At 37.0% G+C, this 72,089-nt stretch overlaps 1 protein-coding gene across 2 annotated transcripts; it reads right to left on the reverse strand.

Annotated features, from left to right (window-relative positions):
- Positions 1-5,313: 5,313 nt before the first annotated feature.
- Positions 5,314-39,091, reverse strand: gramd2b (GRAM domain containing 2B). 2 transcript variants are annotated; one of them, XM_015336602.2, is made up of 14 exons: positions 38,921-39,091; positions 16,612-16,737; positions 13,425-13,509; positions 13,090-13,159; positions 11,191-11,294; positions 10,889-10,984; positions 10,720-10,791; positions 10,252-10,332; positions 9,570-9,681; positions 9,106-9,222; positions 8,930-9,017; positions 8,610-8,714; positions 7,829-7,919; positions 5,314-6,013 (listed from the first exon to the last, which is right to left on the reverse strand). In XM_015336602.2, exons 1-14 carry the CDS (start codon positions 39,037-39,039, stop codon positions 5,972-5,974), a joined length of 1,308 nt encoding a protein of 435 aa, XP_015192088.1. In that variant the 5' UTR covers positions 39,040-39,091; the 3' UTR covers positions 5,314-5,971. The 2 variants fall into 2 exon arrangements, with proteins under 2 accessions (XP_015192088.1, XP_015192091.1); XM_015336605.2 differs by lacking the exon at positions 38,921-39,091 and adding an exon at positions 28,540-28,962.
- Between the last annotated feature and the right edge of the window lie 32,998 nt (positions 39,092-72,089).

Raw genomic sequence — 72,089 nt, forward strand, 5'->3', positions numbered from 1 at the left:
CAGTACGTCACACTTGTATACATCCAGTGACAGATGATTTGGATGTACTTAAATACATATCTCACATATCTAAAGTTTTTTGGATCCTTTGGCATAAAAACATTTCTGTATATAAAGGCTAGATATGATTTTTAATTGTTATAATTAAAAAGCTAATTTTTTAAAACAATTGTTGTTCACATGCATTTCAAGTTCTAATGTAAATATTCTATTTTTGATTCTTTGGCATATTCCAAAATACTCATTTTGATACACAATATCCAGTGTCTGTACTGTGGTTCTTATTGATTTTTTGTTTCAAAACTATTCTTTGCCTACAGGAAAATTTCATTCTCACTTTCAACTACAGATATCAAACACTGAAATCTTAGCAAGTTGGGTTGATAGGATGTACTCAGCTCTTTCATGAGAACCTAATTACCCAACTACAAATATTGTACCTCGTGATACATCTGCTCTTTCAAAATAGGGTTTTGAAACTAAAGGTTTATTTGACCCAAGAGGGCAGAACTGAATTGACTTTAATAAAAATGAAATACTCAGCCATTGTACTTGTCAGCAATATTTTTTCATGAGAAATGAATAGAAGTCATAGGGAAACGCACTGTTTAGAGTTCACTGTCCAAGTAGTTCAGAGTGCACTATGTGTCAATTTTTTTTTACAACAAAGGCATAATCTACAGGTTTCAAATACATTTGAGGATTAAAAGGCAAGTCTAGGAATCAATTTAAAGATAAAAATACCATATAACCTTTGGAAGAAATATCATGCAATCTTCTTGTAACATAACCACATATATATAGTATAAAAAAGCATAGAACAGTGTATATAAAAGAATTCAAGTAATATTTACCTACCCTTGTGGAGATGTTGTTGTGTGACCGCAGGCTTTATTTCAAATATTTTTAATTCAGAAGTTACCTTGTATTAGAATTTAATTAAATGAAGTGTCTATTTTAAACTTATCCTTAGGGTGACACTGTTGATCCATTTTATGAAAAGTGCACTCTGGTAAAATGCAGAATCAAGATGTAATGGTTTGATGTACTCATCTATTTTACACGGTACTTCACAAATGAATTGATACAGCCAATCTCTGATTATTCATTTAGCTCTGTGCTTTTACACCATTAAATATTTTAGGAGACTTAATATAATGGATCATTGCATATCAAAATTGTTACTTAATGTGAGTTAGTAATCCTGAGTAGCTTCAGATAATATATGTGTTACTTGAAATTAATGAGAATTTAAATTGCTCAAAATTAGTAGCAAAAATGTTAAAGAAATCTAATCACTGAATCCCTATTTTCACAAATGAGAATACATGTCCTGTTTGATTAGAAAAAATGTTTAATTTGTAATTGGAAAAACTTTTATTTTCTTGATGTTGTCATGCCAGACTTTTAAACATTGTATCTGAATTCTGCCTTTTTGTAACCTTGAGCCTTTTCCACAGATTGCAATCATATTTGATTTTATCTTCTGTCTCCATATTTTCAAAGCATAGTGGATAAACTTCAGTGTAGGTATCTTTCTGTCTTCTGCAGATTATATCTCTTTTCCACATAGGAAAAGCACTGCAAGGTTGAGGAATCCTATTTCTTTTTGAGAATGGATAGAAATATCTACCCATTAATATAGAGATAAAGTTCAAAATAAGTAGAGCATTTACGTCATGCAGATGAACTGTTTCCAACAGTTCTTAAAATATTATGCAAATATACTGTTTAGCCTGCAGAATATAGTAGATTAAAGTCTCAATTTCTCCATCACATTCTTTCAAAAGAGCAAAAAAAAAAAAAAAATCGGCCACCTGGATTTTGGGAATCTACAATACTGATTACTTATTACACTTATTATTTTAATGACAATAGGATATAAATAAATATTTCAAAACTGTTAAGATTCATTAAGAGTTTTTTTTTTTGGCTTAATCACTGCACTGGGAGAAAATAAGGTTATATTTTGGGAGTTAACTAGAAGTGATGAGTTAACAATTTGAACCTTGCCAAAGACTGCGAATTGGTCAGTTTAAATCCTATATTGGGGATTTCCAAACATTTGGAGATGTATGTAATATTTTCTCTGAGAGAAAATTCTTTACCACTATTCTCTGATTCAAAGCATTCTGAGATTTAAAAAAAATTCAAAATGTTTTGCCATTACTCCGTTTGGCAAATGAATAGTTAAAGTTTCAAATGTTTATCAGTATTTTATCAGGTCTTAAAAAATTGAAAATATATTATGTTTTAAGGTAATTGAACAAATGAAAATAAGCAATAACCTTAGTGCTATATACTGTAACTAATCAATTGTATTTTTATTTTTAAATACAGCTAAATGATTCAATATAAAAGAGAAAGTCCTAATATATTACTAGCTCAAATAAGATGAGAACAAACAATATCCTACCTCTTTTGTCATTTTCATAACAGTTCCTTATCTAGGACCTACTTACCTCCTATATGTGCAAAATCCACGTGATATACAGTATAAATAGCTTGTACTGTCACTTATGATATATAGTGTGTTTCTAAGTCACCTGTTGGATATAAATTAGTTTATGTTTTAGTTATTGATATTGCAATTTGACAGAAAGTGAAACTGGACTGAGTGATTTGAGGACAGCAAGCTTTGGCTTAAGACGTCAGTTCCTACTTGTGGTATTACTACATGAAATGTTAGTTTTGATTACTGTTTACTTGATAAAGTATTGTTTTGTGATGGTTAATTATCTTAACATTAGTTTATTAAACATTCTGCTGTCTAATTATTAGTCCCGTTTTTTGCATTGTTCTTGTGGTTTCTTTCTCTGTCCCTGCTAAGTTGTCTCCCAGTCCAACCCCACAGCTACAACTAGCATTTGTGCTGCTTTACTTTAGGAGACTTATGCCACTCAGACCCTATAGACCCTATACGGTGGTACAGGAGAAATCATACAAACTACTATTATAGTTCAGGTGAGTAGCTACGTCAGCACACGTTGGCGGCAAAGGAACTAGTAATAGGTTTATTCCATGCTGAAAAGAGAAGAAAACACAATGTTTTGGCTATGGAGCATTCTTCAGGTGTAAGAAAGCTAGGGAATCTTATTACACCCGAAGAAGGCATCACAGCCAAAATGTTTTTCTCTTTTCAGCATGGAATAAACCTATTACATGTTCCTTTCCAAACCACTATTATTACACACAGTGGACATTCATTGTAATTGACTTACATAATCGTGTGCTCTTGAATTAATTAAGGTTTGCCACAGCAAGGCTGCATACTTGTGGAAAGTTTTTTTTTGCAGTTTTGGTGTTATCTTCTTTTAGCCATAAATGTGTCCAGTATGAAGATTCATATTTTGATGAAAATCTTAATTTTGAAAAAATGTGTTTATAACATTTAACTTAATGTGCCATCATTAGAAGAGACAGAATTCACAAGGTCCTGGATGTGCAGTGCTATCTGCAGAAACACTAGCTTCTGTGATCTGGCAGCACAATTAGGCTGTTACACTGGTGGACTGAGGTAATGTTGATCATAAATCCCCAGGCTACAGCAAAGCACAGAAAAGGTACAGTTCGAAGTTAATGAAGGCCTCAACATGTAGCATTTGAGATTTATTCATTCTGCAAAGATGATGGCTAAATAAAGCCTTCTAAAGCTACAAGAAGTGTTGTTTAAAAAGAAGAGATAATTATGGGCCTGATAGTTGAGAACCCAAGCTCCTGCAAGAACCGAATGGTAAGATGATGCGCACTAACAGTGTACCATACAGTATGTGTATAGGGTCATGATTACTGTTGTTGTGATAAGGAAAAATGTGCTTCATAACCCAAAATGTTTTCATATCTTCAGGGTTAATACATAGTAATACTGTACATCTTTCCACTATTGTTAATCTCATGGTCAAGGTTTACTCCTGTACAGATAAGCTTTATTTCTAATAGAATCATTTAAATAAATGGAGCTTTTATTTCACTACTCTTGAGTTACACATTTGTGAAATGGGCCATTCACTTTTACAATCAATTTAAATTTCTTGTTCCTTAATTTAATATTTGAAACAAATGAAAAAATGCACTGGAATCCTTCATTATTGTAGTCAATGTGGGATTTTATTTCCACACCATTACCTCATTTCCCAGGCAGCTGGGTCACCTCAGGGACAACCCAGCTGTTTATGAAAGGTGCCGGGCATTAAAATAAATAAGCCATTTGAGAGTTTAATACGAATTGTTCTATGATGCTGTACATCTCTGGGAAGGCTCCGATGAACGCTCATAACTATGACTGCCCTCATATCTAATCACAATAACAAGTGTACAGGAGAAACATCTTTATTTCATGGAGTACTTTGTTACACTAATCAATAATTTATCAGACCGTGAATCAATTACTTTCAAAGGCATACTGCTTATTTGCACTGATTGTATTCTGTTTGAAATAGCCTCCGAACTACCACAATTAGAAACAATATCATTATAGAAAAATGAACACTGTTATTTGTTATATATCTATTACAAAGATGTGCTACTTACATAATTATGTTATTTACATGACAAATGAAGGTGTGGTCCCACAGGGAACAGGGAATCCGATCTTTGTTGCAGCACACTTTATATATATATAATTGAAGGAAGAAGGACAAAGTTCAGAATCCATTCAAACATGCTGAGCAATTACTGAATAGGCCATAACACTAAATTTTGTAAGAGCTAATGTACAAACAACTATAAACGAAACTTCAGGAAAAAACGCCTTCATAGCGATTTACATGCTAAGAATTTAAAATATTATGGAATCTGGGATCCGCACTCAATTCCCCTCAATAACATTAACATTATTTTCTCATACTGTAGCTGTGCCATGGGAAGTCATTGTTGGCATTTTCATTCTCTCTTTCCATTGATGATGTTTGCTCAGGCTAATACGTAATTGTCAAACTGATCCTCGGCACCCGTCTAAAGCAATTAAGCACAAATTAAATGGCACTGTATACCACTTGTACGATCACGGATCTCACAAGATTCGTAATTTCGATTTCTTAGGAGACCAGAACAAGTCAAATAATTGTAGCTCATTACAGACGTACTCGAAACTTATACTACTGCTATTTTCAGAATGTACTAAATGTGTGTGGCAAGCATAATTGCCCCTTTCATATTTTCCATCCATCTATTTTTTAACCTCTTTATCCAATACAAACCATAAATCTGTCTGCTGCAGGGTAAACTGGAATATTAATGCTTACGTTGTCCCCGACTGCACCTTTGTCATTACATTGAAACATTTTCAATTTACATACGTATTAAACACGGAAACCCAGGCAATAATGCTTTTTATTTCCAAATTTCAAACATTTCACAGAAATGGTGAAGATTTCCATTATTACAGTTTATATAAATATAATATGTCTATTTGCTTTACAATTGTTTTTGATATCTCTTTTAGTTTAGCTGAAATGAAATTTGGTTAAAAAACAAAAGGCCTTAAGGTCACAAAGCATAACCTTTAATGCACTTGTAACCAAATAAATATCTTTATACTGATTTGCAAAGCTAGAATTTTTTTCTTCTTATTTGACAAAGCAAGGATTGTATCTGTACTTTACGAAAAGGGAACCCCAAGGGCATGAAACCAGCACATGCATTCTTAAGGCAAAAGTTGATACTGATTCACTGTATTTGGAGTGTTACACAGTTTTACTTTTGTCAGCACTACAAACATTAAGAGTATTTGGACAAAAAGGACCATTCATGATCCACAGTTTGAACAAACTAATTGAAATGCAGTGTATTTTAGTCTTGAAAGGTAAGTTTCAAAACAATCTTATTGCACAATTTTACATTCCACAGAATTAAGGCCACCTGGTGCTTTCAGTTCATAGGTTCTGTCCAGCAGAGAGTGCATGTACACATTGTGGCCCCAGAGGCAAGCAAGCAGCAAGATACCAACATCAGGAAGAACAAATCATATCTTTCACTCCGTCTCCTCTAATAGTCTTTGTAAATTCTTCTGAATCTGAAAGGAAAAGGGGAAAAATTTCTTATGAAAAACGGAACAAAAAATGTTCTAAATGCAGGACTCCAGCTTTAGCACGTAAAAATTATGGGCAAAAATTATCCAAAATTATAGCAGCTCTCAAACTTATCATAAAATATTGCATTTGTCTGCTAAATTCTTCTTCTGTCTCTGTGCACTCTTTTGGTAGAAGCGCAATCTGAGATATCATATTGGGAACTTCACCTTCAACCTATATGTATTGACTAAGCCACTCAAATTCACAATATTTAATCCAAACAACCTTACAAAACCTTGTCAGACAATTTGCCATTATATTGCTGTAAAATTTTGATTGAGGGACTGTTATGGCATTTTATAAATTATACACTGAATATCTGATGTTTTGTAGGTCAAAATGAAATCAACAGCAATAATTCTGAAGTTTTCTTTATCTATCACCAACTTAGTTTTAAAAACTATATAACAGATATAATTTATGTTATGTTAATCCTCTCAAAAACAAAATCCAAATAAGAAAATGCATATTTTTTAATAGCATTCAATGTAGATTTTTCACCATCTTCGTGCCTGATGCCAAGTACTACATAAAGTTCACGAAACAACACACAAATAAGGTTTGATCCAAAACCTATAACAATATCAATAATGATGACTACATAAACTGTTCCAAGTGTAGCTGTTCCAGGGCTCATTTAGTACAAGTCTGTTACAGTGATGCAACCCTCCAGAGCTTGAATGTATTGCAAATTGACTGGCCATATGAGCTCACCAGATAACCAGTAAGTTCAATCTCAGCAGTGGTGGGGTGGGGGGTGGGGGTGAATCAAACATGTGACAGTCAAGAACAGAATCTAATCGTTTATGAAGTAGTATGAAGTAGGAAGCAGTTTGGGGATTTCCACATTAATAAAGAACTGGCCTTTCCAAGTGTTCAGAAACGTAAGTAGTTAAGTATGAACAAAAGGAACAGCATTCACATAAATCCGAAAACAACTTTCGTTATGAAGCACATAGCACATATAAAGAAAACAACCTGCTGACTATGCATGCTGCTGAAATCATGCTTTTTATTTATGATGTTATTCTATTGTTGTTGCAAATAATATGAATTAACAGTCAATGAAATAAAGATTTTTAACAAGTTCTCATTTTGTTAATGGGATATTTAATTGTTTTTGCAAGAAAAACAGTAGGACCTTAACTACTCAGACACTTGACTTGGATTATCCTTATATTATTCGTTTATATTTTATGTGCAGTGTTAGCTTCAGATTTGCCTTACTGGAATGTACTCTAAAGGACAAACTCAGATTATGCAATATGAAAGGTCTCTTGTTTAAAAAACATAACAAGCAACTACATTGGTTTATTGATTTAATCTTTTTTGGTCATTTCTTTACGAAACCCTTGCTTTTGGACTTTTGGATGTAGGTTACCCAGGTCAGAAGTTAAGGAATTTCACATTTAGAATGGAAAAAGAGATGAGCATTCAAGTAATTATCTCGCAAAAAAAAACCCAGCTGGATTTGACTGAGTTTTTAAGCAAGTACAAAACCCTGGGTTTCTGAAGTGTTAACAGGTCGCACAGCTCACTCCCAGGCATATTGTCTTACGGCTGTTGTAGAATAACTATAAATGTTTGATCAAGAAAACAATCCGGTAATCTTGTTTCAGCACTGTCACGGTTTGCCGTCTCACATTAATGTTGAGCTGCAAACAGCCAAATGTACATCCTCCTTTGATGGAATGATAAGAAATATTTTCCATTACTTAACACAAAAGAGATCTACAAGACACTTTAGGCAAACATACCTTTTCTAGCTTTAACAGATTTGAAGATAACTCTCCATACATTTCAGCATTAACTTCAGCCTGCACTCTTGCACTGTGCTGCACCAAATTTCTAAAACAGACACATGAAAAAAGATCTGAAGATTAGCACATTATTCAAAATAATTTCCTTATTTCCTTTTATCTGGAACAGTACACAGAAACTACCTCTTTTGCAATAATCATTAGCCTTGGTATTTCTATCTTCAATAGAAAATAGCCAGTTACAAGCTTCTTTCAATTACATATAGAACATGAAAAATACATCCACTGTAAGTTGATTTAAACTAAATCTTGTATTTGTACAGTACTCATCATGGTTATATACTTCCGGACAAGACTAGGTTAATGATGTATTCATTCATTATCATGATTGATGAATTTGTTTGTGTTAAGGGTCACAGCAAACAATACACAAAACTGCTTTCATTTCATAGCCAGCAGCCATATCACTCTGCAACTCAAAACTGGCAACCCACTGAAGCTCACCAGGTGTGAGCGTGGTCAGCACCTGGATGGGAGATTTCTTGGGAAAAATTAGGTTGCTGCTGGAAGAGGTGTTAGTGGGGCCAGCAGGGGGTGCTCACCTTGCGGTCTATGTGGGTCATAATGCCCCAGTATAGTGCTGTCCTTCGGATGAGATGTAAACTCTCAACTTGAACACCTGCCTAGCACTACGCTTCCCGCTTAAGACTGTCAAACATTAATGCAAAAAAGGATGTTATTGAAATCAGGAGTAAAAATAGAATAAAAAACAACTCACTCATTTTGCCGGTATTCTGCCATGGAACCCAGTGAGGTTAACCGCTGTTCCAAAGTCATTATTTTATAAGCCATATAGCATGATGAAATAACAAGGATGCAGACACTAGAGAAGGGAAAAAAAGGACACAAATAAGGAGATCAAGTTACGTAAAAACATTTGGCAACGTTTTGGAAAAAAACATACTGTGACTTGGGTTTTCCAAAGAGGCTGCCAGGGTTACTTGGTATGGACAGTTTGAAGCAAAGTTAAAATTCAGTATTCTATTAATCTTAATGAACATTCAACCAACATAATTTACTTAAATGATTGTAACTTACAAAAACAGGTAGACTAGGAGCAGGGTATTTAAAGACATTGGCCACAATGATTTCACCGTGTGCACAACACGAACCAATCCTGAAGCACCTGCAGCAAACAGGAAGAGATAAAGCCTGCATAAGAACAGTAGCACTTTAACAACAAAAATTGAAGAGGGTTATGTACAAATAATTACCATTTCGGTGTGGGTTAAACTTTACATCTGGGTTCTGGTTAACGTGAATATCCGCATGGACTGGTATTTCTCCATTCCTTACCACATTTAGGAAGTTCTGAGAAATGTTTGGGAATTCTTCAATGAAAAAGTCAAATAAAGAAAACGTTAATTCACATATGTAAAATAATATTCGGGAGAGGTACTCTCTTAGTGTAATGACTACTAGAAAGTGAACAGTATTACAAAATTACCATACTGCAGCTAAAAATAATCCTGAACATATTCAAGATGTACTTCTAAATTTCACTTAAGACTATTATAGTGCTTTGTATTGATAAGAACAATGTTAAAGGTTTATGCATCTGTTCTTCTAGCTTTTTAGAACTTTTTTTAGTTACTCTCAAAAATCAAATTTTTAATTGTGTCCAGTTATAACAGTTAGAGTGGATGTATAATAAATAAGAATCTGGGGAAACACCCACCTGAAATGGTTTCAAACTCTGGAGTTTGGGAGCCTGAGCTTGTGCTTTCCTCCATCTCCTGCCTCCTCTGCCTTACTGTCCCATCTAAATCTGAAAAGTCTCCTGGGAAATCCTACAACAGTGGTTCAAAATGGAAGGAGATAACTAAAGCTGTAGTACATGAAACAATCTTTACCTGCATACTGTATCTGCCAGCTCAAATTGATTTGACACACTGAAGTCATATAGTAGCTGCCATTTGATTGTGAACCTTCCACTGTTGGGGAAAAAAATAGGCTTTCATTTCTTACAAAACTTCAATACTTCCATTTAAAATGAATATGATATTTCATCCAAATGTTTGACAAGATGTGTGGAGAGAAGTGCACACACACACAATTTTGTAAAACCTACAAAAAGTTCTTATAACACTGAGAAATACAAAAACTTGAAGGCTGTACCAAACTATGCATTAAGAACTTCATACTCGTAGTACCTGGCTTGCACATCTATTGTTCAGAATGATGGGAATTATGAGGCACCCATAATCCTTTACAGTTAAATGCAATATACATGACAATGCTACTTGCATTCAACCGGGGACTGAAGCAAGAGTTACATTTCCAGCTAACAGAATGGTTTGTACTTGCATGACTTTTCATAAGTCTGTCTAACTAGCTAAGAGCAAAGAAACGATACTAACCAGGGGCAATGATGCGGGACGTTCCACTCTGAAACTGTTTTCTGTAGAAGAAGGTATCGGACTGCTTCCAGGGCTTTTTCCCTAAAATATTTTTTAGATATTGATTTAAGAACTATTTTAACAATGAAGCTACTTTATTAGAGATCGCTCTGCACTTTAAAGCAAAATGTATAACTGAAATTTAATGCAATAAAAATTAACAGCATTCCATGGCATATCTTCCAATTATAGGCCTTCCCATAAATTAGGGAAAAAAAGGGAAATGGAATAGATCCTTATTCCCAATTCGATGCTATCAGAATCCTGTTCACTGACACTTTTGCACCAGGATCTCAATTCCTGGGAAGCTTGTTACATACCTACTGATGTATTTGTTTTAAGCTGTACTATCCTTGGGTGAAACAGCACACTCAAAGCAAGCAAAGTTACATGAAAAGATAACAGTGAAGCACCAAAGAGATTACTCACATCAAGATGAAAACAGGTGGATTTTAAAAATTTGTATGTGGTTTCTCTTGAAAGGAATGACACAAACACATGCTGTAAAATAAAAATATACATTTTATAGCATTAATATTTTCCAGAGAAAGGTACTTAAAAATTAATAAAACACTGAGTCATTGAATTTTCTACTTACTCGGTCAATTGCGGTTGCAATAACAAGTGCATTTGGCACTAGAATGGCAGTTTTTGTTTTCTTAATAAGGGTCACAGAAGTTACAGGAATAGCAATCTAGTGAGAGAAGAAAAACTAGGTTTTCATAAAGAAACTTTACCATGAGGCACACATCTCACAATCTGAAAGCATGACATAAAAGTTACCTTTACAGAAGTGCAGTTAAAGGCACATTTATCAAATTCCATGTACATTGTTCATCTGGCTAACATTACAAATTACTTAAACTGTTCCAATTAGGAAAGTCCTGTTCATAGCCATACCTTAGTATCTTTACCAAAGACTTTGGAATGGAAACAGATCCAGTTTTCAGACACAAACAGTCTTCCCTGATAGAGGATGTCTTTTTGTAAGGCACATGTATAACCTAAAAAAGGACACAAAAATAAAAAAACATTACTTTAAACAATATGCTGCACCCTGAAATGCACCTGTATATGAAAATGTAACCCTTGAACAATTTTCATTAATATTAAACACAGTAAATCATAAAATGTACTAAACAAAACAAATTTGCAGGAATATATTGATTTTAAGAGTTTTTTTTGTTGATGTAAAGTCCAACATTTTGTATTTTATAAAAAAAAGCAGTTAAACCTAAATTTGTATCCAGTACCACTGTAGCTACAGCAAAGCATACAGATTCTAAGGTTAGAGCAATCTACTGGGAATCGGTCATGAAAGATTTCTTTGTGATAATATTAAACTATATCATACCTGAAGATTTTAAATCCAAGTGTATGTACTGCACAGGGAAGCACTTTCACAAAGAAAAACCAGAGGAAAGTAAGTAGATGTTCAATATTTTTAATCAATTCCTATTCAACTTTGCAAAAATGCTTCCTCTTTTTATGAGGGGTTGGGCTTACAATTCACATAAAACAAAATAGTAAAATTAATAAGAGTCACAACAAATTGAGTACCACAGAAGCTATTGTGCTGTACATACGAAAGGGGTCAGTGTTTCTCTCTATGGATATAATGCCCACAAAAAATGAAAAAAGAACTGCACTAGGGTCAGGTCAGTCATTTCCCAGCTATGAAGGACTGCTTTTAAGCTGCTTTTAATACAACTAGTAAAATATTTTTCAGAAATTAATTTAAGAATAATAACTATGCATTTCTAGGAGTGAAATGCATACTTTGACTTCTTCAAGCAACTTTGGAAGCGAGTTGAGCTAAACTTCTTGACACGATTCCAAATTGTACTGGTGTAATCATTTCTCGTTTAACAGTTACTAAATGAATTTTTTTCATGCTTAATGTGAAGTAGAAAAATTAAAACTGCTGTGAAATACATATTTCTTTAAGCACTATACAGTCATTACTTCTTAAGAGAGTCACTGTCCCTCTAGCAAGTTCACATCACAGTTGTGCAGCTGGATCCAGCCCCTAACTTCTCCTGTAAGGCATGACTGACACCTCAGCTAAAAGCCATTGTTTGCCTCCCTGCTGCCCATTTTATTTTATTTTTTCATGCCCTCAAGGCCTTGAAGCAGGACAGGGTGACCTTATAACCCGGATAGGGTCTCAGACCTTGATTTGAAATAGCATCCTAGAGGTTTTGGAAAGGTTCCAGACATAATGAATTCTTACTTCTCAAGGTTTCAGTGAAGCCTTGAGCCTTGTAGCAAATCCTTGGTTTCCAAGGTCTTGACAGGATTGTGACCTGATTCCTCTGATCCTCAATCAAACCAATCCTCTATCATCCTGGAGAGCTTGTAAATGGAGAAGACTGAGCACCCTGGCAGTCTTGACCTGGGACCTTTAGAATTTGTCTTGATCCAGCAGCTCAAAGGGTTTAAGACTCTTGCAAGATTACCTTCCTAGTTTCCACAACGGGCTTTCTACTTGCCCTTCCCTCTCACCCTAATGCTCAGGGAGTTGGCAGGCAGGCTCCGACTGCCCCTATCTCCCTTTGCCATGACCGGGCGGGAGGGGAAGAATAAGCTTCCCATCCAGGATCCACATGGCCACTGCATTACTCCTTTCTTCTAGCCTGGCTATGTGTCTGCCCTTCTGGACCGAGTCTCTGCATAAATAAGACTCCAGCAAAACACCTTTCACTTCACATTGAGAACCCAATACACCTTGAATTGCAATAACCAAATAAGCCTCTTGCTAAAAAGGTTTTCACCTACTTACATTTGCACACTACTTACTTTGTTTCAGTTGTTCCTCTTTACATATTTCTTTGAAAATCTTATGAAACTGCGCATTTGTCTTGGAAAACTGAAAATGAAAGAATGCCTTTTAACATGGATAGCAATTAAGAAGCACTACAGCATTCCACAAAACTAACGTTGTTACTACTTTAAAAAACCTGTAGCACACATCCCTTATAACTGAAGTGCAATGACATATCAAGCATATTGAACACACCAGCATCATGTTTCATTTCATCAATAGGACTATAGAACTTTTCACGTCTACTTTTCATTGGCAGAATAAATATAACTACCTCCATCCCCTTAACACAAAAAGATCAAATTCTAACCTGGCTGGTTTGGGATTTCTTCCTTTCAAGTTTTGTTTCAAAGTCGCTTGGTATTTGCGGAGAAGGGAGATCAAATGTTTTTGACCTGAAAATAAAAACAGCATACATGACACAAGGTGTATCTTGCCATTGTGGTGACAACTGGGACTTTTAGTTATAACTTTTAATCAGACTTTTAGTTGTCTTTGTCCGTTATAACATTAATTAAAGGATCTTTATGTGCTCTAAACAGTTAAAGAAAGACTAAAAAAACTTATAAAAAGAATCACAGATGGAGAAATAGGCTGTTTTGCAAAACACAGCCTATATTTCCATACAAAATAAAACAATGTCTTGTGAAGCCTTGGTTCAACTAGTGCATGAAAAATTCACTCATCTCTTCCAGTATTTATGCCAAGCTGATGTTTGCTGCAATAATACTGCTTTTGATTGGAAGCTAACAAATCAAACATATAAGGTTATATCACATCTCTGTCATTCCATCCTTTTCTGTAATACTGGTATCATACAATCTGGATTATAAATTAAGAAATGATACATTGGGGCATTTCATATTTATACCACAGCCACCTTCCAAGAGACATCTGTTTATACATAATTTAACCAAAAGAGGCCACATCTTGATAAAAGATTAATAAAAGATGCATGAATAACAAAAAGTGTTTTAGATTCTCAAAGAATGAATTTGAAAAACAAAACTCAGGAGTAACTACCCCCATTTACTTCAGTGTACAAACGCAAGTATGCATTTCGCCATTGCCTCTTTGCTGTAAATGTCTCTCATCCATAAGAAAATGTCATAACCACATTAGTATGAAAGAACAGAACAGTCCAACACCCCCTCAAATTTATGAGGTGCTAAACTGTACATACTAAAATTTACGTCATATATATAGGAGTATTAGGTCAGGCCCCTGCTATAATTTAAATCTTCAGGAGGTACTAATTATATCCTGTTTTGAAATGCATTTGGACTTTTTTTACATCCCAATACTGCATCACAGCTCTATATGAAACGAGTCACTGAAAATAAAAACAAAATGTAGTTTTTCTAAGAAGTTCAAGTTTTCTATTCTAGAATGTTTGACAGTGTATCAATTTAAGAAATAACAGGTTATTCTGTTTTTTTCTGGAGCGACTTATACAGAAGAAGATGCATGTTCCAATTATATGCACATTTCCTGTTAAAGCTGCAAACCAGCTACATAAGCATTTTCCCTTCAATACTAGTATCAAAATGCTAATGAAAATTTTGTGTAGCAGTACTGAAAGATCCTGTTACTGAATAAAAAGAGTATATAAATATTTAAGGAAGAGGAAACCAGACCTTGCAGAGTCCCTGCCAACAGAGAGCTTCCAGGCTATAAACTTGGCAATTATAGTACATTGTTTTATTTTCAGGTAAAGGCAAGATTCTTTGTATATAGCCTACATCTATGCCTAAAACAGACAAGGAAAGTGCTGACAGCTTAAGAGAAGATAAAGTAACTGAGAAAATCTATGGTTATAAAATAGATTATATATTAAAACTTGATTGTTTCTGCATTAAATATACTGTAAGTCAAGTTGCTTGCTAAAACAGAACTTTTATTAAGCAAATTACTACTGCCTTAACTGCTACAGACTTAAGCTACTGGGTGGCAGCTCTTTCTGTAATCATCCATCCATCCAACTGCATTATCCCCTACAGGGTCTCTGGGGACACTGTACCCAACCCCAGCAGTCAAAAGGCGCAAGATGAGGTAGAACTGGACGGGATGCCAGCCAGTTACTGGGCACGCACGCATGCCATGTGTCTTGCTCTAGTGTGGACTTGAAGTATGTGAGTATTCGAGGGTGCACTGCTATAAAAAGGGTACTGGGACACCCTTGTGTGACGTCACTCGCTGGTAACACGGCTGGGGGTCAAAAATGCTTCCTGTTATTGATGCTTCTTTTCCAGGCGCTAAGTGAATATGGGCCGGTAATTAAAAAAAAAAAGAATTTTTCACTCTCCACTCACAGTTTGAATAAATTGAATGTCATTTCTATCACTGCACACCAGTAGTGACATTGTGTTCATTCATGTTGAGCAGACTCCATTGCTTATAAACAGGGGAAGTAAACCAAGGAAATACTTGCCAATACTGCCGTTTATTCAAAGCTTTTTACTAATAAATGCATTTTATATCGTCTGACACTACAAGAAACATAAGTTCATTCACATTCACTAAAAGTAAACTAAATCAAGCAAACTTGGCAATACCTTAAAGCTTTGTACTATTAAATACATGTAGTATCGAATATTCCATGTACAAAATACACTGCAGGGAAATGAATATTCATCAGTTGAAATGGGGTGACAAAATAAAAGTTATGTCAAAACCTAATAACTAAAATACAAACAGTATGAATCTGAAACAGCTTAATGAAAATTGACATAAAATGAGTTTTAAAACTGTAAAAAAGTTCAATTTGACTAACACATGGATATTTAATTCTCCATGGCAAATTCTATCTGCTTTTATGGGCTAAAACATGAAACGTCACCATTCCGTAAAAAATTGGGAGTAATTCTCTTCGAAGCAGACTTCAGAGAAGGGCGCATTGGGGGCACCCTTATGACCCACAAATTTAGAAATGGGATAATCTAAGCCCTTGCAGACTTGAGCAGGAATGCACATTTTAAGGGCACAAGACCTCAAGTGTGCATATTGGAACACGACCAATGACACCAAGGCCATTTTTACCCAGAAGCCAATTGACCTACCAGTACGTCTTCAGACTTTGGAAAGAAACTGGAGCACCTGGAAGGAACCCAAGTGAACATGCAGATAGAAACCCTGAAATTAAACCTGGGGCCCAAGTGCTGTAAGATAGCAATGCTAATTAGTGCTCTGATCAATGTTTCTCAAACCATGAAACTCATGGTTTTTATTTCAGTGTAAGAAAGAGCTGTACACCTAATAAAAAGGTAAACACAACAGGTCAAAGATCCATTTTTCTACCACAAATAAATTTCAGTAGCATGCTAAAATTCATAACTTAGTTAAAAGTAATGCGTGTATAAAAACAGAAGTATTCCTCAGCATGGTAAAAATGGTAAATTACTTACAAAATCACTGAGAATTGACTAACCTACTGCAATCATGATACAACAGAAGGTTGTTTGCTGGTGGAGGTTCAATACAACTTTATAGCTACTCACATTACAAGCGATGGTTTCTTTCTGTTCTCAGGGGGCTCTGTATCATTATCTGATGGTTGTGGTTGATCATTACTGGTTTTCCCAGGTCTCTTTTGCTTCTCCTCTCCCGCATTCTCGGCTTCAGAGCTGTGAACAGAGATAGCCACAGGCAATGTTGAAAGATGAAATACAAATCTCTGGATGACGGAGGAATTTGTTACATCAATAAGACTAAAATGTTTTATAGCTATATATGTGGTTTCGGAACTGTGCTGCAGTGTGCAGTTCTGTCCTTTTAAACCATAACTAGGCCCATATATATGACCTTGAATTAGGAGTAATAAATAATACTTTAAAAGTAAACACTCTTGACTGGTTAGGGAACTTTTTCAGATTAACAACAGCAAAACCAAGGATTGGACTAGGGAGCAAACCAATTATTTTCTTTCTTGTGTTATAGTTCTCTACAGGATAATACTATACCACTGCTGGCATAACCTACTCAGGTTAAAATGAGTTGACCTCAATTGTTTTCCATCTTCTATTAAACTGTGCCTTTTGGTTTGAAAATACTTTATGGCTTACCCCTCTAGTGAGCCATTTGATCCGTTTTGGACAAAATGTTCTAAACACATAAAAATATTTAAAATGCTTAAGCTTTTCACCATGTAATTGGTGCCCATAACGATTGTGTTTATAGTTCACAGATCTTGATGATTTTTTTAAATGCAAATAATTATTCTACAAGAAGTTAAAAGGTAACACTTGGGTTTGCTAAAAACACAGCTTAAGACAAATCTTAAAAACTAAGCAAAATAGAATTTTGAAATCTTACTATGCAAAGATCCTACAGAAACTTTTGAAAGAAATTACAGGCATTTGGACTAAATATCTCCAGCAATGGTTGGGGAAGTATGATGGACTTTTTCAGTATTTCGTCAGCTGCCCTATAATAGAAAGACATTCCATGACAAGAGAAATATAGCGAAGTAAAGTAACCAAAAGGGACTTTAAAAAAAAACTATCGGGATCAAAGAAAGCAGAAATCAAGCACAAGTTTTTTTGCAATAAATATCAGAATGTCCAGGGCTCCCATAGCTTTATTCATAACATTGTCTGGATTTGTACATCTCTCCCAGTCTGATCAAAAAAACCTAATACAGCTTTTGCCTTTCCCTTTATTATTGTAATGGGGCGCTCGAGAGTGCATCCAAATATGTCCTTAAGTTATAGCAGGTTCAATAACTCAGCTGCTCAGAGTTTAGCGAAAACTAAAATGCATAAACTCATTTCACCTCATTTTACACTTTCCTTGCGCTGGCCCCCTGTGTATTCAATCTAAAAGTCAAAATACTGCTGCTCACCTTTTAAGGATTGAACAGTTTGAATCTTGACCACATCAGTAACCTGCTAAGCCCCCCAGTACACTTACAATTCATGTGTACTCTCTGACCTTTTTTCAAAGCTCTGGATATTTGCAGACTGTGCTCTGTGCTGTTGCTGCAAGACTGGCAAATGATCTCTCAGCACATATGAATTCATTCACTTAAATGAGCAGATTTAAATTCTGTCTGAAAACATACTTTTATAATCTAGCTTTAGCTTAATGTACGGTTTTAACATGTATATCATAGTCTCTTACAATTGTTTTATTTTTATACAGTACTCCATGTAAAGGTACTGTAAAATACTATAAATCTCATTTACAATATCACATTTTAAAATAAAATATTTTGGGAGAAGTAATCCATTGCTGTGGCCTCAATGCAGTTTAACTTGGCAGTTTCCACTTTGATTGGTATTACTGCAATGCTTACTCTAGGATTCCACCACTATATATTTATATACCACTGAAGCAGATTTTGTGCATGAACATACAGTACAGTATACAAAATACCTCAACCCACAGATTTAAACATTTTGCAGGAAAGATTAAATATTTAAAAATGAGAGCCTCTGGTATATTTGGCTTTAACTCAAATCAAAAGATGACCTCATAAGACCTTGCAGTCTGGAAATATTTGAATAGGAAAATGTAGACAAAAGATCCAACAGAAAAAAACAAAAAAATCTCTTGGTGCAGGTGAGTTTTTACTGACAAATACCTTGCTAACTCGCATACTGTGCATAACATTAAAAATAGGCATCTATGAATACAAGAGGGTTTCCTCCAAGAGTTGCTAGCAATATGTTTAAAGCAGACACGACAGACAAAACTTAAATCTTTTCCTTTGACACTGGGTATGCTGAATTACTAATTTGAATAATACCTTGTCTGTTAGAACTGAAGCAATAGTTTTATAGTACAGCATCTCACAAGATTCAGTTTCCTCTAATGCAGCTCCATTTAAGGAGTATTTTACTCAAGAAATTCACTTGTCACATAACACCATTCCACATGTTAAAATTTTGCCAACCATTTTGCCAGCAAAGCAGAACAGAATGCAGGGTTGAATAGGGGCTGGTGTCAGACAAGCTTGATTAACTCATCTTGTGGCTTTTGAGAACATTTCCTGGAAAAAAAAATCTATCATGAGGAACACCTGTAGCTAATTATTACAACATATTTTAAACCACCCTGGTCTTAGATATGCATCCTTATATACATTCGGTTTACCTTTAAACATTAAATTATTAGTTTTAACTGTTTGGTTATAGTCTCTGCTAAATTAAATTATCTGCTACAAAGGCTAAGAACTACAGTCAAAGCAATATAAATGTACTTAGTGCTTCCACAGATCCTGTGTATTACTATAGAGGATCTCAAAGCCCTTTAAAATGTTCAATCAAGTTGAGCAAACTAGTTTTTCCAGTGAAGCCAGAATTCCAATTTTAGTCTATGCTCATAATTGAATCTGTGCTCACAGGTAACAGATGAAGGGGATGTCTGTTCCGATCATCTGTGTGTATAATTTGGTCAGTTGTTTTAACTATTCATTTAGTGTATATAATACTTTACGCCCTCACTAACATAAGTTACAACAAATAGATGCAAATCATAATGATTTCCACACTGATTGCAAGCTGCTTCTTTTGGCCCACAGTTGATGTGTGTGTAATACAGACTCCAAGGATCAGCCTGTTTGTGGTGCCCCTAACATAAGCACACAATGAATGTGGATTGGACCAAGGTATGACCTTCCCTGATGGCAAGTGATTGAAGTGAAGATGGAAGAACAATTCATGGGGCTACTCAAGTGGACCCTTAAGTTATACTGACCTTTCTCATCTTTTCTATTGCTCATTTTGCAGTGCCTTCTGCCACATCTACAGTATAACCAACTGCTGGTTCTCTCTTGTGCTACAGATGTTATCTGTCATCTAACTCCTGTTTTGACTCCAACTTCTTCAACAATATGATTCATAGAGTGTGCCACAATGCACTGTTCTAGTTTGTTTTGTACCAGTGTTCCTGGTATTGGTGTACTGTTGTCTATCAGTGCATTGGCCTGCAAAGTTCTCTCCTACCCAAGTTCTCAGATTAGGTGGTGTTGGAAAACACATAATGATAATGAAGAAGCTGATGTTTTCCCACCTCATTTCTCCCCGCATACCCTAGAACATGACTTTAACACACTTTATCCTCTTCTTTGACATACAGTATTCCTTTGTTCTGGGGCAGTCAGACTGAGCCAAAGGCTTTTCTTATATGCTGCATATAGCCGACACTCTCTCCAGCATTTAGATTTGCCTTCACCGTTTCACCGTAAAAGACTCTTTTATAACCCATTTTGTTCTTCTTTGAACAGGTGCAAACTCCCCGAGACTTGAAGTGCTATTTCTAGCCAAACACCGGAGGCCTTAATGAGGAGAGTAGCAGCTGCAAGTACTCCTTTTCTATAAAAGCCATTCTAATGGGGCACACTGGTACCTGTTTTCTCTGCTGCATGTAAAGGAGCTTCATATCAGGCTTGGCTTAAGTTTACCCTTGCAGTACCAGAGCTTAATATTGCCTGCTAAGTTAGCCAGCTATGGCTACAATGGCAAACCTCTTGTATAAGTGTCCAAATTACCAAGCAGAGTCTATTTGTTGAAACACCTAGTATGCAGCTATGGACCAATTTTTGGCCAACAAATATCAAAGCTGAGTGGTGCTTTGGAAAAGCAGTCACTTTGATTTGCAAATACAGTCTTGTGCCTGTATAATTCAGTAGTGGTATTATCTGCCATTCTTTGCTGGCTGCTTGACTCTGGAATCATTCAGGATCAAAGGTAATTGAGGTCAGCTATGGATGTGATCGTGGGACACTAAGGGAGGAAGCTCAGTGCTTGTGGTTTTGTGCAGACCATTTTTTCCCCATATTAAATGGGTCTAGCATCTCTGCTCGTTATATTCAGTCTGTGTACTACCTGTCATCTCACCTCTCTCACATGGACTGCATCCTCCAGAGCCCTATCATACCATTTCCCAAGACCGCATAGGTTTCACTGACAATGTTGATGTAGTCTTTACAATACTTTTTGAACTGAGGTTTCAAACATTTGCTTCCTCAAAAGACAACAACACTGAAAAATATCTTGCTTTCCAAATTTGATGAAATTGTTTGACTCTTGTACACTCTGTATGGCACTCAAATTTGTCTCGGTGATAATGAAGCCCTCGTCTTTCTCACAATTTGATCTCTCTCATTCCTCTTCAGCACATAGTTATCCATTTTGTCTTCTACTAGAATAACTGGCGGAAGATTAGAGAGTATTATAATTTCATAGTTGTGCAGTATGTCTCTTCGAATTCTCTCTCCACCTCAAAACAAACTTAAACAGCTGTTAATCTGCCACTCAAACAAGCACTTCAGAAATGTAAATGCATGTACTGACTTTTAAAAAAATCATATACCACAGACCTGATTTTATCCACTGCTGTTTGAGTCAAGAAAAGAATCACCACTCATCGAAGTCTGTACATAGACTGATTATCCTTTCTAAGAGCTACACTTCTATGCTGTTCTACTAGGTTAATTCACATTTTGTACCCACCAAGTTCCTTTTCTTTCCTATGAAGGTTCACATGACTGTTGAGCAACAATGTGTTTACTGCCTGTGGTAGCACATCCAAAGCAGAGGTTATGTACCCTACCAACTGAGCTTTGCAGCCTGTTGCTGGATTTCATGCAGATCTTATTTGACTTCACAAAGGTTCTACGCATCTCTCCTCCCTCCGTGAGGTATCTCCAGACCAGTCACCTTGCTCTAACCACAGGTAAAGACCGGGAGCATAACTTTGTCCCACTGTTGAAATAGTTCAAGTGTAATGCCAGATGAGGGTAATCTTTTTGAATTACTATCCATTCTCTTAACTATCCTACCAGATCTTGAATCATTCTCTATCCCTGCTCTTGCTGACTAGGCACATAGTTTTTGTGTTTTAGAGGAATCAAGCAGGTGCTTACATCATCTTATTTCCTCTGAAAGCACATATATATTTGAAGCCAATTCTTGGGTGCCTATTTCTTGCAATTACCATAGGGGTCTCCCCCCCCCCCCCCCCAGCTCCTGTCTCACCAACCTGTCACAGGGTCTTTTTCTGTATATCAGTTATAATATTCATAGCATCCACTTTGAAAACAAAGATATTTAGCTATGAACCAACACTGACTTGGAGCTTTCCTTCATCTTTCCTGTGGACTTGTCTCTGATTTGTTTCCAAAAATGTATCTTAAATGTCTTTTTGGTAATTTTTCTGAACTTCTAAGTACATGGATAGTACATGAAAATGAACTTTAAGCCAGCACTTCCCCTTCCTGACTATTGAACAGTGCACAACCACATTCTCAACTACTTATCTATCCATCTGTTTTCTAACTGCTTTATCCAATGTGAGGTCACAGCTAGAGCCTATCCCATCAAGGTAGACCCTGGACAAGTCATGAGTAATTTATCTAAGGCCAAATCTAAGTATTTCAGCAGGCCAGCAACTTTTTTTCTTCCAGTCATTCAATACTGCCCCCAGACATTAGTATAATATTGGTATGGAATCTTCCCACACAGCATGACACATTTATGGGAACAGAGTGAAAAATGCATGAATACTGCTATCTTGTGCCAAGTTTCAAGCTCTGATACATTAGCGTTACGATCTTATCCGAATAATTTAAATAAGTGGCAGTTAAATGCGATCTTTCAGAGTAGGAAGCACTGGTTAATTATTTTTTCGTTTCCTGACATGATGAAGAAATGATGAGATTAAGGTAACAACTCCCACAGTAAAGAATACCTACAGGTATAACCAAAAATAACGTCATGGTAAAATAATTTTTATTTCTCATTCTCTTCAGGCAAGTGTCCCATTGTAACACTAACATATAGAATACAGCACAGTAGAAATCCATGTCAAAATCCTGGAGCCAATATTTGTCTACTTTATGTACTTTACCCTTAGTTATAAATTGTCTATTGGACAGGTAATTCAGATAATTAAAAGTTCAAACAGAGACCTCAGTCGGTGCCAGGTCTCGACTGTATAAAGGAGAACTACAAAGTTACAGATGAAGATTTATTCTAACCTGAAAGGAAAAGAAAAGAGAATATTTCAGCTGTGGAGCCTTCTTCAGGTGTCAACACGAGGCTTCACAGCCAACACATTTTGTCTCTTTTCTTACACCATGGAATAAACCTTTACCTGTTCTTTTACAGCCTACCATGCTCTCCAGCTACCTACTCCAACTTCTCGCCACAATGTTGCCAGAACTGTGTTTGCTGATGGAGCTATTTTGAACTTTGTTGCAGGATGGGTTTTCACATTATCTTGGATGCTATTTTTGTCTTTTATGACTATGCACTGCAGGAACTGCTCCCCTTGTCTGCAGTAGCTTGTCAAACATAGTAGAGACAGCCTGTTCCATGTTGATTTGTAAACATCTCTTAGTAGCAGAGGCAGCAACAGGCAGTACCCCAACTGTCCATGGAAGACATTGCCAAGTGCCCAGAGAAATGTTGAATTCATTGGATTTAACTGCCAGTTTTGCTTTCGTCTTCCCCATTAATGCCTTCAAGGTGAACTCTTCAGGGCATCCTGAACATGCATCCTGCCTTGCAACATGCCAACAACTGCTTCCCCAACCTGACACAGGATCTGTACACAAGTTGACAATGAATTTACATTAGTGTTCTAGCAATTTTAACTGGGAAGCAGAAAAGTTCAAATATCCTGCACAAGGAAGTCATCTGATGAATAAAAGCTGAAAACATAAAATGCTGCATTTAACCAAAGTAACTGTGTCAAATATATAGCACGTTTGTATACAGAACACAACGAGCTCTTTGCCAGCAGCCATATCACCCTGCAACCCACAACTGGCAACCCACTGAAGCTAAGCAGGTATGAGCCAGATCACTACCTGGACCAGAGACCTACTGGGAAAAACTAAGATTGCTGCTGGTGTAGCGGAGCTAGTTCGGACACGGTGACGTCATCACCCTCCCTGCAAAAAGCAGGGACCTCAGCTGCCTGGGCTGAGGGAGGTCTCCTTTAGCTCATGCGGCTGGCTCCCTGTTGCGTTACGCCGGAGACCCGGGTTCGCATCCCAGGTGCTGCGGGACGAAACGGGCGGGGTGGAGCGGCAGAGGGCACGAGCCCGTGCGGAACAGTGATGGTCACACTGGAAGAGGTGTTAGTGGGGACGGCAGGGGTGCTCACCTTGCGGTCTATGATGGGGATACTGTAAACAGGCGCCGTCCTTTGCCATTAAACCAAGTTCCTGACTCTCTGTGGTCATAAAAACTCCCAGGGCATTTCTCAAAAAGAGTAGGGGTGTAACCCCAGTGTCCTGGCCAAATTTCCCATTGGTCCTTACCAATCATGGCTTCCTAATAATCCCCATCTATGAATTGGCTTCATTCCTCTGTTCCCCTCCCCACTGTTAGCTGATGTGTGGTGAGCGTTCTGGCGCACTATGGCTGCTGTCACATCATCCAGGTTGATGCTGCACATTGGTGATGGTGGAGGGGAGTTCCCATTATCTGTAAAGTGCTTTGAGTGGAGTGTCCAGAAAAGCGCTTCATAAATGTAAGCAATTATTAATTATGAATTATTGTAGCAGAGACATCAGGGAAGAGGGAGGTTCTAAGGCACAGAAGAGACTAACTAAGGGTCCGTCAACTCACATAAAATGTGCAAAATTAAAATAAAAATTGCAAATAAATTCAACCTGGGTGAACAGTAAATAACCATTCCTCCCTTAAATATTTTAATTTTTTTTATTTAAAAGTTTGGAAATATGGACTTATTACATTGAAGTGCTTAACTTACTTGCCAAATCTTGTGAATGGCAAGAATTGTTTCTAAATTGATTTTCAAATCTATTATGATAAGTGGGAGAACACCCAGTATGGTTTAGAAAAAAGGGGAAGAAATTAGTCCAATGCACCCTATTCATTCATCTGTCCACTTTTGATAAGTATTTAGTCAAGCAGGAACTTAACTCAGCAGTCAATGAGTGCAAGGCACACACACAAAGGATAATTTAGAGATGCCAATTAACCTAGGCAGTATGTCCACAGACTGTGGGGAGGAAGTGGAGCACATGGAGAAAACCTAAAAAGCCACAAGGAGAACATGAGAACTCCACACAGAAGGCGCCCCAGGCCACAATCAAATCCAGGGCCCAAGAGCTGCAAGACAGCCATGCCATACACCGCATATCATTCGACATTAGGTTAGTAACACAACTGAAACTGGAACATGTAGCCCTAAACATGAAAGAAAAAGAGTGATGAAACAGCCTGCAGGAGCTCTGTAGCACAGCAAAAGATCAGCAGCTGTGCTGAGTATTAAATATGTTCAGTGCATAGATGTGAGGACATCAGGAAAAATGTTTATAACGGCTACAGTGCCTACTAGTCTAATACAAACAGAGGGGTTTACATCTCTTTTGAAATAACTAAAGCCATCATCATTCTGTCATAAAGCTACAACAGCACAAATACACCTATGCACAACTCAGCGATGAACAGAAACTCCAGTTCATAGAAGCGGAGTATTAATCAATCATATTGAATGCCAAGACACGGATTTGGACATGTACAAAACTGTGTAACTACTTTAGTCACACCTGGGGGTGAATGGGAAATGTTCTGCAAGCTATTGCAATAGATGAGTGACACACTGCTGGAAATACAAGTAATAAAAGTTAGTAATAAAAGAATGTGGGATAAAGGAAAAAAAACTTTCATGTAGCCATGCCACAATCTCAGTAACATGTTCACAGCTGCAAATGTTGACAGGTTGTAAGATACTGTTTAACATAAATATTACATAAACTGTTACAAGTGATGGGAACCTGTTTGATAGTATCTAAATCATCCAAGGATCTCATTCACCTGTTTTTTTGAAAGAAGCCAGACTATTGACTTCAAATAACATGGGTGAATAGTGTGTCCCATATTCCCACAACCCCTTGTGTAAAGAAGTGCCCCTTGGTCTTAATTTTAAATGCACTTCCACAAAGCTTACAACTGTGCCATCTGGTTTGTGGTTCACTATTCATTGTGAAGAAATCTGCTGGGTTGCCTTTTGTCAAAGTGTTTTACGATTTGGAATACTTGTATCAGGTCCCCTTGTACACTGTTCTGCTCAAGACTTAAAAAGGCTCAGTTCCTTCAGCCTTTCAGCAGGAGGCTTAGTATAAATGCTGGTCTTGATAAAGCAGCCAGCAATCGCCTACAATTAAAGTATCTTACCAGTAGCTGCAGCCCAAGCACTTGAAAATAAAGCAGCAACTATTTGAAACACCATTACACTTCTCAAACCCAGTATTCGTTCACTAGACTGGATGACATTTTAGCCTTTTTTAGATATTTTAGAAAGGAGTGAATAGACCACTGAACAAAGGCTGCCAAGAAATGCAGTTCTGAGCAATGGACAGTTTATCAAAACCAATGTTGTCAGCTTGCAAGAAATAAGAGACTGGGATAACATGGTAGAAACCCAAGTGGCTATACTGGTAATGCCTTTAGAGTAAGACATTGAAATCTTCAGTATTGTTCATTTTCTTACACTGGAGAATATAAAAAATAGACAAGAAGGAAATAACAGAGAGCACACTGGTAGTTGCAACAGCATCTGATCTGCGACATGCACCCATTACAGGAAATCAACCTAACAGACCTAGATCTGCTGACCAATTCTGTGTGAGCAAGGCAAAACAGCAGCACTAGATAATGTATCAGTCTCTTCTTCACATCTTTCTCACCTGCTACGCTATCAGTATGACATAGCAGATATATAAAAAAGTAATTTAATCTTGAATAACCAGCTGAGGACAGCATGATAAACCCTAACAAACACAGAAAGATAATGAAACCACATTCCAGACTCTCTTAAAAATGGCAAGAAACATTTTTTTGTATACCCCAAAAACTGGTGACATCACAGCAGACGTTTTCTGCAACTGGCATAACTGATACCAAACACAGAAACACTGACAACACAGCAGGTGTGTCATTCAGCAACATTTATTTTCCATGTAGTTCATGTGGGTAGCTCCGTCAGCATGCGTAGTCTGCACAGAACAAGTAATAGGTTTATTCCATGCTAAAAAGAGAACAGGTGTCCACCTGAAGAAGACTTCACACCTGAAACATTACATTTTCTCTCTTCACTTTACAGCATGGAATAAACCTATTACTTGTTCAATTATTTTCCATGCTAATTTTGGATTATTTAAATTTGTGAGACTACTAATGGCATTATAATAACTAATTGGGCCTCAGAACAAACTGTTCTAGTAACATTATATTGTTTAAAACATATTTGTCTTCAGCACGTACACTGTATACTGTAGTTTTATCTCTCTTGATCACAGTGTAATCAAAGAAAATAAGATTATGTTAACAGACTGAAGTAAGCTTCTTCTTAAACTGTTAAGCAGATCAGAGATTTTGTTTTTAACCAAGACTTCTCAGAAGTATCATATCGAAGCAGACACCACTGGGCATTAGTATGTATTATCTAAATATCTGGATGGTTGTATTCAGCAGAGAATGACAAACAAGGCATGGTTTGTTTCTATTATTTTTTCGATTAAATGTCAATAATCATGATATACTTAGTATCTCTTCGGACGTTTTACACAATATATGCAACAATTCATTCCTGTTGGAAACATGTCTGCACTGTAAACACAATGCTTAAAATCTATTTTAGCCCCTGAAAACACAAATTAACAGGTGTCAACAGGGACGAGATTTGCATGTTCTTAAACTGATAGAAAAGCCTAATACCAACATGTTTTTTAGAAATACATAGGAACAGGTTCAAAAGGCTACCTACCCAACTAAATCCATAAACTGAACTAGTCTTAAGCAGAAATAAAATTCTTTATAGTATTGGAGTCGTCATTTTAATTTAAAGAAAATATATTCTGTAAAAACAACATTAATAAGACCCACTTATACGACCCATGGTATTCTATGAATACACTCAGTTTCCGAAACAAGCTCTATGCAGCAGTGCGAGAACTATTCAGCCCCAGACAGTAGAGAACAGTCAGATGTTCGGGAATCGTGCAACACAATTTGAGCCATTTCTATTCATAGCACTGGTAGTTCAGGCTGGTAATGAGACGGTATCTGAAAACGGTCAAGTAAGCTGATTAAATTCTAAGTCACTTCCTGAATCAAATAAAACATCTGCAAATCACTCATCTAGAACAACAGCAGAAGAACTAAACACCCGACATGCAGCATACACTATATCGCTTGAAAAATGCACGATCCCAAGGTTTAGATAAAAAAATACCATGGGCTTCTGATCGTGTATACTTTTAGAAAAAACGCATTTTAAAATTCTCGGAAAAAAATGTTCAACAGGTCCTACCTAAAAGAGCCAATAACTAACAATTATGACAACGGTGTGCTATACCCTAAATGTGGGAAACGGATCATTATTAATAAAACAAGCAGGCCTTAAAACTGGAATCGTGTCTATTTTCCAAATAGCTAATAACTTACTTCGATGCAATCCCCTTTGAATCTTTTTTGCCAGGAGACTTCACGGACTTTATTTCTTCGGCGGGTGTAGAGAGCAGAGTTTGGTGGTTCTGTTGCTGTTCTGTCATCAGTACCATGTCGTGAACAAAACGCCTGCAATTCCCTTACCCTCTCCCCCTCTCTTTCTTCCCCAAAGTAACAGCCTCGTTTGGGTTACGACTTCCACACTTGGTGAGGAGGCCCTTCCCAGGAAACTTCAATCAAGCGAGAGAAAGTGAGAGAGGGAGGGGAAAAAACAAAACCTTCCTTGCCTTTGGCACAAGCACGAACTAGTTACCTGCTTTTGGCCTAATCCCAGCTAAACAATAAACAATATTTCCGTACTCTGCAGGCTGGAGCCATCATAACGAAAAACTCGTTGTTCAAGTTTTCCCGGACAACAGTTGATTAAACTAAGTTCGTTAATGGCAGAGGCGTGCATCTTGTTAACTCAATAAAGTATCAACCTCGGTTAAAAAGCGCTCGATTAAACGACACGGTGTGCATTGGTTTAGTTAAGAACAATAAAAAAATGATCGCAGGTATAAAAAGGCTGGTGGGAGCAGAAACAGGAGCTCCACTACAGCCAGTACCTCGCGCCTCCCATTAACAAGACTCCCATTGAAGTAACATTATATTGAACTTTCTTTTATATCTACTGTATACTATGTCTTAACACAATAACGGTCTAGTTAAATTATAATCTATGACTACTGTTACACAAAACTAAAAGCTTTTCTTGAACACAAATAAGAGAAATCTACAAGTATATATCGTCAATTGCACTTTCTTAACGTAAGAGATGCCACAAGATCCAAAGGTAAAATGCAGAATTAAATTTTGTTTCATCAGGGAAGGTAAAAATGATTAATTCCTGCTTACTTCAATGCAGCATCTGTCAGGTCTCTTGTTTTTAAATACTTAGGTTTTTGTGTACTTATCTGTAAATATGTAGATTTGTAAGACATAAATACTGTAATTAAATACGCATGAGTGTTTTGAGTTATGAACACAAGGAGTCAGTTGTGCCTTCCAAACAATTAGCCAATTGTGTTTTCACCAAGATGACGAACTTGCAGAAATGTTTACTCAACATTGTAACATGTAAATACTTAGGTTTTGCCACAGGCACGTTAAAATCCGCCGTTTTCTAACCGTTTCTTCCAATACAGGCTTGCAGGGGAGCCGGAGCCTATCCCGGCAAGCAGAGGGTGCAAGGCAGCATACGCCCTGAACAGGACACCAGTGCATTGCAGGGCACAGACAGACACAAACATACAACACACACCTGGGCCAGTTTTTCCAGAAGCTAATTAATTTACCTGTATGTCTTTGGGCTGTGGGAGAAACTGGAGCATCTAGAGGAAACCCAAGTGAACACAGGGAAAGCATATAAACTCCACGCAAGTAGCATGCCAGGAATTCAACTAGGGTCCCAGCATTGTGAGACAGCAATGATAACCACTGTACCACCATGCTGCACAGTACATTATCTTTCTTTATAATTCAGATTTTTCCTTTGCAAATTCAATAACAGCTTCAGTATTGCCCAGTATAGACCAACATTTTCATATCATATTAATCCATATATTAAGAGTGTATATGTATATTTAATTTTAAATTAACACGTTCTTTTTGCACTAGCATTTATACAATATGTTAATTTTGTGACGTCAGTCTGACAACACATTTTAGTGAATTTGTACTGTTGGAAAACAATTTAGCTTAAATGAGCGTAAAGGAATTAATGAATATTTAAAGGTAAAGCTTTTACTTTACATCCAAATACAGTTTAATTCTCAGTAGGATTTAATACACTAAAAAAAAACTGTAATGGATGTGGATGGCAGATTGCAAGTTGATATCAAGAAATACTATGTCAGTCTGTTATATTGTCATCCATGAAAGCACTTGGAGCATGTGAGCTTGGGTTCATATGAGCAAAACAGAGAAATGTAAGTGAAAGGTGATTTGGCTAAAGGCCCTTTTGAGGGTGGAGTGGTGCAGTGATTACTATTGCTGCATCACTGTGTTGGGGCCCTGGGTTCTTGGGGTACAGTAGAGTTGGTTTGTTTTTCTTGTGTTTGCTTGGGTTACCTTCAAGCATGCCAGTGTCGTCCCAGTCCAAAGACATACTGCACCATTAGATTAGATACCACAATGGGCTGGTATGCTATCCGTGGTGTACCCTGCCTTGTGCCCATTGCTAGGCAGGATAAGCTCTGGATCCGGGCTCCCCTGTAACCATGTATTGGAAGAAACGGTTAGAAAATGTTTGGATTTTAACATCCTGTGGTAAAGCCTAAACAGTTGCATGTTACAATGTTGTGTAAATATAAGTGACTAATTGTAAGGCAACTGGCTCTTCATGTTCCTAGCAATTAGAAAATAAATGATGTATGGCTTCATGCAGGTTAGCATGTACCTTCCATGTTTTGTAGCTGCTGGGCTAGTGTCATATACAGTATATTTTATAGTGGTTAATGGAAGCCTGGAGAGAGGACGTTAATTTCCTTTAATCACTGAAAACTGCACCAAAATCTAAAAGCTACTTTTTCCTCCATTTAAATGAATGTATTGTATATGCAGTATATAATTATGTTTTATACATTAATTATGTTTTTTGTTTCGTATTTACATATGCTTTATTTGTGATTTACCCATATAAATAAAAATGATCCAGTTTTCATTAATACTTAGAATGGAAGAACTATATCCATGCTATGGCTGTTACAAAATAAACAAATCAAATAAATCTAATCAAATAAATAAATCTTACTTTCAAAACCAGCTTTTTAAAATTCAAGAGGCAGTTTAGCACAATGTCCTTACTGAAACAACACAATGTCTTTTTCACAAAAAGTTACCTCACAGGCTGTACAAAATAATGTCTAAAAACATACATCTTCTGATTTAAAGTTTGTTTTTTAAACTTTATGTAGAAAAAATAATTCAACAAATGAATTCCTCTCTATTTTTCATATTTAAAACCCTTTAGGACAAATACTAAGAGTTCATTATGTGTCGATTGACACATAACAGCACATATGTGAACATATCAGTGTATTGTTAAAAATGAGAAGGATAAAGATTTAGATACTTTACAGTTATACAGTACTAATTCCAATCTGATGGCACCAAGTTCTATAAGACAGAGTGAAACTGATGTAATGCCGAAGGATGCCATTGAGTACTTTGGGCTATGACAGCTGTATACACTAGAATTTCTCTGTGTTCATAACCTGTGTTGTCTACATTGTGAGTGTTCATTTTGGAAGAGGCAAGGTATGTAAATAAATACATACTATAGGACAGGAGTCTTCTTCTCCAAGGTGAGGAGAGGTTGAGCAGACTATGTCATCAGCATCATCTACAATACCTTGCAAAAGTATTTAGACTATTGTCTGAATGTTCTATTGTGTGTATTAGGCTAGAGGCATTCTTTGCTTCAAGGACTGCTGATGGGAAAAAAAGGGCCTGATTATGTTTGGTGTGCATTGCGTGACTATTCACAAGCTGGTACACCCTGTTTCTCTCTGACAAACAGGTGGAGTTAAGTCATTGCAGGAAAAACACCAATTAAGGCATGGCAGCTTATTAAAGTGACAATTAGGAAAACAATGTTATAGATACCTATATATCATTCTACATATTTCTTTTATGTCACGTCTTGAAAAAAAATTGTAACTTTGAAATTGGCTATTTTTGTGTTGTAAATACCACTCTAGGCTCCATGAAGTGCAAAATGTATTTCATTTACAAATCACAGCCCACAAAACATGCTGTCCTACTGGAGCTCACTCTTCCTTGGGAAGATCGTTTGAAGGAGGCCTTTGAAAGGAAACTCGCCAAGTACAAGGGACAAGTCAGTCAATTTCACAGCACGGGCTGGAAAGCAAGGGGCATACTGGTCGAGGTCAGATGCAGAGGTTCCACAGCTCGATCACTGTTTAGGGCTCTCAGTGCACTGGGCATTACAGGGGAGAGGAGGAGTTGAGCTATTTGCAAGAGGAACAAAGCGGAAAAAAGAGCTTCAAGATGGCTCTGGCACACGAGAGGAGATCCATGGGAATCAGTTTCGTGCCACCTAGACACAAGCTGATGTCCGATCAGCCTCAGCTGGGTCACTTGGGGGAGAGTGTTTGATTTTGAAACACCCAATAAACCCAGGAACATCACTTTTTAATTGGATTAAAGTCAACTGATAATTGTTCTGACCATGGTAGATGATAGAAGTCTGTCTCATGCTCTTCAAGTCAGCTATGCATTGCCTGCCATTGAGAGTGCCATTTACTGGACTGGGAATTCTTAATAGTGTGACACAATGACTTCAATAAGTTTACCTATCAGTGTTATATACTGTATTTAAAATGCCAGCCAAAGAAAAACATTCTTCAAATGATGAAATTATGAAGAGACCTAGTATTGATATTACATAATTAAGAAAGTTGAAAAGAGCACAAGAGAGAACTGTTTTAGAAACAATTTTAGCTTTGGAACTCCAAAAGGAAACAGTATTCTGCAACAAGGATGGTTCAAAATGCTCTTTTTGCATGCATGATTACAGTATATGCATTTTGCGGTGCTGATAAAGACCTTAAACTTCATTTTCTTTTGTTTATTTTGTTTCTGCTAAGGCCTGTCGTGACACAGTATGTAAATATGGAAATCTACATTAAGTCCTTTGCATAATCATTGGTGTGTAGATGATTATGCACTTTGCAAATTAGCACCTGCAGCATAAGTAGTTTTAAGTAGGTACTGTAGCTGCCTCAGCATGTGTAAGCTACAAAGGCACAAGTTTGGAATAAACTTTTACTTGTTCCCCTGTAGCATAACGTCTGTACTTGTACTTGAGAAATTTCCTTGAGGCTATCCTGCCATTCTGCTTCATTGCAAAGTCCAGTGTTATGTCGACACACAGTGTTAGTTCATGTGACACTCTCGTGCTAAAATGGGGATAATGTGCCATGTTACAGCACAAAGGGGTTCTGGACGGCTCACTGCCTTCCCGTGTCAGTTCTGTAAGATGCAGAATAAGTGGCACATGTGCCAAACATACTCTTATAGTCTGTTCCAGTTTTGCAATATACTGTAACATACAATGAACATTATTTCTGTAGAGGACACAAACCATCGGGAACTTTTCCCCCATCCATGGTGCATAGAAACACACCATCTGCTTTTGATCTTTACCTATTCATTTTCACCTGCCTCAATGACTAGAAACATCAATTGAAAAGAACATTTCCTGCTGTCTCCCCTTCAAGGTCCTGTCTCTAACAGTCGAAGAGCCAATAAGCAACATACAAAAGCTTGCCCAGCCAAAAACATAAAAAGAGGACAAGGACCAAAAAAGAACGTTATTACTCTGTGAAAAACACAAAAGTTTAGAAAATAACATCATCAAGGCAACCCATGAAATTGCAGTATTAGTCACCTTTGTTGTTTTGTCTGAAATGTTTTGGCAAACAGAGTTCATATTGATCACTAAATGTACCCAAGTATATGAGTTACTTTAGTTTATGTTGTCATTTGTAAACATGCAAAATTATCTATAATTACCTTGGACCTTGATTTTTTTGTTTGGTGGGAGGTGGTTACCTCATGTAGATACGAGCTACATGAAACGCTAACAGAATTTCAGTCACGCATACTAGACCACTGCATTTGTTCATTTTAGCTAGTGTCAGCAGATCTCAAAATCTGTAAAATCTTTATGATTATTGAAGACAAATGATGCTTTTAGTCCAAAGAATTGTGATCTACTGCAGAAGAGAACAAAGAAAAGCTAATTTGAACCTGAAAAAAGGTTGAAAGAAGAAAAAATACAAGTTTTTGACATTCCTGAAGAGGCTCCTTGGGCAAAATAATAATAATAACAATAATAACAATAATAATAATAATAATAATAATAATAATAATAATAATAATAATAATAATAATAATAACTTTATTTTATATAGTGCCTTTAAAGGTGGCTTCTCAAAGCGCCTTATAGAATGACAAAAACAATAAATAAAAAGAATACACGAGATAAAACACAATTACGATATACTGAGGAGACCGTGGATGGTGGTACTAAGAAAAGCAGAGGGGTGAAGAATGGAACCAGTTAAGTAAAGGCTTTTCTGAAGAAGAGGGTTTTGAGTCTTGATTTGAAGGAGTTTAGAGAAGGTGGCTCTCTGATATCCTTGGGGAGAGAGTTCCAGAGCTTGGGGGCATAACAGGAGAAGACCCTGTCACCCATACAAAAAAAGATGTTTTGACAATATGCTGCACATGTGGGTCTAATGTTTAGCCAGAATAGAATATAACCCCAAGGTTTTTCAATTTAGATTGACACTCAAGTACAGAACCATCTACAGATAGGGTTACAGGATTGGCTTTACGAAGTTAATGGGGGTGCCAATAAGCATGACTTCCGTCTTGTCGCAGTTAAGATGAAGGAAATTCAAAATAATTTAGAAAAAAAACTTTTTTCTTCATTCTTTCTACTTTTTAGTGTAGAATTAACTTGTTAATTTGCAACTGACACACTGATAAAGCTACCCACTCAAACTTGTAATTAACGTGCATCTAAGATGTACCCACAATTTACAGTAGATTGCTTTTGATATTGTTTTCTTAAACTCATTACATTTTCTTATAATTTAGTATAGTGTTTGGATTTATGAAGATTATTTGTGCCATTAACATCATTAATTTTGTACTGGAGTTCAGTATGGTAATTGTGGAAAATTGTGTAATTGTGCTGTGTAATGTTATCATACTGCAAAAAATGTTGCTTTTAGTGCTTATAAGCTTAATTAGAATTCTAACAATATTTCTAGCAAAAAAACACCAGCACAAAAATCATATTGCTACATCAAATGAAAAATTAAACAATAGCTGAAAAAAAAAACACTCATTCAATGAAATGGTTATGCCTGCATAGAGGCAGAGAGAATGGATAGGTGGGGATTTGTTGGGCTGAGGTAAAGGTGCATATCATCTTCGACCCTGAGATGAACTCTGTATTTGTTCTTCATGTAAGTTAATGCTGGAAAACCAGACTCACAAAGAAAGGTGATGTGAACAATGTATTTTCATTTTGGATTAAGTTCTAAAATACAGGCAGTAGGCATTCAGGCAAATGCATGTGTTTGAAATGAGAATTGTTTAATAGAAAACAGAGAGTACACATAAGGGGTGAATGCTCAAACTGCAGTGAGTGAAGCAGTGATCTGTGCTGGAACTAGTGCTGTTTCTATTTTTTTCAATGATTTAGAATATCTTATAGTGAGTAAACTAGTCATGTTTGCAGAACACACCAAAGATTAAATTTAAGACTGGGCAAACACCTGGCAGATTTTAAAACAAGTGCATTGTTTTGCATACATATATCAAAAACATAAACTATAACTACAAAATGGGAAACATAGAGTTAGAATAGGCTACTTAAGAAAAAGACATAGGTGTTTATGTTGACACATAATTTACATATTCTAGACAATGTGGGGAAGCAAAAAGTTAACAAAGGCAAAAGTTACAGTATATGAATGGATGTCATGTTAAAATAATATAACACACTTGTAATTTTAACATTTTGGTTAGGCATTTGGACCAGCTTTGTTCAGATATATGGTGTGACCACTGAGAGAAGAGTCATTTAGGGAGAGGTAACTGATCTGAGGAAGACACTGGGTGCTGATAGAACATGGAAAGAGTATGTGTCTCTGGAATGGAGACTATGCTGATGCTGAGGAAATGATGAGGAGTTTCTGCAACTGAAGGAGTTAAATTTGTTTGGATTTGGAGCCCACTGCAAAGATGATGGAGGAACCTGAGGCTCAAAGAGGGAGTAACAATTTGGAAGGGAGTAGGAATGGGGGGCAATGAATGAGAAAAGACTGAAGGTATTGAGGCATAAAAATAAGAGAGGCTACATTGCAGGGAGGTGTGAGAATAGAAGTCACAAACAACAACTGGAGTATTTGTACCTTTAGTCACTGAAGTGGAGGGCAATATCACAGATAATGTTTTCTGGTTTACAGAGATACACTGGGAAGGTGGCCTTCAGAATTCAGAGTGACAGAGAGAGAGAGAGAGAACTGCATTGTTGGGAAACTGGATTATTTGTTGAGTTGACAGATGAAGGTGAAGTTGTGGGAGAGTGTAGATGGAAAAAGATGGCGGAAGGAAGCTGGGAGCTGTCACCGCACAAGGTGGGATTCTAGAGAGAAGAAGAAGAGGTGAAGAAATTAGAAGACAGGAAAAGTAGGGTTTTTAGAATGCTTGATGTTCAGGAAAGGATGGAAAGAGAGCATTGGACAGATAAAGAGGATGTCAGGGGTTAATACTGGAGTGAGCCAGGCACCTGAAGGGAAAGAAAAATTACTTGGAAAAGTAAAATATTGCTAAGGGCCGAAGGCATGGTGTGCTAGACACAGGATGTTGCAGATAACAAAAATATAGGAACAAGTAAAGGTTTATTCACACAACATTTTGGCAGTGTGACAATTTTCGCGTGTCACTTGAACTATAACAAAAATATGTCTTCCAAATTGGGTTAGAGATCAATTATCTGCTCAGTCAGAGGGAACAATAAGGTTTGGTTTCATTCGACATGTGAAAGGAGAGGGGATCCGTTGAGACTTGTACAGTAAGTTCTATCTCTTGTGAGATTGAAATCTGAATAGGATAGGATAGAAAGGTAGGGAGGGATGTGAAAGGAGAAGAGCCAATCATGGACACAGCATAATACAGTTGGCTTCCCAGTGGGCGTATAAGTGCCTATGGAGTAATAGAGCCGTTTTAGCAGAAGGTTGTGGTATTCAAAGAAATTAGAGCATATTGGGACACCAATATTACATTACATTGGGGAGTTAGGGGAAATCTATTTAGCTATGTTGGACACCAGGAGACAGTAGTACAGATTGTAGGACACCTACTAACACAGCTTAAGGTGGGATGCCAGACTAGACCAATGACCAAAGAGGTGGTGTCATCAGCTGCAGGGACTGAAAGTGGAAACTGGAGCTGAAAGATTAGAACCATTAAAGAATGAAAAGAATTCTTTCTTTCAGCGTATTTCATAAAAGAAATGCAGCATTTATGGAGGGTGTGTTAGAGCACGGCAACAGCTCAGTTGTTAACAGAAGGAAAAACTGTAATCAAAGGAAGTGATACAGGGTCTGTTTATAGAGGTTTGAAAGCAAGACTGATAAGAGACGACTGAGTCGAATATGAATATGATACTAAGACTGGTCATCAGACAACGAAGAAGCTAGCCTGGATCTGAAAAGGTCTTCATTCGAGTTATGGATCTAGACATCCATGGCTAAATGGTGAAGACAATGTTAAGAAAAAGATGCAGCAATAAACAATAAGTAGGAAGTAATCGACCACAGTTGCTTTGCCACATTATAATTATATTAAAGAAGAATGTAAGGAAAACAGATTTACAGCTTTTGGAAAAGTGGTGAAAACAAAATTGCTAATTTTGTTTTATTTTTGGTTTTATTTGGTCATTGAGTGCCTTTTACTTCTGTTATATGTAATATGCTTGTACTATTTTAGAGAAAATGAACGTTTTTGAGAATAACGTGTGTCACAAATTTTATGTCAATTATATTTGCATCATCTCAACATTTTTTTAATTGGTGGTGCTTATAAACTTCTTTAGAAGTAAATAGGGTATATGTTTCTTTTCCAGTGTAGCAGTTGTTAAGCTGGCACATGATATCTGTTACAAAATAAATTTACAACCATGTGAAATTGTTTTATTGCAAGCACTACCTTTCAAACTTGCTTGAAAAAGTCAACAGTTTGATACAGCTTATGTATAGTAGATGTTATGAAGATAATGATTAAAATAAAAAATAATAACGTGAATGTTAAGTGTTCGGGAATTAAATTGTTGAACAGTTAAAAGTTTTAAAATATTTTCTTTATATAATAAGCATTGCTTTTTAAATAAAATAACCTGAAGTGAAGCTAAATGCATAATAAGCATTTAAATTTACATATACAATTAAATAGTTGCTAAAGGTATCAATTTACACTTCATGTAGACTTCCACATGTACTTGTACATGTAGACGTCATGCACACTTCCACACTGTTTGCTAACTTGATCTGACCACAGCAAGACTAAAGTCTATTTCATTAACATACATATTTCTGTAAATCAGAAACAGAGGCCTTCATTGAATTATAAAAACACAGAAATGGTCACATTTTTCATTGAATGTGAATGGGGGTTAATATCATATTAAAATGTTTCCAAAAATACATTCTTAAGAAAAAAAGACATCTCAGCACAGATATCTATGTTCTGCAAAATACGTACAAATACATACATAATATGGAATCACACTTACCCCAGTGTAGAATCAATGTTTTCTGTAGGACCAGGAATGGAATGCATTGGATTAAGTAGACCGTTCTGTCTTTTATAATAAGGCAGAATAGAGTCATCATAAGCAAACCTTTTTACCATTAGGAAAGCCTACAGTAGGTGAGAACAGGATGAAAGTGATTGAAGTAAAGTGTATGCCTCTCAGTTTTAGCTTTCCCCCAGGTCAATAAAACTCTGTACTTTGAGTTCTGTATTGTCTTGATTTTTAAAGTTAATAAGTAATTCACCTGTGGGAAGGACATGTTGTTACTAAGGGGACAATGCTAAGTCAGCTGATGCTTTTAAGTAGCCCTGCACTATTTATTCATTGATTTGCTTGGTTATTATTCACAGGCAGCGGACACAAATATTTTTTAAATTTGTGTATTATTTGAAAGTTTGTGTTGAACCTTTTATTTTACAAACATGCAAACATATATTTAATGTAATTGAATTCTAAATGATTGTATATTACATATCTCATATATTACATACAGTATAACAAATGTAAATTTAAATCCAGTTCACAAAAAAGGCCATAATATAGACATATTTTTTCAACTATTTTGTACATTAAAAAAACAAAGGTGTATTGCTGTAAACTATGTAATCTGTAAATCACATCTCTAGGGCACATCTCTAGGGCACATATAATACTATACATTGTTTGACGCAACCTCCTACAAAAAAGAATTATACTACAGCAAAAAGCAGAGCACCTGGTTGTAGCAAGAAGTCTCAAGGCAGCAGGTTCTCTGGGGTATTTAAATCCTGATCAGACGTTTACTCCCTTTCACCTCCCAAGCCACTTTCCAGCTTCCCAGCAGAGCCCTTCTCGTTCCTCCTTTCCAGTTCTTTCTCTTGGAATCAGCCTAGGAGCAGGGCTTCTCCAGGCTGCTGAATGAGGAAGAGAGGTTGGGATTCTGCTTCAGACCAGACCTCAGCAGATGACTCCCTTGGCCCACTCTGTGGTGCATCTCCCCAGTCAGACCTGATAGCGCATGCTGGCCTGGTCTTTTGAGACAAACCCCCCCAAAAAAGTGTGCCCTAGTCAGCCTTGTAACAGGAACAGCATGAAGACGTGTGTTGTCCTGCTGAACTATTCTCATGTGAATGAGCCTGCAGGGAATGCAGGATCTAAGGTCCTAGGATTTGATCAATGTGTCACCAGCACGTGTCAATCACTTGTTGAGACATGGAGTTTCTGATGCTTTGTACCTTGCACTGTGAAAGCAATTACGAACATGGAGCATTATGATGGTCTAATCTATGTGAGGTGCTGTGACTCATGTTTTCACACTTTATGGTATGTTAATGATGGACTATGCTTGGCTGTAATGTCTTGTCAAATTAGAACTGACTGACTTTGAATAATTCAGACAATGAACAACAGCAAAAACATTGCTGGCTTGAAGGCATAGTTCTCTTGATAAATGGGGATTGTGGGTTCATTTCTATGTTTTCCTTCTTTTTCTCCCCAGAGTGGACATTGAAATAGATCCTCCTACCTAGGCAATGGAATTTAGAGGTTCAAAATACATCAATCATATTTTTCCATAAATTGGGAAAGTTGTTAACCAGCTGAGGTCAGATAGAACTGGATGTTTCTAGTCTTCTGTCAGAGTCACCACGCAACCACGCACTTGCCACATTCCAACGTGCATTGTTCACCGCAACTATCCAACCACTTTCCACCCTACTTAAGCCCTTCAACCGTACTATTCCTTGCTCACTATTGAGGAATACACACAGAGCCCTACTCTTCCCTTCGCTTGTTCTCTCCAGCGCTTATTGACCTCTCTTTTCCTTTCTTCCCTTCCTTCAACCCTATACTCTAACCTCACACAGGGTCCAATATACTGTACTATCTACTGGTGGACCAGACACCTTCCTTCCGTGGTTTGGTCCTCAACCATAGTTGTTCTCCTTTCCCTGATTATATGTGCCTAATAGAACCAGCTGGTCCTGTTTTATCCATGGGTAGGTATTAAACCTGTAATACATTTGCCCCATAAACAGCGGTAATCAGTGTAGAAAGATATCAATTGAACTTTCATCAAAACTTACGAGTTTCTCCTTGGAACCTATATAGTACAGCATATACTGCTCGAGGTTGCACCATGCAACTTAATCAGTCTAGCTGCAGTAATGTTGGATTAGACCACCTTCTCCCTGAGCTGTTTTCTTTTATAGTGTGAAATCAGCTTCCTGACAGCTGAAGCCAAGTTTCTCTAATAATCTCAAAATTAATGTGAATCCTCACTTATTCCTCTCTGTTGATTTCTTAAGTGTTCCTACACCATCTTCTAAAATTCTCCACCCATAGGTAGACTCCAGGCCCCTTTGCTGCATTATAATATTCCACATTATAATAACTTTTTGTGAATTTTTTGTACAGTAATATATCACCGTACGAGCAACCACTATACAAGTTTTGGTTATATGAAATGTAGTAATTCCTGTTTTTTTATTTATTTTTATTTAACAAGCAGATTTTCACTCTTACGAGCCGAGATCTTGTATGATTCTACTTTTCTGGCATCTTTTTGAAGATGAAGAGTTAAATTTTTTATACTTTGGTACCTTTTTTATAATAAAGGCTTGTTTGTTCTACTATAAGTACATATAGTACAGGCTAGTTTATGAATTAAGGACTGTCATCATGGAACTTCTATTAATGAGCAGGAGTCTTTTTTGTTTTCTGTTGTTTATGCATCAGCTAATGATTTTAAACATGTTGCTTGAATAATTAACCAGGGATGTTATTGTTTTACACTTAGAGTAGATGCTGTTCTGTGCTGTATTAAGGTGAAGTTTTTTTAGTTCTGGAGGTTCACAGGAAGTAAAGAGAATTGAATTTCCATGATTGAGTTTTCACCTTAAGAGTAATGAATTACTTTCACCTCAAGAAATGAATTAAGTTAGTATAATGAGGGATTACTATATTTACAAATGATAAGTTACTATGTTGAATATAAAAAATGGGATTTTGAACAACAGGATCTTGAAATTTCCTTTACTATGTTAATACAGTATCACATCATTTATAGTATGTGTTACAGATGTGAAAGTAGATTTTTTTCCTTTTTATTAGTGAAAAAAGATAAGGATACACTACTATAACATAATTATAAATATAATATTAATTCGTAGCTGTATTGTATCATTTAGCAAAACAAACTACACTGACATAATGTGTTTAGTTGTCTTAAGACACAAATAAGACTTTCAAAACCAAAGAGAAGGACATTTGGGTAATCCTGTGATGAGAGGGATAAGATAGAGATCCTATTCCAGTTAATACTTTCAGGTTTCACTCATATGATATTGAGCTGTACTGTATGTTAAGGAACAGGTAACGGGTTTATTTCATGCTGAATAGAAAAGAAAGGAAACACAAGGTTTCGGCCATGGAGTCTTCTTCAGGTGTGTACTGTATGTTGTTTATCTTTGAAGAAACACATTCAGACATGGATAAAAAAGATTACTGCAGAGATAGTGATCCTGAGAACCCATCAGCTATACTGATGGGATCCGAGAAAATGACTATGTGCAGGATACCACAGCATCTCTGTCATGATCAGCTTTGTTTTGCCAATAGTTTTTAAATTGTACAGTTTTTAATTTCCAGTCATAAAACAATGTAGTTAAAACTGATATTGCACTGACATCAATCTAAACAGTCACCAGAAGGAGGTCAGTTTCACATATTTATGTAACAGTATAACTGTAAACAAGGACAAATTACATTTCATCTTTCATTTCATTACACTTCTAATTCAGTTACAGATTTTTTTAAAACAAACTCCAACTAATTATAAGTGATAAATATGAATTTAGTCATTAATGTCTTGGTGGGATGGGAGCTGTGTAGTGAAATATTTATGCCAGCTCAAACACATCCATAAACTAAACGAATCTATTTTACGTTTTCATTGATTTATTAAATTGTATTATTATTTCATTATTTGATTTACTTAATACTAGTTGTTAAGCTTTTAGTTAACAGTAACTATTAGCTAACAGTGACATCTGATAATGTTTTTAAAATGGACAGCAATGCAATACAATTTCTACTTAGTGTATACAAGCTTTTTGTGGCAAAATTAATACAGTTGAAATTTGTTTAAATACTATTTGAACTTACAATAAAATTATGTAATGCTAAAGTTATGAAACTCAGATCTAATTTCTCCATCATAATCTGGCAGATATACTGTAATAGTGGACTAGCTATCAAAGACAGATTTATAATTTGTCCATTCTCATGCTTGTCTGAGTATTCTGCAATACAGTGAATCCTTCTATAATTAGAACAAAACAGCTTTTAATTCTTTATAGGATGACACTAATAAAACCAAAGAGCTCTGTAATCCTTTGGGTATCATAAAGGGTAATGGGATCCGGCATACATTATTTATTGTGAATAAAGAAGACTTTAGCATATCCATTATTCAGTACCCTATTTTAAGATTTCTATGTGTGAAGCATATAATGCAGAAGAATTTTACAGTTTTCTATTATCTTACCATCTTGATGTCTGGTGTGGAACACATGTAAAAACTTGTTTAAGTTTTGGAGGTTTAAGTGTGTAATATGTGTTACCTGAGTTGTTAAAACTCTTTCATTTGCCTGATTTATTAGAAGCAGATGGTTACCAGGCACACATTGTCACACATCCCAAGTAAATTGCAAAAACATTTCAGAATATGATGTCCCTCTAAGACATGTATTACTACTTCATCACGGAAACACAGCTAGTTGATTGTTAGTTCATGTCTAATACATGCCTTATTAGTGATGCATGAAGGGTTTTTATTACTGACAAAAGGGACTATAAGTAGACTATACAGTAGGTGTTAGACTAGGTTTTGTATAATTAAATATAATTACCAAGCTATCACTATTTGTATGTGTGTGTTGTCCATCTTCTGTTAAGTAATAGTATATCCTTCATGAAAAATAACAGATAACACATGCTATAGTAGCTCCTCCTCTTCTGAAGTGTTCTCTAACTTCCTTTTATAGAATTGTTTTCTGAGCCTGCAGGAGTATGCAACATAGCCTTATCTGCAGGTGGCTGGCCCCGGCCACCCTTTCAGCTTCAATGAGCTCTTCTGCAGCTGGTTCTATTCTTTCCACCCTGTGGAATGGTTAATTTATGGTTCTTTTTCTTCCTACAAGGTCTGAGAGAATTCTGTTGGTCTTATGCTCACCCTCTCTTATTTTTTGGAGAGTTAATCTAGATTCCCCTCCCTTCCTACTTCAAGCTGCTTTGCTCATTCTATAGCAGGTGAACAGCACTGAGTTTTTTTCTTGGCACACAGTACACCAACTGCACTGACAAATATGTACTGAGTACTCGGTTCTTGTACTGAGCTACATTGATTAAGCCGAGATAAAGATTTCTGAGCAGAAATGTACTGTTGGCTCCAATGAGGGTTTTCTGTGACAAAGAGGACATTGCACTGAGGTACTCTGTTTACTCCAAAGTAACATGGCCACAATGAGGTATCTTTTCTGCCTAGATGATGATTGAACTGGGGAAGGCTTCCTGTGAGTGTGAACTGAGGTTTCCTATGTTGAAGAATAGGGTGTCCCACAGTCCTATTTGTACCAAAGTACTTTCTCTGTATTACTGAATAACAGAGATGTGTTGAAAAAACATGAATAAAAAATTAAAGAGTGTTTCCTTTATCCTATTGACAGATATTACAGGTCTTTTGTCTTTTGATCAGGAAGATGTTTCATTGCTGATGCTGTTTCCTGGAGACAACTCACATAACCAGTCTGCCAGTGACTGGGACAAGAGCTTGCTTTCCTGGTCTTGAAGGGGTTTTCTCCCTTTTACTTTTAACTTTTACTTTCATTTTTCAGATCAGATGAAGTGCAGAGCTGGACATTTCTCATCCATAGATTAAGTCCTGGTCCCAGATTTGACAGTACCGCTAAATCCCAGCTTTCTTTTTCATCTCATTCTTTGGATCAGGAAACACACCACGTGACAAATCTTTTATGTCATTGTGAGCTGGAATTCAAGAATATACATCACAGTTATTTTTGGCTCCAGGGAAGAGAGGAGTCTTTCTAGGTTTCCAACAACTGATTTGAGAGCTAGCATTGAAATATTTTATTTCATTCTGCACAATATATCCATTTGAAATAGGATTTTCTGCTGTGTTGATTGTAAAATACAAGTAAACGTCAACAGGTAAAATACAGGTAAACGTCAACACTAAGTTTAGACCCAAACCTTCAGCTGAAATTTACCAACATATCACCTGACTTTGCCAGCAATGATCAGTCAAGAAACAACACACTTCCAGGACAGACATTTCTGAAAGCAAATCTGAAAGGGGAAGGGAACAATTGTCTTATATAACAGCTATTGTAACAGATACTAGAAATGCTTTATCAAAGCTTATATTGTTGATCTTATACTTGTATTTTGTACATAGCTGAAAAAGGCTGTGTGCAAACTAGGAATTGTAACAGATAGGCAAGTCCGGTATGTGTGAGGATATTACCATTTCTGTGGTTTTACCTCAGTTTTAAGACTGAGGGCTAAGATGGGCTCTGTGCCTTTTTATGGTAGGAGCTCAGAGAGATCATTTGTTTACTTGTAATACACATGCCCCAAACGTACAAGACAGTCAACCAATTGGAATGTCCCGTACATGGTCCACTCTTATGTGATCTTATTTTTACCTTTCTCATGCTAATATATTGAGAGACATTAAAAACACAACAAATGAGCACTGAAGCCAAGAGCATTGCTGCTCAGCTAAAAAATAGTGAAGTAGTGTGGAAAGATCATGTCTTTTTAAATATCTTTATATGTATCAATTTTCTAATCTGTTTATCCTGTACAGACTAATGGAGGAGCCAGAGTCCTGTGGGAATCATTATTGTTATAATGTTGGTAAATATTATAAAGAATTTATACTGATTTATATTGAGAAATTATTATGAATAATTTAATATTAGAATTTGTAAGAATAAGAACTAGAGTAGTTTCTGCACTGTATCACATAACATTTTGTTTGAAAGCTTGTGGTAAATTGCTCATAATATCCACTCATAAATCATATTACATATTGTACTGACATGTGAACTTAAAACAAAACCTGATCTTGATAAAACCGTGATGAAACAATATATGACATTTTAATGACAGATGTGATACCAGTAAGTAAAAGATGTGGCTGTTAATGTTCAATTGTGTAACAGAAATAGATAGAAATTTAACACATACTGTATACAATAATATATAATCTACTATCATTTCATTTTGGAGTATGATTCCTTTGTCCATGTATCTGACATTCTCTACATTATAATAAACAAGTAAACAACAAGCCATGATCAGAATGCAAATATGGTTTGTCTGATGATTATGTTTAAATCCCATTTCATTCATAATATTTGGTAGAAGAAACTACAACAGTATATTCATTGTGGACAAAATGCATGTTTTTTTTCCCATTGGTCGAGTTTATGAGTATTTCCACTGGTAGAGTTTATAATTTGTACGTAAGAGATCTTGACTATTAAACACAATATCCAGGTAGTGTTACAAAGCAAAAAGACATTTTTAAGGGATATTTATTTTGCTATTTAATTCTGTTAAAATGTTTTATTTTATTGGCAGAAGCTAATTAAGAATATAGGAAACATTACAATTTAGATGAGGCCATTTGGCCCATGTAGCTCCTCTTGAATTGATAACTGAATTAGAATGGTATTTGAATTACAATGGTAGTCCTAATTCATATACCTTTATTTTTTTTCATTTTAGGTGTAAACAACTCTACAAGGTGCTAATGAATGAAATTGCAGGAGAGTTTACTCAATAAAGATCTTTATATGATTAGAATTTTCTTAAGTGAATTAATTCCCACATTCAGTGGGAATGAATAAAGATAAAAAATATGAGAAGAGTTAAGGAATATCATATGAAAATAATGAATATGTTATTGCAGAATTTTAAAATCTGTTCTGTGGTCCTTTCTGATTCATAACAATGAATGGTAACCCCCACAAAGATTCTGGGGAGAGTATAGGTTCATGGAGCTGTGGTGCCATCTGCTGTTTCATTGGGAGCATTGCAAAGTTATAGTGAAAGTGGGAAACGAATAAAAAAACTTCATCAATCGAAAAATATTTCAATTATATCTGACTATGTTGGATTATTTCTTCGAGATGTCAATATCTTTTCAAATTGACGAATATCAGGAACTTTAAATTGATAATAAGAATAAACATATTTTGAACAAACACTACTCCACAAATTAAGAATACCCTTCCTGATTCATTATTGTTAGTGTCTGTCTGTGCTGCACAAATATTGATTTAAAAAAATAAATAAATACATTGATAAATAAATAAATTGATTTTTTTTTACAATTTGTAATATTACTGTACCATCCATCACTGTCATGCCAAGCAGATTTCTAGGAAATATCGCAGGATTGACAAACAGCTGACAGGCAACTAGAATCAATTAGTAACCTTGTTGTACTACTGACTGTAATAACTACAAGTTAGTCTTTAATGATAAGAACATTAAACATACTGTACTATCTAGTAATTGATTTCCAAATACTGAAAGAACAGAATAATTACTTACTAAGTCTACACAGTTTTGGAATTGACAAATTCCACTATTAACATTAGTATTTTCTGTTATTATGATATTTAAAAGCCATTACATTTTTAATGTAATTTTGAAAAATGGCTACTTTAATGATTTTAATGTACTTTATCAAACTGGTGCTATATATAAACTTTTAAATACACCTTGGTCTATGTATCTCATATTCACCTCATAGCATTTCATACTGTAAATATTGATTTATATTTATAGATGAAAAATAAACAAGAAACTAAAAAGGTTATACACTTTAAGAAATGAATTATGGATATAATGAGCTAATAGAATTAAATAAAAATCAGAGATGTTTTGTTAGTTAATAACCAACTTCCTGTGTTTATTAGCAACACAGCTACCTTCAACAAAATATAAAGAATATCTCTGCCTATTTAATAATAGGAATTATTTCAAGTTACATCATCATGGTGATTCCCTGGATAATTAGATCATTTCTTAATGGGGTTCTGGGTTGAGGGGACCAGTCAGGATGTTTTTAATTCGCACTGAAAATGACAAGGATGCAAAATGACAAAAAATGCAAAAGAAGGCAAAACATTAGTCAACTGAGGTTTGTTATTCAAAAATATACGTGTCTTTACAGAACATATTTCGGTGTGTTGAGGTGTTGAAAAATACATTGCAGTCAGATTTTATGTGTACATTCAATCTGACTGCTCAGTTATTCATTGTGTCAGTCAAAAAAGGTTTTTTGGAGATGGAACTATGTGTGCATGTACAATGTATGTCCATTACCACTACCCACAGAGTTTTATAACCTTCTGATTGTCTTTCCTAAATCATTTTTAATCAGGTAGATGAGAGCAAAATGCTCATAATTGTTTATTTAAATCAGTCTCATAATGTATGAAAAACATTTTTCTCTCAGATTACCAGGAGAAGCTGTCAGTTGAAATACAGGTTTGACATTTTTCTTCCTTTAGTCGAATCTGCCTATTCCCCGGTGTGGCTGCTCACCTGAATATTTGATTGTGTGATAGTGTGGCATAATATGTGCATTTTTCACATGAAAGTGTGTGAGATACTATGAAATGTAAGTTAGGTATATAAACATAATTGGTGTTGTGTAATTGATCAAAAAAGAAGAGACAGTGTTTATCCCAAGTAGATGCTGTGCTGAGGTTATTGGTTCAGTTCTGGACCTGGGTGCTCTCAGTGTGAAGTTTGTATGTTCTCCCCAAGTTCAGATGCGTCTAGTTCCCTCCCATCATCCAAAAGCATTCTGGTAGTTTGATTGGCTTCTGGGAAAATTAGCCCTGGTGTGAGTTTGTGCGTTTCTGTGTTTGCGTCTGCCCTAAGATAGCCTGGTGTCCTATTCAAGGTTGTGCCTGCTGAATAGACCCTGTATTCATGAAGTGGTTAGAAAATGGATAGACTAAAGTAAATCATTTTTGTTAGTATTACAACAGCAAAAGAACAATTAAGGATGAAGTAAAGAAAAATGGGAAACATTCAATTGATGAAAAAGATAAGGGTGACGTTATAAATCAATATTTCACTCAGGTGTTTAACAAGGAAGAAACTGTCAACATGCATCAGGTAGGGGAAACAGTTTTGCATGAAACACAATTAGTACAGAAAGAGCAGATGTGTTACAGGTACTATCTTAAGATCAATATGCCGAATGGTACTCTACTAAATGTAATTAAGGAAAAAAGACACAATATTCATAAGCCATTAACAGATCTCTTTCAACAGTTACTGAAAATAGGTGAAAGCGTTTTGGCTGTGTCACGATTATAGTCCCCCCTCCTTAAGGGTGCTCCAGCCCTTTCACTTTAGACTTCATTCTGTGCACCTGATCCCTTTTACCCAGCCCACCTTAAAAGCCAGGCGCTGACGCTCATCCGGGCTCTGCATCTGGTTTCCGCACCATGCGAGTCCGGGACCTGGAAGCGCCTGGTCCCGTTCCGGTTTTAATCTCTGTTCCCGTTCCCTGTCCGCCAGTTCCGACCCGGTTCATGGTTTTAATTCCTTGTTTTGATGGATCTCCTGGCTTTGGACTTTCTCTTGTGTTTTTGGATACCCTCTAAGGATTACTCTCTTGGATTGTTTGCCTCGGCCACACCTCCCCCGTGCACCAGCGCACTTTGGGCACGCCCCCCTGTTTTCACCCCCGTATTCCTGCATGACGTTTTCCCAGTGTTTCCCCACTTCTTCGGATTGTGTCGTCCGCATAGGGTCCGGAAAGAACTGATCATTACAGGCTGGAACATCTATGGAGCACCCATCCATGCAAAGGATGAACCAAGTAATTATATACCTTGTAAAACATATAGATGTTGTACTTACAGCACTTCTATTGCTTATAAGATTAAGGAGAAAATAATTAGAAATAAACTTAAGAGTAATTTATATGGCAGAAGGATTTTAGGTGAAAGTCAATATGGTTTTTAGAAAAGTACCTTACTTGTCAGTGTTTTGGGAAAAAAACAACAACAGTAGTAATAGATCTAAATAGAGCTTGTGGTATTGTAATGACACAGGGGGTGTTACTGTATATCAATGTAAATGTAATAAGGTACATATATTAATTATAATAATAATTGCTTACACTTAAATAGCGCTTTTCTGGACACTCCACTCAAAGTGCTTTACAGGTAATGGGGACTCCCCTCCACCACCGCCACCAATGTGCAGCATCCACCTGGATGATATAGTAACACCACATTAAAATGCCAGGTGATTCACTTCATGTAGTCAGGAAAGAAACACCCAAGCATTTATTTTGCTTTGGCAGTGTGATCCTGGTGCAATAAGGAATAACAAACTTAAAGGACAAATATTTACAACACTACAAATACAAACAAAAAAGTATTTAAAATTGTTTACTAAGACTGTACATCCCTGAGTCCAGGCCTTCTTCCACGTTACCATCATTTCACTTCAAAGGTGGACCAAAATTAGTGCAAACTTGTAGATTGACAGCAACCTAGAGAGCTTATCCTGATTTCCACATAATAAAAGTTTGGGTTACATACAGACTTTTGGAACACAACCCTTACTTTACCCGAAGAGAAGTTGTCGAAAACACGGAAGAACAGCCCATACATTCAAGTGTGAATCACAACCCCAGTAGGCTGTTGGAATTGTTCAGAAAGCCTCTTTCTGTTAATACAGTCACTTGACCAATTGATTCAACCAAACTGGAAGGGTGACTGCATAGAACCACATCATCAGATCAAGCTTCTCATTAATGTAGCAGAAATAAGATCTGCCATCTTGCTCTTCTCTTAATATGCCACAGTACACTTCTGACAAGTGCAGTTCTGCTTTGCCCCTGTCAGGTTTTCAACTACTGTTGTTTGAGGGCTCTGGGCGTTTGCTAGACAGTGACAGTGAACAGTGAGCGCTGAACAGTTCCCTGGACCAAAATGCCAAAATACTGAGTCTTCAACATAACATTAGAAAACTGTCATATTGATGTGATGCACAATAAAATTATGTAACAGAGGAAGATGATTTATCTGTAAGTAACATGAAAACACAGAAAGATAAATATTAATATTCAGGTGCATCCAGACAATTATATAGGATAACAAACCCTCGATACAGTATATAAATAGGGTTTGAGCTGAACATATGCTTGATTGTGATGTTACCTCCTCTGAAAGCCAAACCAATCATGCAACTTACACAGTCAACAAACAGTAAGTAGAGCATGAAGTAACGAACTGTCACCCACAAGCTTTGCATGTGATTTGCAAACACCTTTCCTTAACAGATGTTTTCTATTAGGTCATGAAAATGTAAACATTTTGGTTTCCCTTTAGTGTTAATTATATTTTCCTTCCTCAAATCATAATCCATGTATTATAGTCAGATGGTCATAGTTTCACAGATTTTCTAAATGTTTACCTTTATAATACATTTAAAAGCAAATGCTATTGTGAATAAAGAAATATCTGAAATATCTGTTTCTTTTGCTGCTGCTCATTGCATTGCAGCAGAATTAATGTTTGTTGAAAATGTATTTACAAAATAATAATATTTCATATAATATATATATCTTTTGTATCTGTCCACCCTTTTAAATGCCACAAATAAAAAAGATCCATTTCATAGTAAAGCTAAAAATGATCTTTCAGGTTGAAATAGGTAACTGAATAAATGTGTCCTTGTTCATTATTTGTTATTTTCTAAATAGAAATAAAAACATGGGTATAAAACACATTTAAAGTTTCTACCGCATAAAATGTTGAACAAACAAGCAGCTGCCTTTCAGCTAGTTGGAGAGGGCAATGCTTTAGGTGTACATTTGAGGTTTAGTCTGTACCATGGATTCTCTGAAGCTGATCTTGACATGAAAAATTGCCTGGTAGACGTGAATTATTTAAGACTGGTGTCTTGGAGGAAAGCTATTTGATACTTAGCTCTGTATTTCTGATAAATAAAATATTGCAACATAATTGATAAGTTTGTACATACTAACTGAACTTGACAAGCCCATTGAACAATGACAAGAAATCTTGTTTAAGAAGCCTTAATTTTCTGTACCGCTCATTTTCAAATGTCCTTGTATAACTACACATTAATTGGCAACTACACTGACACAATGCATATGAAGATCAATATCTCTTCAATTGTTATCTAATTGTATCTTATGTTTGCATATGAAACTAAATAATTGAAGAAGACATCTACAGTACTAAAACAATTTTTGTTGTTGTTTCAGATTGCTATTCTTGCCCAAACTGCTTGAATTGAATTGATCTGAACATCCGCATTGCTTTAGGAGAAATGTAGTTTCTCATGTGTTTCTCATGTGTACCTACAGGTCATACTGGATAGCATCTACAGCTGATGCCTGCACTGAAAGTTAATGATTAATATAAACCATAATCCTGAAACCTATTGACAAAGTTAACTCAATGAACTTCTTCAGAATCAGTGACAAACATGAACTCGAGGGCACACATGGAAACTACTGGAAGTTCAGCTGAAGATCAAGAAGAGGAGAAACTTCTTTATACAGAGGGGTAGTGGGACTATGGTGAAGCTATGCAATTAAGATGTTGAAACAGATACCGAGGTTTCTGTGTTCCCTCTATGGTTTGCATTTGTGTGGCTGTGCATTAACCTTGAAAGTCCTTGAAGCACACAAAACATTCAAAGCCATACACAAATTTAGTAAGTAGTAGCTTCATCTAACCTTAGTTCATGCTGGCAAATATTAACCGTGTAAAGATTGCAAATGATTTGTTCTTTCTGATCCAAATTTGAATTTTGATTGATCAATGACATGTTCATTTGATTCAGAAGGTCTTTTGGCTCTTTGTTCCACTTTGAGTCTATCCCCAGAAAACAGAGAAAATTATTCAAAATTCTAACTCTCTTTCAAAATCGGAGCTCAGAACATGTAGGGAGGAACTTTGAGTCAAATGAGATACAGTTAATATTAATCAATTGTAAATTGCCAAATTCGGTGAAAATTGTATTAATGGACTGAGTGCATTTGAGAAATGTGCATGAAGTATGTATTTTTCTTTTATTTTGGATGACTGTATTAACTTTCCATAAATTCCTGAATTCACACTATAATACTGGATATATCTACAAGAGGAATGCAATAATTTTGTTTAAACATAAGTCTTGTTTCTCAAACTACATATCTTTCCATATGGAAAAAAGAAAACTACCAAGAGTACTGATTTTATATAATATATTATTTTCCTTTTAACTTGTAAATGGTTAAGCATTGTTAATGGTTTAAGTATTTACTTCTCTGCATACGTCAGTGGAATTGTATTAGTTTGTCTAAATCCGCTATAAGGAAAAAATATAAAGTAACATTGTGCTACAAGCCCAATACCAGACAAATGTATGCTCCAAGCAAACCTTATAGCATTAATTGAATTTAAATATCTAGTTTTTTGCAACATTATATGATTTAGAATCATAAGTGTTGTTATGCCATTGCAAATTAAACAGAAGTGTATCAAACCTTCCTGTAATGTTTTCATAATTTTTGGCATATCCAAGTTAACATGTTTAGCATACTCTCAAGTTCTTGAGAGCATTGATGTTTTGTGCTTGTGGGACATTCCAGTTTTTTTCAGGATATAAAAAAGTATAAAAAATATTGTGTAGCTTATTACAAGAAATGAGTGGATATGATCCTCAAATCGATTAAACCAAAGAAATTGGGCCAAATGGCCCCACTGTAATCTTAAATTCAAGTTCAAGTTTATTTGTTATTCCAGCCATATACAAGTATACAGAGGAGTGAGATATAGTTCTCCAGGTCTACGGTGTGAATACGTGCAATGCACTGACAAGATGTTATAGACAATGCTGACATAGACATTTTCTGACAGGGTACAGGGTACATAAAGTGCAATGTGCATAGTGCAATTTACTTTACAGGATTGTGCAAAGAATTGTGCAAAGAATACATCAGACACTATGCCTGACAATAGGCAAAAAAGAACTAAGTTTCCAGAATTGGAGTAGGTGCAGTAGGTACCAGGGTGTAAAGGAGCCTGACAGCCTGTGGAAAAAAGCTGTTATGGAGTCTGGTAGAGCTGGCTTGTATACTGCATTACCTTTCACCAGATGGTAGGAGGGGTGGGAGGGATTGTCCACAATACTGGAGTGTCACGATCTATTCTATTGTATTTTAGTTTCATTATTACATGCACCTGCCCCCTGTCTGCTGTTTACTATTTAAGTGTGGCGTTTCTGTAGCTTTCGGCCCAGCATCTGGAAGACACTGCCCAGAAGTGCCTACCAGCGGGTCCAGGAATGACCTGACGGCATAGGCTTCAGAATGGCGTCCTGACCATCTGGGTCCGGGGCTTGGAGTGCCTGGCATCGTTATCTTTTTAACCTCTGTGTTCCTGTTCTAGTTCCCCCTTCACGGGGATTTTAATCTTCCTTGTCTTGGATAGACCTCCCGATTTTGGATAATGGACTGCACCCCGGTTTCCCTTTTTGGACTTTGTTGGACTTGTTTGCATGCGCCAAGCCACAAAGCACTGGATCACAGCCATCACAATCCCCCCCCCCCCCCCCCCCCCACTTGTCTGTCAACCTGTCCTGTTCCTGCCGTGTTTCCCCTGATGTCATAATCCAGTCACTCCAGTCAGATTATACCGTCTGCATAGGGTCCTAAATACGCACTACACGGGAGTCTGAACCGGCTCCCATTACATGGAGGCTTTGTCTGTGCAGCGTTTGTGGCAAATGTCATGAATTGACGGAAGGGAGGCTCCAAAGATGTTTCCTGCCGTATTGACAATTCATTGCAGGGACTTGCAGTCTGAGACCTTACAATTCCCAAACCAAACAATGATACAGTTTGTCAAGATGCTCTTGATGGTACCTCTATAGAATGTGGATAGAATGGGGGAGGGAAGGGTTTGCCCTTCTCAGTCGTCGCAGGAAGTGGAGACGTTGTTGTGCTTTTTTAGCAAGTGAGATGGTGTTGATGGTCCAAGTGAGGTCATCTGTGATATGCACACCAAGAAACGTTATACTTCTAGCTGTCTACACAGGGGAGCAGTTGATGTGCAGTGGAGAGTGATCAGCGAGGGCCCTCCTGAAGTCAATTATCATCTCTTTTGTCTTATCTACATTCAGAGACAGATTGTTGTTTAAGCACCAGTCTGCTAGTTGCTCCATCTCCTCTCTATGGTGCCTCATTGTCGTTACTAATGAGGCCCACCACTGTCGTGTCATTAGCAAACTTGAAAATGTAATTTGCACTGTACTTAGCAGTGCAGTCATGAGTCATCAGCGTGAACAGAAGCAGACTGAATACACAGCCCTGGGGGGTTCCGGTGTTCAGTATGGTGGTACTAGAGATGTTGTTTCCAATCCGGACTGTCTGAGGTCTCTCGGTCAGAAAGCCCAGAATCCCGTTGCAGAGAGAGGCATAAAGATTCAGCAAGCTCAGTTTTTCTGGGGGATGACTGTGTTGAATGCTGAACTGAAGTCAATGAACAGCATTCTTACATACAGTAAGTGTCCCTCTTATCCAGATGGGACAGGGCAAGGTGAAGAGTGAGGGATACGGCATCATCGGTAGACTGGTTGGGATGATACACAAACTGGAGGGCATTCAGAGAATCTTGGACCAGGTATATTGCCAGGTTCAGCAGCCTTAGGTGGGTTAACATTTTTCTAGTGTCTTCCTCACATCAGCTGGAGGTCAGAAGGAGGTCAGTCCGCCTAGCTGAATGGCCGTGTCTAAGATATTGTCATTAAGCCATGTCTCCGTAAAAATAAGGGCACAGCAGTCCTTCACCGCTGGGTCACCAGTTGTAATCTTAGATAGTCTAGTTTGTTCTCCAGAGAACGGGCGTTGGAAAGAAAAATTGACGTGAGAGCCAATTTGTGAGGATTGGCTTTTAGCATGGCATGGACTCCGGCTCTCTAACTCTACTTTTGTTTCCTTTCCCACCGCTTTCTGCGTCTCCTCATACGGACAACCGCAACAGGTGGTGCTGCCAGTACAGGACCTGATCCGTGCAGTAAGGTAAGGTCGCCTAATCTTTCCATTGGAATATTCAGCGGAGAGTCCTTGCAGCGTTTTCCGATGTCCAGCAGGGTCAAACGATTGTAGACTCTTGGTAAATTAGGACTAGTGACGATATTTAACACAGAAACAACATTTAGCACCGTTTTTATGGCGTGCCACCATCTTGAGATTTCTAGTCTAAAATTAACCTGTTTGTTATATTTTTATACTATATTTTTAACTGGAGAACAAACTTTCTCCTTATGACCTACACAGGACTTGGTATACTGAGCTGGGGATGAAAGGTTCATCCCCAGCTCAACAAATCCAGGCAGAGGCTGGCCAGTTGTGGTTTACTAGTAGAGTTCTATTTCATATAATCTGTCATAGTGTTTTCCTTAGCCTGCCTCCCTGCAGGCCTTCTGAAGCTGCTGACTCAGTGTTTATTGATTAGCACATGCACAATTAATTTTAAGCCTTGTCTTCTTTGTCTCCTCCACAAACAAAAAATAATAAAAAAATAAAAAATATAGTGTTAGTGTTGCAATAGGAGTCGTGCTGTTGCATTATTTCTATTTCTTACATATTGAATTCTCCTACAATATTTGTTTGTTGTAATTTTTAATTGCTTCATAAAACAATACTGAAAAGCATGTGAAAAAAAGGACAAGTACAGTGAACCACTTGCCAGTGCTGAAATTTACTCCTAGTTCACAGATGAGCACCCACTGTACATCCTCAGGCTGAGGGTGAGGATAACCACATTACAGTAATAATGCTCTGAACATTAATAATAGAACAAATCTGCTGACAAAATCAATACAATCCATTTGGTGTTCTCGGTGTTTGTGTTTAGCAAAAGCACTTGACCGCACATGTCTTCATTTCAAAGCTATATCTTTATTTTATTTATTTTTAATTTTAAATTTGTTTCCTAAATGACATTTCATACTTTATCATTGAATATTTCATACTTGCATTTTTCATTAACCAGAGAATAATGAAGTGAGGATGATAAATCTCAGCAATAAAATAACTATAATTAAAACAACTAAACATTAAAAAAGGAACATTGTAATATTTGGTTTCTAAGAATTAAATATCTTGGGCTTCTAAGCATTACATTTGATTTTAAATGAACAGGCAAGTAATTGCTTTAAGTAACTGTTTAGAATTGTGTAAATAAATACTAAACAGAAATCAACTGTTTGTAAATCAGAGAGTTTATGGAATTCCTAGTCTTATTGGGTTGTTGTCTAGCTCGTATTTCGAGCTCTCCCTGTCTTTTCTGTAATGAAGCTTCTATCTCTCACAGTAAAGAGCTATAATACCTTTCAGTAGGTACCAACAGGTGAGTAATGGAACTCAATCACAATAACTCAAACACAGGACTTCCATTTGCCTCAGGGGGCCCTTTATATAACGCCAGTATCTCCTAAGGGATTTTCTAAGAATTGTGTGCCTTAAGGATATTCCATATATGCTATATTCCATAATGAAATATGAAAAAATACTTTCTAAGTGTTCAGTATTATATTCTAGAGACCTATTAAACTGAGTATTTCAACATAATGCAATGCATCCATTTTCAGACCATTTTATGTGGTAAAGGGCCTTGGAAGTATCACCTCTAGTATTTCCACCACAACACATCTTCCTGGAGGATTGTAAAAGGATTCTGAAACCATCTTAAAAACATAGGCCCTCTAGTGTGTCTGGGGTCGACTGCAAGGTGGAATGTACCTGGAAGAACTCCAATTGAAGCCTCTCTGGGGACCTCCCTAGAAGGATGTGCAAGCCACCTCAATTAGCTCCATTTGATCTGGAGGTGTAGTGAGTAGTATTTCCAGATTAGCCAAGCTCTTTAACCTAGGAATGAAGAAACCTCTAAAAAGAACATTTCTGCCTGCTTTAATTTTCCCAAAGAGTACCTGGACAGTCTACACGACTACTAGAAGAATTTGGACAGGTAAGTCAAATGTTGAACTTTTTGGCCACAATGATAAACTTTCTGTCTAGCAAAAACAAAACTACCTTCCAACAGAAAAACCTCATGGGTGTATTATGGTTTGTGTTGGCTTTGCTGCCTCAATACTCAGATTGCTTGCAATCATTGACTGAACCATGAATTTGGAGGAGAATGACAGTCCGTTCATTCAACATCTGAATATGAATCAAAAGTGGGTCATGCAATAAGATAATGATACTAAACATGCAACCAGATCTAAAACAAAATGGCAGAAGAACAAGAAATATTGCATTTTCGATTGGCCAAGTCAAGGTCTGTGCTTAAGCCCACTAAAATATTATATGGCAGGACATGAAACAACCTGTTCATGCAAGCAAATGTTTCTGACTTGAAACAGTTCTGTAACAAAAAAGGCCAAAATTGTGAAAAATGTATAAACCGTTTCAGAAAAAGTTTTGCTTAAGTCATTCCTTCTCGAATTGGTGCAATCAGTTTCTTATCCTAAGGGCTCATAGCTTATTAACAAAATATTTAGATAATTTTGTTAATGAAATAATTCAGATTTTTGTATTATATGTTAAATCTGGTTATCTTCATCTTTTATGAAGACTTTCATGAAGATCTAATTAGGTTATAGGACTAAATGTACTAGAATAAGAACCAACTATAGTCATCAACAGACTTTTGTCTGGCACTGTATTTTTAAATCAGGCATGTAAGCAGATATAAAGACACAAATCATTTTAAGACAACAGACAGCTCATAATTTATATTCATTATAAATAAAACACATTTTAAGCTTAATCCATAAATCCTCAGTGCATAATAAAACATCAAGGGCACTTACAGCTTCTAAATTGTGCTGAGATTTGTTTTAGCATAGCTTATGTTTACAATAAAAAAACATAACAGTACAAAGGGCTGCTGTTATAATTTGTAGAAATAGGTAACATTAAAGGTACATTTAAAGTTTAAAAAGAGTGGAAATTAAAATATTTTGTATAAAATTAAAATATTTTGTATAAAATGTCCTACCTTAGCCTTTTCCTTAGCCTTATGAATACTGTTTGTTTGCGCTGTTTTCTGTTTCACATCCAGTATTTGTCTCTGCTGCTAATCCTTGCGAGGTTTTTAAAGTGTCCACTTACTGCTGACACAGTGATGCAGTTCAAAAAATGTTTCTGGCTCATGACACTACAGTTTTCTTAATCTCCGAAACAGGTCATTTAGTGCAAGAAGACAACATACAGGACATCTGCAAATTTCTAAAAAGCTCTTTCTGCTGCTGTGCCATCATTCCAGATATTAAGCAATTTTAACATTTTCCAAAAGACAGGCAGTGAGACTACTGAACTGGACAATTTCTTTAAAATGGCTTCTGGCTTATTTTCTGCTTATTTGGCTTTTGTTGGTTAAATCTGTTAGAATTGACATTACACAATTCCCATGTGCAGAAAAATCTTAGGAGACCTTGATCTTGTGCTAAATCAAAAAATCTATGTCACTTTCCTCTCTGGATGAACCTGCTTTGTACCTGTTTAAGGTATTTCTATACATTGAGGTGCAGTTTTAAGTTATCAGTTGTTAAATGATAATCATAATATAGTCACAATACACTACAGTCAATATTTTTTTGCTCATTTACTAAAATAAGATTCCTTTATATATTCAAAACTGTTAACCAGTTCTACCATTTTTTCAAAGATATTTAAAATACTTTGATGCATTCCACATATACAGTTCCTGTACATATACAAAGCCTTAACAAATGCATGGAACAGTTTGGTACAACCCACCTCTAACACAACCTCTGTGTATAAACCTAAATATTAAAATTAAAAAAATATTTTACTTTCAAAAACTTTTTATGCTAAGATCTTGTCAGCCTTCTATAATTCTCAATGAAAATATCATAACCTAAATCTGAAGTGAAAGGTCTGTGTAAGTGTAAGATCGACAAACACTTATGAACATAAGATCGAACATTGGCACAGTTAAATCTACACCAATAATTACTGCCGACTATGTGGACCGTGGTGTCTCACCTGTACCTGTACTGGGTAGAATGATGGCGTCGTAAGAAGAGGGGTCAACAGGCAGGCGTTCTGGTAAGATTGAGGCAACACAGCAATCGCGTCCCACTCCCGAGCATACTTCTTGCTAATGTTCAGTCACTGGACAATAAACTGGATGAAGTGAGAGCAAGGCTTGCTTTCAAACGGGATATCAAGAACTGCAACGTGCTGGCGTTCACTGAAACCTGGCTTGACCCATCTGTTCCGGACTCTGCTATTCTCCCTGGAGGATTTTCTATTCACTGTCAGGACAGAACAACGGATTCGGGTAAGAGCAAAGGTGGCGGGGTACGCTTCATGGTAAATAATTCCTGGTGTACAGACGTGGAGATTATATCAACATCTTGCATCTACACATCTTGAACATTTGACAGTAAAATGTCGCCCTTTCCATCTCCCGAGGGAGTTCACATCGGTAGTTCTCACAGTGGTGTATATTCCGTCGCAGGCAAATTACACAAAGGCACTGGATGAACTACACTCTCACCTTAACAGACACGAGAATACACATCCTGAGGGGGCATTCATCATAGCGGGTGATTTCAACGGTGCGAACTTGAAAAAAACAATGCCTAATCTACATCAACACATCAACTGCCCAACGCGCGGAACAAACACGTTGGACAATGTTTACACTCCCATCCAGGATGGGTACAAAGCCCTCCCCTGACCTCCTTTCTGCAAATCCGATCACGCCTCCATTCTGCTACTTCCCGTTTACAAGCAGAAGCTTAAACAGGAGAGGCCAGTGTTAAGAACCATTCAACGTTGGTCGGATGAATCAGATTTTATACTAAATCATTGTTTTGCTACCACTGACTGGCAGATCTTCCGCGAAGCTGCCGAAAATAATATCAATCTGTATACGGACTATGTTACTGGCTACATCAGTAAATGTATTGAAGACGTGGTTCCTAGGATTACTGTTCGCACATATCCAAATCAGAAACCGTGGATAAATGGTGAGATTCCCGCCAAACTCAAAGCTAGGACAGCTGCTTTCAATTCTGACGACATGGGTAAATACAAAAAATCCAGATATGACCTCAGGAAAGCTACCAAAATAGCTTAATACAACTACAGAGTTAAATTAGAGTCATATTACCACGGCTGCAACGCACTGACCATGTGGAGTGGTATACGCACCATTACAGACTACAAAACGCAACCCAGCTATATCGCACAACAGTCTGCCTCTTTTCCTGATGAGCTAAATTCATTCTATGCTCTGTTTGAGGTCAGCAATGCAGATCCAGTCAGGAAGATTCCAGAAATCCAAGAAGGAAACCCACTGATCATATCCAGAGCGGATGTGTGTAAAGTTTTTAAAAAGACCAATCCACGCAAGGCTCCTGGCCCTGATGCCATCCCTGGCTGCGTTCTGAAGGCATGTGCAGACCAGCTGGCAGATGTCTTCTCGGACATATTCAATCTCTCCCTAGCTCAGTCTATAGTTCTTTCCTGCTTTAAGAAAACCACCATTGTCCCTGTTCCTAAAAAATCCAGAGTCAGCTGCCTGAATGACTACCGCCCTGTTGCACTCACATCAGTTATCATGCTTTGAATGGTTGGTCAAAGCATACATCACCTCCTCACTGCCTGTCACCCTAGACCCACTGCAATTTGCGTATCACCAGAACAGGTCAACAGAAGATGGGATTGAACACCTCTCTCTGTAATTGGATCCTGGACTTCTTGACGGAACGTCCTCAGGTGGTGAAGGTGGGCATCAACATATCCTCTACCCTGACTCTAAACACTGGAGCACCCCAAGGCTGCGTGCTTAGTCCTATCCTCTACTCCTTATTTACCCATGACTGGGTCACCAGGCATAACTCAAACTCCATCATCAAGTTTGCGAACGATACAACAGTCATTGCCCTGATCACAGATGGTGAGGAGTCTGCATACAGGGAGTTGGTTGAAACCCTGACAGTATGGTGCCAGGAGAACAACCACTCTCTGAACATCAGTAAGACTAAGGAGATGATTGTGGACTATAGGAAACATCAGGGAGGAGACCACACATCTATTTACATCAATGGGACTGCAGTGGAGAGGGTCAGCAGCTTTAAGTTCCTGGGAGTTAACACATCAGTGGACTTAACCTGGACCCACCACACAAACATCGTGGTCAAGACAGCACGGCAGCGCCTGTTCTTTCTCCGCAGGCTAAAGAAGTTCGGCATGCCAACACATATCCAGGCCAACTTCTACAGGTGCACTATTGAGAGCATCCTGACTGGTTGCATCACTGCCTGGTATGGGAGCTGCTCCGCACAGGATCGCAAAGTATTGCAGAGGGTGGTGAAGTCAGCATAGCTTATCTCCAGCTGTGAGCTACCAAACATCCAGGAGATCTACTCAGCTAGATGTCTGAAGAAGGCCAGGTCCATTCTCAAGGACCCCAGTCATCCCAGTCACAAACTGTTTTCCCTCCTACCGTCCGGTAAACGGTATCAAAGCATTCGGTCCAAGTCCAATAGACTACGGAACAGCTTCTACCTCCAGGCAATAAGACTGCTAAATAGCCAACCTGCAGCTCCTTTAGCAAATCACCTGTAATGGCTACATGGACACACAATTCTCACTATATTCAGCATAACTACATGTATATATTGCATACACCATGGACACATAACAGCTCTACTCACATTGAGTTTTATTCAATTTCAAAAATGTAACCTCAATTTTGTGATAATTGTGTTTTTGTGAATTTTTGTGATTTCTGTGATTCTTGTAATTTTTGTGAGCTCCCAGAAAAAGACATTTCATTGCCAGCAACTACTGCTGCATGCTGTATTGTTGTGCATTTGATAAATAAACTTTGATTTGATTTGATTTGATTTAAGTATTCAAATTCTCTGTTATACCTACAAAGACCAACATAAGATATAAAGCTGCCTTCTAAACCAACAGAATATGGCCTACAGTTAAATCTCTCTCTGTGCATAAACCCAGATGCTACAACGTCAATGGGAAACCTATCAACTGTACTAATTCTAAAAAATCACCCACTATGCAGAAGAGGTTGCTTTAACTGAGGGATTCTTTGGACTCTGATACAGGAAATCAGAGTTTCCTAAATACAACAGAATGTCAATCTCTCTTAAGAAAGCTCAAATATTAACTAGAATCTGGTCTTCTGTCTGTCTTCTTCTCCTCTATTTCTTCTGTCTTAAACATACTTAATCATTTTTTTCAGAACTTAATTAACCAATGTAAAGCATTTGCCCAGAATTTAATTAACTAACGTAAACTAGATTCTTTGATCAAAGTGTCTCACACTTAGTACAACTAAATAAACACCATAGTTTTTCCTTGCTTTGAAGATTTGAGAAAATCAAACATTTACCCTATCTAAGTGTTAACCATAATAGCAAGATTCTTAAGTACACTTTAATAGTGAAGTAGGACATATAAATATTGCACATATCAAGCTCTTAAATATCACTACTTAACCTCACTGTGGAATGTAATAAGGTAGGAGCTACAGCAACTAATATCCTTTCTGGGAATAACTCTCACAAACACATACCATAAAATAGGACAAACAAATCTTTGACTTAAATTTCAAAGCACAGACCTACAAACATATCATAAAGAGCTGCAAACAAGAGCCCTGCGAAATCCCCCCCACAAAGAGCACAAATTACGAAACCCACCTCATTTGTTAGTGCTACGTTTGTGTCGGTTTGTGCCATTTAAAGAAGCGTTTGTGCTGCTTTAATTTACGAGATATAGTGCCTTGGTTTTTCAGGGTTGTTAGGTCTCGCAGCCCCATACAATGTAGTAGAGAAACTGAACTGGTCTCATTCATTAGTGCTGCACTTGTGCCGGTTTGTGCCAGTAACTTTCCAGCTGCTTTTGTTCACGAGATATAGCACCTTCTTTTTAGGGTGATCACATGACCATGTAAGGCAACTTTGACAGCCAGTAACCCCATCTGCTAAGTTCAAGCACTCTATTACTGCTGCAAGGATAGCAATGTCTGCAATTTTGTTTCTCTTTTTGCCCTGATTGGGGGCTGTGGTTGATTTTGCATTTAATACCAGTATCTTCTGTGTGTTTGTGTGAACAGGAAAATTAAATTTGTCACCAATATCATAACCTAATCAGAAGAGTTGCGGGTGTAGCCTTAAAAAGTGAACATTAGCAAACAAGTGCATGTTCTTACAAAGAGGCTTTAACTAGTATGTCTTAATACTTCGTAGCTACTGTATGTCCCTTTTTTAAATCTTAAGAAGTAATAAAGTTTCTCATCGTGTTTATTATTAATATGCAAAACAAGGGCAGTTTAAAGATTCAACCCATCTTCTGAGACAGTATTTAAAAAGGTTAGGATTAGCAACTTCCTGAACTAAAGATACTATGATTAAAGTGTTTATGTAAAATGTTTATTTTAACCATATACATTTTGCTAACTCACGTGTTTCTGATAAATGCCTTGTTTTGTTTCTCACCGACAAAATGGTTTTGTCCCACAACCTGTAGGACCCAAACCATGGCATGGCAACATTTGAGCTACTATAGAGAGGAGCTGTTCAAGGACCATTGGATTTACCGAGAACCACCTGGGAGTCAACCTCACCAACAACATCTGGAGAGGGGATTGTGCAGTATGTACTGGCAATGAGAGACAGCCTGGTGAAATATCGTGAAGAGGCTAGATCTAGTGTGCTCAGAAACTCTGGTATGACCAGCATGCTTGCCATCATGAGCTGGGCCAAAAGGTTTTTCTTCTTCTTTCCAGTTGTCTGACAGTGGAGTACACCTCCCACTGCACTCCCTACTCCACGGCACATGGGAATTGCAGCTACTGCACCTGAGGCTCATCAGGTTTGCTATTTAAGATCCTCATGAGATTTTGGAAAGGAGTTCAAGCTTAGAACCAGAACAGTAGCGAAACAGCTAGGGAAGGATTATTATTTTCCTTTAATGAAAAGCCCATATTGTATATAACAAAGAAGGATCGCCTTACGATACGACTATACACTGGCACACTGCTCACTCCCTGGCTAAGGATAAGAAGCACTCTGCCGGTGCTCAGGCAGTACTCAATAACTGTCACGTCCCGCACTCACCCTCGCAAACCCTGCTATATTTCCAAACCCACTGTTTCACGCTCTCATTCCTAACAGAACCCATCACATTCTCACAGGCATCGGATTCCACAGGATCTCACTCCAGAACCAATTATCCAACCATGTTCCTCTCCCTTAAGTATTTTAAGCTCCCTCACACACCCTACCCTGCTCACTATTGAAAAGCCTCTTAGAGTTTTCTAGTGAGCTTTATTTCCTTGTTGGCTTTCTTGGTTTTTGGACTTGACTTTTCCCTTTTTGATCTCGCCCTTTGGATTACTATTTTGGATTGTTATTCCTCTGCATCCTGCAGAGTTCTCGGCTACGCACAGGATTCTCGGAGAACCACCTGCCGGTTCCCGCATCATGTGAGCCCTTGACCTGGATGCGCCTGTAACGAACAGTTCTTTCTGGACCCTATGCGGACGACACAATCCGAAGAAGTGGGGAAACACTGGGGAAACGTCATGCAGGAATACGGGGCTGAAGACAGGGGGGCGTGTCCAAGGTGCGCTGGTGCACGGGGGAGGTGTGGCTGAGGCGAACAATACAAAAGAGTAATCCTTAGAGAGTATCCAAACAAATGGGTAAGTCCAAAACCAGGAGATCCATCAAAACAAGGAATTAAAACCAGAGGCCGGGTCAGAACCGGCGGACAGGGAACAGGAACGGGAACAGAGATTAAAACCTTAACGGGACCAGGCGCTTCCAGGTCTCGGACTCGCACGATACGGAAATCAGATGCAGAGCCCGGATGAGCGTCAGCGCCTGGCTTTTAAGGTGGGCTGGGAATAGGAATCAGGTGCACAGAATAAAGTCTCAAGTGAAAGGGCTGGAGCACCCTTAAGGAGGGGGGACTATAATCGTGACAGCGCCTGGCTCCGTTATGGTTTTAAGTTTCTGTTCCTGTTCCCGTTTCCCCTGCTGGTCCCGACCCTGCTCTGGTTTTTAATTGTCAGTCCCAGATGGATCTCCTAGCTTTGGGCTTTTGCCCTGTTTTTGGATTTATCTTTGGACTCATCCCCGGATTGTTTGCCTAGGTCTCACCTCCCCCGACCACCAGCACTCCATGGACACGTTTTCATTCCCGTTTCCTGCATGACTTTTCCCCCGTGTTTTCTTCACTTTTCCCTGGATCGTGTGGTCTGCATAGGGTCCAGAAAGAACGCTTTGTGACAATAATTGCATGCAAATCGGCATGGACTGTATAAAATCATATAGAAGATCCTCACAAGGATACAGGTTTATCATGTGAATCTCCTCAGAGAATGGAGAAAGAAAGAAAACCACAGTGAGTAGCTTCTTTTTTGTGCATAAAGTGGGGGAAGATGAGGAAATGGTTGGAGATTTGGACACTTGAAATTATTCAAACAAGCTGCAATTATCACATCTAAATAAGAAACAGCAGAGTGAACATCAGCAAATATTTGAAAAGTACCTGGCCTTATTCCTACAACAACCAGGAGGAACTACTCTACTGAATCATACCATCAATCATAAAGATTGCAAAGGAACAAGTAATTGGTTTATTCCATGCTGAAAAAAGAAGAGAGAAAACACAATGTTTTGGCTGTGAAGCCTTCTTCAGGTGCAAGGTGTTAGCTCACACCTGAGAATGCTGCTGCTGTCAGGTTCTACAAAAGGGTCGCGAGTCAGTCCCAGCCTGGTCATTACAGTGGAGCTGCTGGCACAGAATGGGGCCACTTGAGAGTGACGTATTTCAGTGGTGGGCCATGTGGGTCCAGTCCTATTGTATTTTTAAAGTGCTTTGAGATCCAATGGGATGAAAAGTGTCATGCTGTATAAACTCAATTAATTCTCATTATAAATACATTTTGCTAATTCATATTTATTATCAACAGGGTTGATCACCAGGGGGTCCACTGTGAAAGTCATAGGTTATGTGACTAGGCTATGTAGCATATGTGGCCATTGTTGACAGCCATAGAACATGCACATCTGTGATGCATGCTTTGCACCTGTTTACAGATGCTGTATAATGGGACCCTGTGCCATTCCTCTTATTGAGCTACTACTTTCTCTTACAATACTTCACAGTGATCAAATGGAAAGTGTAGAAATATTCAGGACTGCAAGCTGTCAGCCAAGCCAGTCACATTTCTAAAGTCTATATTTTATGTCGTATGGCTGTTGGTTGTGTGTACTTTCTCTTCAGGCATCATTTTACCCTTTAAAAAGCAATTGAGCACTGACAGCAGTAAAGAGATCAAAAGTGGATTACAAAGAGGTGAGCACACACCAGGTTCAATTAAATGTCAGCCTTTTATCCAGTCATGGCAAAAAAAAATGCCATCAACATGTGAGATGCCACACTGGCGAGACATGAACTCCTTTCAGAATAAATATATTTTTTTATTTTTATATTTAATACAGCCTGATTTACTAAACAGTGGTAATGTGGATGTGATAGCACCTGAAAAATGAAGATCACTCTGTAGAGTTACAACTTGTTTCTACTTTTCTATTTACAGTTTACATCGGTTTACATCCATTTATAAGACCTGATACGAATACAAATGTCTAAGAAGCTTTTTCACTTGTTTAAAACAATGCAGTCTAGTTATACTTTTATTTTTTTCATCATGTCAGTAAAAAAAAATGTCTGTGTTTCTTAAAAAATAAATAAATACCAGCTTTAATGCATGACATAAATATTGTCTCTTAAAACAAAGCATTAAACATAAGCATATGACAGCACAACAGCAGTTTTGTCTAAATGTAGGCAAGGTCTTCATAAATATCCATCAACTTTCTGACATAAAAAAGTATTCACTTTTTGATGCTTTAAAGCATGTAGTCAGTATACTTTGAAACAGCGATTAATATGTTATTTACACAATCCTATCCACACTTTCAATACAAAAAGAAAGATGTACATATAGACTTAACATGGAAAAATGGAAAGGTCAAGATTGCATAAGAATTCAATCACATGGCTGTGACAAACATAAATATATTTAAGTTAAATAAAATACCTTAACAACCCTCATGATTAACTGAGTGGCCTCTCTATGTGTACAATGATAGTTATTCACATAATTTCAGAATAAATACATCTCTGTAAGGTCTAGGAGTCAAGTAGTAAATTTCAAGCAAAGATTCAACAATGAAGACCAATTTTTTAGAACTACCTGGGGATAAAGTTATAAAGGCACAGATCACAAGAAATGTATACAACTATTTCAATTATACATATCTTTTTGAGTGTGATAATGTCAACTGTTAAGAAGTGAAAGGCACCTAGACACCAAGCTGAATGTCTGGACAAAAATTAGGCTGGTGAGGGATGCCACTGTATGGCCAATGGTGACTTTGAAAGAACTACAGAGTTCAGTGACTGAGATGGGAGAAAGTCAACAATATTCCCCTCACTCCACAAAGCTGACTTTTATGGAAGGATGGAAACCTGACTCAGATTCTTCATGGAATATGCAACAAGCTATTTAAGTGATACTGCAAACATATGGCTGAGGTTTTTGTGGTTAGACAATACAAAAGGGTCTGAATACTTTGCAAGGTACAGCATCAAGGCAAGGTTACAGTAAATAGTTTTAGGTTCAGGCTTACACTGTTACTGTATACAGTATATGTTATATACAGATCCACTGTTTCACTTTTATGACAATGGATGTGCTGATTAGAGCTAATTACACATTTGTCCAAATCCTAGGTAATCCCAGAAAAAGAAAACAACACTTGCTTTGTGAGATTTATTCGGTATAATATGAATATTCAGTATAATCTCATCATCAAAGACTTGTTTTCTTTATATCCTTTAGTATGTCAAAAAAACCAATTTTCAGCACAAATACTTGAACTCAAATAAAACTTCTCACATTCATGTGCTACATTCCAATATAGATATACTGTACAGTACAGTGAGTATAGGACAACACCCGTGCTCAATAAACTCAGAGAAATGCTATGACTGGCCCGTAATTTACCTCATAGTCTCTCACAGTTTATGTACAGTAAGGAGATTTTTTTCATTTTCTGTGATTACAATACACTTTATTTGGCATATTTTCAAATGAACTATTAACAAAGCATATTGATATCTTGAAAGGGTGATTTTTCTAAATGCAAATAAGCACATTTAATATTAATATATTTTTAATCACATTTAATATTAATATATTTACATTTCAGTAGTGTTTTGTTCTATATTACTAGACTATACACTAATTAGTTTTCAAGTACGTATTGTACGGTATTGTACTTTTGTGTCGTACTTATTGTATGGCCAGCAGCCATATCACTCTGTAACTCAGACCTTGTAACCCACTGAAGGTAAGCAGGTATGAGCCTGGGCAGTAAATGGATGAGAGACCTCCTGGGAAAAACTAAGGTTGCTGCTGGAAGTGGTGTTAGTGGGGGCAGTAGGGGGCGCTCACCCTGTGGTCTGTGTGGGTCCTAATGCCCCAGTATAGTGACTGGGACATAAGTTATTTGAGGGGAAAATAAGAAAAAAAACTGAATTCTTGTGTTTTGAAAAAACAAATGTCTCTAGATGAAATGGCCAGATTCAAGAAGTCTTTCACAATCAGCAACACTATAGTTACTGTATATACATGAAATGAACTATTAGCATGTTATTGAGTTATAAACAGTTTCATGTAGCTAATCTACAGTATAACTTCTGATCACTTTTAGGTCAGTTTTCTAATAATTTAACAAGAGAGTCTTTAATTTCTTTCCTGTAATATAAAGGAAGATGCAGTATTAGGTTTCTATTACGATTTGCACCAGTGCAGTTGGATTGGATTGCAAAAGAGAACTGCTTAAAGTGATACCTCTGCATGTTATAGATACCCTACTTCTTTGTTTCAATTTCACTTTTGAGTACACACATAAACTGGATGCTGATTTTCTATAGATTAGCATAAAATTTTCAATAGCAGGCAGAGATCTGATATTAAAAGCAAAACATCAAACACCTCAACTCCAAAAATACCACTGAGGAAACAGCATAACTGTGTTTTATGTGAGTGTAGCCTAAAAAAAATCCCTAACTGCTAAACAGGGGCACTCTTCAACATAATTTGCATTTGTTTTGTGTGAATCCATTGTAGTAAAATGTGTATTTACAAAATAATCCTGTAGTGTTTTTACAAAGCTATTTAAAAAAGGTAAATAAAAATAAGGTAAATTACCTTAATTACTAAAGAGGTATATCTTTCTTTGCTCCTCAAATTTGCCGCAATGTTTTCCGATCTATATCCTAGTTTTGGTAGAGTCTTATTTATTGTATTGATACATTCCATGTATAAAATAGTTTGAAATGCCATTGGTAATTGCCAATTTCATGTTATCAGTGAAGTCATTGGAAATAAAGAGCATTCATTTTAACCAGGGTAATTTCTAGAATTCTACAGTAAAGTATATAATGCAAATTGTATTTTTTGCACCGATGCTCACTGGAGTTTTCTAATTTCTACATACACTCTAGATATCAGAGAATGCTTCTTATCGCAGAATGGTCCACCTTCAATGGTGTTTTTTTTAGCTACAACGCATGGCACTATTGATTTGTTCCCAGATGTCTATGTAGAATTGAGATCACTCAGCCGCCAGTTAAAGTAGCTCTGAATCAGTTGTGAGTAGTGGTGAACTGTCTGATCTGAAATTTCTATTCATAGCTTTCCTATAAAAAAACCTTCTAGCTATCTCTCAAAACAGTAAATTAAAGGGGTGATAAAACAGAACAAAATAAGTACACACCAATAAGTCCTACTTATATAGTATTTATGTATTCTACATGGATTTATAAAATAGGTCTTGCTTAACTAGCTTCTCAGAGTTCTTTTATAAGATCCTTTATTAGCCACATACAATTTCTTACATTAGGGATTCGTCTTTGAGCAAGCAATAGCAGTAATCAAATAAAAATAGCATATTGTATGGAATGTTTAAGTTTTAAAAAGGCTTTTGACATTAGTTCTCAGTTTTGTAGGTGGTAGTCATTCAAGGAAAAGCACAAAATTGAAATAAGAATTTATTTATGAACAGGAAATGGTACAGATCAGGCGTAAATGCTTATACTGGAGTGGTGAAATAAGTGGAGTACCTCAGGGATCTATACTAGAATCACTATTTTTCCAATTTTATATGAATTATATATAACAAAGTAAATTATAATTAGCAGACACTTATAGATACTGGTAAAGAATTTCAGACTAGTCCAGACCAAAATCAGAACTGGGCAAGCACCTGGCAGATGGCTTCCACAACTATAAGGATGCTGCACATTGGTGGTGGTGGAGGGGAGTCCCCATTACCTGTAAAGCGCTTTGAGTGGAGTGTCCAGAAAACCGCTATATAAGTGTAAGCAATTATTAATTATTATTATAAATTAGGAGTCTGAAGATTATACTTTTAAGAAAGACGAAGTGTTAAAATATGGATTATTTTTAGACAATGGGAGGAAGCAATAAAAAACAAAGTTTAATATACAGTGTATATATATAGTGTGGTGCCATGTAGGAATGTGGTCTCATGTTTTTTCAAAGCTTTCCTCCCTAAATTAGATTGCAAGGAGACTGGACACCAGCAATCAATGGAGCAGGCATCAGCAGTGCATCTTGCTCTTGTCTGGATAAATTGGAGCGGTGAACCAGGAAGGATCAGTGATGATCAGGAAAGATGTCTGAGGAAGATCTCTGCCATATTGCCCCTGCCTCTGCCCTCACATAGGCTGAATCAGTTTCCAGGCTGAAGATTTTCTTATGCCAGTTTTCTGCCAGAACACAAGCTGCTTATCTTCCCAGCCAGAAATCTGTAAGACCACTTTTTCTGCCACAGAACCATGTCTGCTTTTTTTCAGCTTCAAAAGACTGGCTGTGATAAGTTTCTCCCCCAGTTGTTTACTAAG

This window comes from Lepisosteus oculatus, chromosome 3 (genome assembly GCF_040954835.1).
Source record: "Lepisosteus oculatus isolate fLepOcu1 chromosome 3, fLepOcu1.hap2, whole genome shotgun sequence".
Taxonomy (NCBI): domain Eukaryota; kingdom Metazoa; phylum Chordata; class Actinopteri; order Semionotiformes; family Lepisosteidae; genus Lepisosteus; species Lepisosteus oculatus.

What these genes read in the sequence shown, in the direction of transcription:
- gramd2b (XM_015336602.2), bottom strand. Translation starts at nt 39,039, where the DNA reads ATGGTAAAAAGGTTTGCTTATGATGACTCTATTCTGCCTTATTATAAA. An exon ending in TTGCAACCGCAATTGACCGA is followed by an intron (nt 10,792 to 10,888) that starts GTAAGTAGAAAA and finishes TTTATTTTACAG; the next exon opens with CATGTGTTTGTGTCATTCCT. An exon ending in CCACCTGTTTTCATCTTGAT is followed by an intron (nt 10,333 to 10,719) that starts GTGAGTAATCTC and finishes AAAATATTTTAG; the next exon opens with GGAAAAAGCCCTGGAAGCAG.